This window comes from Chanos chanos, chromosome 4 (assembly GCF_902362185.1).
Source record: "Chanos chanos chromosome 4, fChaCha1.1, whole genome shotgun sequence".
In the NCBI taxonomy this organism is placed as follows: domain Eukaryota; kingdom Metazoa; phylum Chordata; class Actinopteri; order Gonorynchiformes; family Chanidae; genus Chanos; species Chanos chanos.
The window spans coordinates 30,135,962-30,203,317 of record NC_044498.1 but is presented as its reverse complement, the minus strand read 5'-3'; the positions used below and the strand labels follow the sequence as shown (position 1 = coordinate 30,203,317).

The 67,356-nt window shown below is 42.9% G+C and overlaps 4 protein-coding genes across 7 annotated transcripts; 2 read left to right on the top strand and 2 right to left on the bottom strand.

Moving 5' to 3' along the window:
- Positions 1–23,281: 23,281 nt before the first annotated feature.
- On the top strand, positions 23,282–36,653 carry dna2 (DNA replication helicase/nuclease 2). The gene is made up of 21 exons (XM_030772228.1): positions 23,282–24,048; positions 24,150–24,323; positions 24,477–24,660; positions 24,778–24,926; positions 25,285–25,416; positions 25,783–26,011; positions 26,257–26,374; positions 26,632–26,788; positions 27,452–27,643; positions 28,216–28,446; positions 28,850–28,966; positions 30,213–30,322; positions 30,599–30,708; positions 31,890–32,111; positions 32,755–32,948; positions 33,461–33,550; positions 33,903–34,110; positions 34,404–34,493; positions 35,339–35,521; positions 35,711–35,857; positions 36,368–36,653. Exons 1-21 carry the CDS (start codon positions 23,282–23,284, stop codon positions 36,419–36,421), a joined length of 3,858 nt encoding a protein of 1,285 aa, XP_030628088.1. The 3' UTR covers positions 36,422–36,653.
- A 63-nt stretch (positions 36,654–36,716) lies between these two features.
- Positions 36,717–40,105, bottom strand: LOC115808973 (phenazine biosynthesis-like domain-containing protein 1). Its single transcript, XM_030770373.1, has 9 exons — positions 39,971–40,105; positions 39,714–39,813; positions 39,329–39,427; positions 39,023–39,132; positions 38,745–38,774; positions 38,519–38,607; positions 38,094–38,269; positions 37,568–37,630; positions 36,717–37,276 (listed from the first exon to the last, which is right to left on the bottom strand). The coding sequence occupies exons 1-9, from the start codon at positions 40,052–40,054 to the stop codon at positions 37,164–37,166; spliced, it is 864 nt and encodes a 287-aa protein (XP_030626233.1). The 5' UTR covers positions 40,055–40,105; the 3' UTR covers positions 36,717–37,163.
- A 235-nt stretch (positions 40,106–40,340) lies between these two features.
- hnrnph3 (heterogeneous nuclear ribonucleoprotein H3 (2H9)) lies at positions 40,341–47,176 on the top strand. 3 transcript variants are annotated; one of them, XM_030770369.1, is made up of 11 exons: positions 40,341–40,388; positions 41,572–41,681; positions 41,785–41,940; positions 42,232–42,375; positions 43,554–43,692; positions 44,307–44,497; positions 44,839–44,931; positions 45,074–45,189; positions 45,316–45,451; positions 46,743–46,799; positions 46,972–47,176. In XM_030770369.1, exons 2-11 carry the CDS (start codon positions 41,594–41,596, stop codon positions 47,043–47,045), a joined length of 1,194 nt encoding a protein of 397 aa, XP_030626229.1. In that variant the 5' UTR covers positions 40,341–40,388; positions 41,572–41,593; the 3' UTR covers positions 47,046–47,176. The 3 variants fall into 3 exon arrangements, with proteins under 3 accessions (XP_030626229.1, XP_030626231.1, XP_030626232.1); XM_030770371.1 differs by lacking the exon at positions 40,341–40,388 and adding an exon at positions 40,757–40,823; XM_030770372.1 differs by lacking the exons at positions 40,341–40,388; positions 41,572–41,681; positions 41,785–41,940; positions 43,554–43,692 and having other exon boundaries at positions 42,259–42,375.
- A 1,133-nt stretch (positions 47,177–48,309) lies between these two features.
- On the bottom strand, positions 48,310–63,599 carry rufy2 (RUN and FYVE domain containing 2). 2 transcript variants are annotated; one of them, XM_030771129.1, is made up of 18 exons: positions 63,527–63,599; positions 58,908–59,081; positions 58,184–58,301; positions 57,240–57,341; positions 56,682–56,805; positions 56,520–56,584; positions 56,233–56,298; positions 55,989–56,058; positions 55,793–55,894; positions 54,886–55,002; positions 54,345–54,512; positions 54,029–54,126; positions 52,597–52,716; positions 52,330–52,459; positions 51,846–51,940; positions 50,037–50,085; positions 49,801–49,881; positions 48,310–49,207 (listed from the first exon to the last, which is right to left on the bottom strand). In XM_030771129.1, the coding sequence occupies exons 1-18, from the start codon at positions 63,597–63,599 to the stop codon at positions 49,058–49,060; spliced, it is 1,902 nt and encodes a 633-aa protein (XP_030626989.1). In that variant the 3' UTR covers positions 48,310–49,057. The 2 variants fall into 2 exon arrangements, with proteins under 2 accessions (XP_030626989.1, XP_030626988.1); XM_030771128.1 differs by lacking the exon at positions 63,527–63,599 and adding an exon at positions 61,913–62,414.
- Positions 63,600–67,356: the final 3,757 nt, after the last annotated feature.

Genomic DNA, 67,356 nt, shown 5'->3' with positions numbered 1-67,356 from the left:
TCATGGACTTGCAAATAAGCCATACACTCTTACGAACTGAAACTGTGCTGACGAACTTCAATTACAAGCGCCAATTACAATCAAGTATATTAAACCATCCAATAGGAATACTTGTTACCATCCCATATCCCAACATTACCATTAAACGAGTATCCCCAGTATATTGGTGACATGGGCAAACTCCCATGTACTGGCAAAGATTTAGAACTCCCTGCATTTGTACTGAGGGCCATTATCTGATATAACAGTCTTTGGTATGCCGTGTCTGGCGAAGGCTGCTTTCAGTTTGTGAATCACAGCAGGGGCTGTTGTGTTGTGTAGCTTGTCAAGCTCGAAATATCTACTGTAATAGTCTACTGTGACTATATAGTTCTCATTGTTCCAGGTGAACAGATCAGTAGCAGCTGTTTGCCATGGCCTGTCTGGGATCTTGTGGCTTATCATGGGCTCTTTAGCATTGGAAGGCCTGTGTTCAAGACAGGTGGGGCACTTACTAACTATCGCCTCAATCTGCTTGTTCATCCCAGGCCAAAATAGGATATCACGGGCTCTCTGCTTGCACTTTTCTATGCCCATGTGACCAGCATGTATCCAGGATAACATCTCTGTACACAGTGAGGTAGGAATGATGGTCTTCTCACCCTTGAATATGATGTCATTCATTTGTGAAAGTTCATCATGATGGTTCCAGTATTCTGCTATGCTCTGAGGGCATAATCTCCTCTCCTCAGGCCATCCTTCCTTGATTGTCTTTCTCAGTAGCATGAGCTGTGTGTCTTTTCCAGTCTCTGCTCTGATCTCTTTCAGGTTAGTGTCGCTGATGGGTAAGCTGTTATATACTGTGTGTACCTGCATGTCCATGCCTTCTCTGAGGCTGTTGTCCTGGTCAGAGAGTGACTTCCTGGAAAGAGTGTCCGCAACAGGAATGTCTTTGCCTGGTCTGTGAATGATAGTAAAATCATACCTCTGTAGCTGAAGTATCATTCTCTGTAACCTTGGAGGCGCTGCTGCAAGTGGTTTTCTTATAATGGACTCAAGTAGCTTATGATCACTTTCTACAGTGATGTGACGGCCATAGACATACTGGTGGAAGCGCTTGCATCCAAACAGAATGGCATATAGCTCCTTTTCAATCTGAGCATTATTGACGTCACTGTCAGTTAGTGATTTAGATGCATAGCTGATGGGCTTGCCCTCTTGTAGTAGGACTGCACCTAGTCCGTTCCTAGATGCATCGACTTGTAGCCTGTAATAATAACCTGTAACTTGTAATATGTGAGGACTGGACCTGGCTCTCATGTGATCAGCTCTTTAATTTGTGTGAATGTTTCGTCATGCTGTGCATCCCATATGAATTCACTGGACTCTTTTAACTGATGACGTAAGGGTGCGTTGATGTCCGAGAGCCCAGGGGCTAACTTGGACAAGTAGTTAACCATGCCAAGGATTGCTTCCAGCTCACCTTTGTTTTTGGGTGGCTCCATGTCTCTCACAGCTGTAATCTTGGCTGGGTCAGGCTTTACTCCATCCTTGGTGATACGGTGCCCAAAGTAACTGACCTTGGTGGCACAGATTGTGCTCTTCTCCGTGTTGAGCTTAACTCCCCGCTCTCTGGAGCGCTGCTGCATGGCACGAGGTTTTTGTCGTGCTCTTCCTTGCTTCTGCCGTAGATGAGGACATCATCAACTATCACCATGACTCCCTGTAGACCTTCATAAGCCTCATCGACTTTCCGTTGAAACTCGTCTTGGGCAGATTTCAGTCCAAAGGGTAGGCGGAAGAATCGGTACCATCCGAACAGAGTGTTGAATTTGGTCAACTTGGATGACTCCTCCGTGAGCTTTATAGCCCACTAGCCTGATCGGGCATCCATGACGCTGAAGTAGCAGGCTCCTGCCAACTTGGATGTGATGTCGTTGAGGGCACGTAAAGGGTAGTGCAGTGGTTGATAACCTTGTTCAAATCTTTGGGGTCGAGACACACTCTTAGCTTGCCTGTGTTTGGCTTTTCTGTTGCCACCATTGAATTGACCCATTCAGTTGATTCAGTGACTTTCGTGATGATCTTTTGCTTTTCCATGTTCTGTAAATCCTCTTTTAGGCGATCATGCAAGGCAATGGGAACATGCCTTGGCGGGTGAACCACAGGTACTGCATTTGGGTCAATGTGAATAGTGCACTCACCGGGACATAATCCTATTCCTGTGAAAACATCTGCAAACTCATCCATGATTGGTACCTCAGACGTGCTGGCTATGGACAGTATGAGTTTAATGAGTCCAAAGTCTAGGCATGCTTTTAATCCTAGCACTGGGGGTGCATGTGTGTCAACGACGTGGACCTTCAGCACTAAATGAATGTCTTTATATTGGCATTTCATGTTGCCTCTGACAACTAGTCGCTCACCACCGTAGCCATAGTGTGGGCAGGCTGAAGGCTATAGTACATCCTGTATTCCCAATCTTCTAAAAACAAACGTGGGAATGACATTAGCTGAGGCCCCAGTTTCTAACTTGAAGCTAACTGCAGTTCTGTTTGGTCCTACTTGCACATCTGCAACGGCCTGCTCTGTATCATTAACATTGTTTCCTTGTGTCACTGCATCAATGAACAAATACCCATTGTCTGCATTTTTGTCTGACTCATTTTCACTCACTGTATGCACTCCTTTTCCTTGCCTGGAACGACATACCTTTGCAAAATGATTCCATTTGTTGCATATTTTGCAGTTTTCCTTTTGCTGGGCAGCTGTCTTTTACCCCATGAGCCTTGTTCCCGCAATAGCCACATACTTTAGGGCACTCTCTGTCTCCGTTGGTCCTATAGACGTTGTCTGAGTTTCTTTTTGTCTTGTCTTGGTGCGTTTTCCAAGCTGTTTTCTTTGAGAACTGCTGGCCAATTGCATGAACAGTCTGCTTGTGCGGGCCACTGCTGCCGGCACATATAGTTTTAAGCTGTGCTATTTCATGAGACCTAGCAATTTCTATTGCTTTATCCAACGTTAGATCGGAACCAGTGTTTGGTAGCTTTTCTCTCACTCTAGGTGAATGAATTCCAAACACTACACGGTCTCTTATCATCTCTTCACTGTTAGCATAATTACAGTCTTTCACAAGCAGTCTCAAATCTGTCACAAATTGTTCAAACGGCTCGCTAGCTCCCTGTACATTTTCGTGGAATTTGTAATGAGCAAATATGACATTTGCCTTCGGTATGACCTATGCTTCGAAGCGATCATAGTATGATTTCAGTACCTTACTTTCGTCTTCCATGAGTGTCCATGTGTTATAAATGTCCCGGCCTTTATCTCCAACCCAAAGGAGTAGGTAGCTGCACTTTTCATCCTCCCCTTTCTTCTTGAACAGGCTAGAAAACATTAAGTCAACGTAAGGTTTAAATTTGCGCCATTCTTCGGGCAGGTTGCTAGCATCCCAGTCCATGAGGGATGAAGGAACTCCAGTGACGTCCATCTTGTCCGTTGAAAATCGTTTTACTCTGACACCATGTCATATATTGTACAGTATGTACTTAGATTCAAGTTTCAAGTTTAAGTTTATTTGAAGCCCAATATCACTGTTTACAGTCTCAAAGGGCTTTACATGCCCACAGGATTACAACAAACAGAGCAGGGTGGTACCCCCTGACTTGATCCTCATAGCGGGGCAAGAAAAAACTCCTCAAAAAACCCAGGGAAAAATAGGAGAAATCTTGAGAAGGACCACAGAGAGAGGAGACCCCTTCTAGGCCAGCCAGGCGTGCAGTAGGTGCCAACCCAGTGGGCAAATTACAAAACAATACAGTGATAATGAACATGAAACACAACTAGTAGGCAGTATGAAGAGTGACAAGACAGCATGGGGCTCAACTGGGGTGGACGACACAGCCACAGCAGCGCAGGAAGCCACGAAGCCACAGCAGTCATCGGGATGATGATGAAGAGAGAGATGACAGGGAGGGAGGGGGGACACACCTAAGAAGAAAGTAGCCACATTCAAGCCAGACACTCATGCTCGAACAGATGAGCCACAGCCATGCAGGAGAAGAGGGAGGGAAGGAGAGCATTATTGGAGTAGCAGCACTTAACAGATGAAATAAGGAAAATAATTTTATAGAAGCATGAAAGTTGCAAGACTAGTGGCTGTGGAGGGTGCAGGAGGAGCAGGGCCACGCGGGGGGAGCAGGGCCAGAGACAGCAGGGCACAAAGTCATTCAGCCGGCCAAGGGAAGGCGACACATCCAGGAAGTAGGCGCAGGCATCAACCACTCACACAAAGAGAAGAGAGCAGGTTAGTGACAGAAACTGACAAGGTTAAGATAAAAGCAGAGGAGAGGGAGGAGAGAGAGAAGATGAGAGGTATCTAAGCCAGCAGCTACTAAGCTAAACTATGCCAGGAGAGACTACAGCAGAGACTGAGCCTCACCGGATGGTCAGTTTGAGATTATGCTATCATACGATACAGAGAATAAATGAGTCTTAAGTTTGGTTTTAAAGGTAGCAAGAGAGTTTGCCTCTTTGATTTCTATAGGTAGGCTGTTCCAGAGAAAGGGTACGCGGTAGGCAAAGGCGTGATGGCCAGCGGACTTCTTTTAACTCTTGGAACAACTAATAGTTTAGCAGCCTGAGAGCGGAGGGTGCGGGGGGGGGGGGGGGGAGTCATAGGGTGTAATTAATTCAGAAAGATAGGCTGGTGCAAGCCCATGGAGAACTTTTAAATGTTAATAGGAGGACTTTAAAATCAGCCCTCATGTGAATTGGGATCCAGTGAAGGGAAGCCAGGATGGGAGTGATATGATCGAACTTCCTAGTTCAGGTCAGGATTCTGGCAGCAGCATTATGGACGAGCTGAAGACTTCTGGTACTAGAGGCAGGCAAACCACAGTGCAGAACGTTATAGTAGTCAAGGCGAGACATGACAAATGCATGAACAATGGTTTCTGCATCAGCCAAACATAGTAGGGGTCTAATTTTGGCGATATTGCGGAGATGATAAAAGGCCATTTTGGTAGTATTCTTGATATGAGTGACAAGTGAGAGACTAGAGTCAAAAATCACACCAAGGTTTTTAGCTGTGGAATTTTGCAAGAGAATGCAGTTGTGAAAATTTAGTGTAAGATTATTAAAAAGATGCTTATGCGCAGGGGGACCAATGACTAGCATTTCCGTCTTACCTGCATTAAGCATCAGGAAGTTTGAAAACATCCAATTTTTAATGGCACAGAGACACGCCTCAAGGTTGGCCAATTCAGAGTGGTCACTGTGCTTGATTGGTAAGTAGATCTGAGTATCATCAGCATAACAGTGGAAGCTAATGTTATAGCTGCGAATAATGTCTCCAAGAGGGAGCATGTAGATAGAGAAAAGGAGAGGGCCATGGACCGCCTCCTGAGGGACACCACAGTTACAAGATGGCGCCCACCGAGGCAGACGTCTTTGCGTCATCCTCCCGACACCGACGTTATTTATTATTTATTTTTGTTTTAGTACTTATCTTAAATGTACAGACCACTCTCGCAAAAGTCAAATACAGTAGAGAGACACTCCTGGACATCGGCAAAGTTCGACATAACCCTAGCTTCAGTCTCTTGGACTTCGAATTTCTTCTGCGCTCGGACTCCAATGGCTACAACCGGCAAGGCCCAGCAACACCGGCCTCGGGTGAGCGGCGAAGCCGACGGGCAGAGCGGTCAAGGCGGAAGTGTGGCAAGAGAAGCGGGCTACATGCTAGGCTAAAAGCTAGAGCTACAAGACCGCCGCTACCTAGCCTACTTCTAGCTAATGTCCGCTCCCTTGAAAACAAGCTGGATGAGCTGCGAGCTAGGATTACAACCCAGCGGGAGATCAGAGATTGCTGTGCTCTAATTCTCACGGAAACATGGCTCTCGGACAGCACACCAGACTCGGCTATTCAGCTACCAACTTACTCCGTCTACCGTGGGGACCGTACAGCGGCATCTGGAAAGAACAGAGGCGGTGGTATCTGTATCTACGTGAACAACAAGTGGTGTTCAGATGTACAGACTGTAGAGAAACACTGTTCAACCGACATAGAACTGCTGATGGTGAAGTGTAGACCGTTCTATCTGCCGAGGGAGTTCAGCGCAGTATTCGTACTGGCTGTTTACATACCGCCGAGGGAGAACTCCGCGTTGGCGCTGGGGCTGCTGCACGACATGATCAGCAAACAAGAAACTGCACACCCAGACGCTGTGTTCATCGCAGCTGGCGATTTTAACCACTGCAACCTAAGGACTGTTCTCCCCAAGTACCAGCACGTGAGCTTTCCGACGAGGGAGCGCAATATTCTCGACCAAGTCTACAGCAATGTGAGGGGCGCCTACAAGGCTGCACCCCGGCCGCACTTCGGACAGTCTGACCACATCTCCGTGTTCCTCTACCCATCCTACCACCAACTACTCAAGCAAGCTCCACCAGTAAGTAAAGCTGTTAAAGTGTGGAATGAAGATACTCACCTGGTGCTTCAGGACTGCTTTGACAGTACAAACTGGGATGTGTTTAGAACTACTGCATTGAGAGAGGACTCTAATGTTGACCTAGAGGACTACGCTTCTGGGGTAACTGGCTACATCAGTACCTGCATTGAGAACACTGTTCCCACTAAACACTGCAGGAAATATCCCAACCAGAAACCTTGGATCAACAGGGAAGTCTGATCCATGTTATGTGCTCGCTCCACTGCATTTGTCTCAGGCAACGCTGAAGAGTACAAAAAGGCCAGATATGACCTGCGTAAATCTATCAGAGAGGCCAAGAGACAATATAGACTGAAGCTGGAGGGATACTACACCACCGCAGACTCCCGGCGCATGTGGCAGGGCCTGCAGCACATCACAGACTACCAGCAGAGGAGCAGGGTGGTCACAGCCAGCCACGCCGCACTGCCAGATGAGCTGAATGAGTTCTACGCTCGCTTCGAGGCCCTCAACATGGAACAACAGAGAGAGGCCTTGGCCACGGAGAACACACAGAACTCATCACTAACCGTGTCAGCAGCAGATGTGCGTGTGGCTCTGAGGAGATTAAACCCAAGGAAGGTGGCTGGCCCAGACAACATCCCAGGGCGTGCACTCAGGGTTTACTCAGCAGAACTGGCTGATGTGTTTGCAGACATATTCAATCTGTCCCTCGAGCAAGCTTCTGTGCCCTCCTGCTTCAAGTCCACCACCATTGTGCCCCTCCCAAAGAAAAGCACCGTGACCTGCCTGAATGACTATCGCCCTGTGGCACTCACTCCAATTGTGATGAAGTGCTTTGAAAGGATAGTCATGACTCACATCCAGGAGATCATTCCAGACACTTTAGACCCTCTACAGTTTGCTTACCGACGGAATCGGTCCACTGATGATGCAGTCAGCACTGCCATACACACAGCCCTCACACACCTAGAGGGCAAGGACACGTATGTCAGAATGCTGTTTGTCGACTACAGCTCAGCATTCAATACGGTCATCCCCCACAAACCCTCTGAAAAGCTCCTCACCCTGGGACTGACACCCACCCTCTGCAACTGGGTACTGAACTTCCCCAGTCAGTCAGAGTTGGCAACCGCATGTCAAGAACAAGAATTGTAAGCACTGGGACCCCCCAGGGCTGCGTGCTGAGCCCCCTGCTGTATACTCTCTTCACGCACGACTGCGTGGCCTCCCAGAACAACACCAGCATCATCAAGTTCGCTGATGACACAACAGTCATTGGACTGATCACTGGAGCGGACGAGACAGCGTACAGGAGGGAGGTTGCAGATCTGGTGGCCTGGTGTCATAACAACAATCTCTCCCTTAACGCAGACAAGACAAAGGAAATGACTGTTGACCCAAGGAGGAGAGGGGAGCTGCACACACCGCTTCACATAGATGACACTGAGGTGGAGAGGGTGAAAACCTTCAAATTCCTCAGCATTCACATCAGTGAGGATCTCACCTGGTCTCACAACACACAGCACATCATCAGGAAGTCACAGCAACGACTGTACTTTCTGAGAAGGCTGGGGGAATTTGGCATGCCAGCCAAAATTCTCAGCAACTTCTACAGGAGTACGATCGAGAGCGTCCTTACCAGCTCCATCACAGTCTGGTATGGAAACTGCACGGCTCAGGACAAGAAGGCTCTCCAGCGCGTGATTAAAACTGCCCAGTCCATCTCAGGAGCAGCCTTCCCCCTGCTGCAGGACACCTACAACACCAGGGTCATCAGGAGGGCCCACAACATCATCAGGGACAGTACACACCCCCAACATAACCTCTTCACACTTCTACCATCAGGCAAGCGCTATAGTAGTGTGAAGTCCAGAACATCAAGATTGACAAACAGCCTCTATCCACAGGCAATCAGGCTTGTGAATGACTCTTTCACACATGGCCCCTTCCAACCTCTTTGACTGGTGGGCCACTGACTGAAAAACACACATTACTTAACGAACACTAACTCTGCAGACACAAGACAGCTGTTAGTGCTGCTGTCCCACCACCGTCATCATGTAATATTGCACAATGCACTTTATGACTGCTGCTCTCTGCCCCCTTGCACATACTGCGCATGTACTGCGACATTGCACATTCATCTACCTCATTTCTCTTGTTCTTCTATAAGTTTCTTTTGCTATTTATATCGTCTCCATATAAGACTTTTTTCTACTTATTTATACATTGTCTATTCACACTCGTCTGGTAACGGAGGATGAGCAAAGTAAGAATTTCATTGTACAGTGTAACTGCCTGTTTTGCTGTGCACATGACAATAAAACTCTTGAACCTTAAGCTCTCGGTACTCAGATGTCACATTATTGTAGTGGACACACTGCTTTCTCTCTGAGAGAGAAGATTTTAACCAGGAGAGTGCCAGGCCACGGATGCCAATTTGATTTTCCAGGCGCTTTAACAGTATGGTGTGATCGACTGTGTCGAATGCTGCACTCAGATCGAGAAGAATAAGCATTGAGGTAACACCAGCATCCATGGCTAGTAATACATCATTCGTCACTCTGGTTAATGCGGTTTCAGTGGAATGAAAACACCTAAAGCCGGATTAAGTCTATTTTTTGCGAGAAAAATTTGACAAAGTCGCATGCAGTAATAGAGCTGGATTGAGGGGAGTGATTCTGGGTCAATTTTGATACTGTATCAAATAGAAATTTCGGGTGGTTTTTGTTGAGATTAATTATTCTTGAGTAATAGGCGGATTTGGCCGTGGAGAGGGCGCATTTATAGGCTATCAAGCTATCATGCCAGGCAAGGCGGAAGACCTCCAGTTTAGTGGTTTCGTTCTAATCTTCTGCACGCTTGCTTCAGTACACGTGTATCGTTATTAAACCAGGGTGTTAAATGTTTACACCTATTTTTTAGCGTTAATGCATTACAGATGGTACAGTTTATACTATCTGTCAAATCGTTCAAAGACCCTTGTTGATCGTCAAGGGAGGTGAGGGCAGCAGGAAGTAAGTTAGCGAGCGCGGCAGTGGTGGAAGCATTAATGCGGCGGCAGCAACGAACCACGGTAGAGACTACAGGAGGAGAGGGGAGCATTACCTGGAGGGTAACAAGAAAATGGTCAGATAAGGCGGTGGAATAGGGAGATACAACCACATGAGAGACGGTTAGGCCGCAAACTAGAATAAGATCTAAGGTGTTGCCATTGGAATGAGTGGGCTCCAGACGTATTGGTTGAAGCCAAAAGTGTCTAAAATAAATGTAAATGCCTTATTAAGAGAATCAGAGTTGTCATTGATGTGGATATTAAAATCCCCCATTATAAGGATTTTATCCACCGCAGTTATAATGCTAGAGATGAATTCAGAGAATTCATCTAGAAATTGACTATAGGGCCCAGGGGGCCTATAGATCACTACTATAAGGAAGGGTGAGGTAGAGCAGGATTGCTTCAAAGAGAGCAGCTCAAAGGAGGCAAAGTTTGGTGCATTAAAGATGCTAGGAGAGAATTCAGTGTTATAAATTAGGGCTACACCCCCACCTTTCTTCGCTGCTCTTGCAGCATGCGAAAAGGAATAGTTGGGGGGTGAAGCTTCATTTAAAGAGAAATAAACATCTGGCTTCAACCAAATTTCACACAAACCCATCATGTCAAGGCTAAGATCAGTGATAAGATCACTGACCAGCAAGGCCTTGTGGGAGAGCAATCTAATATTAATAAAATTTAACTTCAGGGTTATCAGGCTTACAACGATCAAATCGGATGAGGGGGTCAGTTGAACTGGAATTAAGTTATTGTGGGAAATGGGCTGTCTAAATCTAGACCGAAATGGTCTGCGAGGGCGTGAGACTACGCTAATAGCAAAAGCCAAATTGCTGCTGCCTGGCAAGCAGGAGAAACAAGAGTAGCATAGCGATTCACCACCGGCAGCGGTTGTGAGTCAGGCCGTACAGATGACGGCTGGTGTCGGCGTCGGCGAGACCTCCTGCCACTCACGACCGTAACAAACTCCTTTTCTGCCGGCGAAACTGCACTAAAGGGAGAGACTGAGCCACTAATCAGCTCAGAGGCTAAACTAATGCTATCTGGGGTGCCCGTCGTATCTATAGTAATAAAACTAGAACTAGCGCTACCTTGTTCTAGCTGACAGACACGTCTCTCTAGGAGAGACAACTTCTCTACGAAAGCGAGGCAGAGAGAGCAAGACATAGTGGCAGATAAAGAGAGGTAACGTAAACGTGAACTATCAACACACTATTGCTGTGTAAGTAAGGTTAGCAAGAAGGCTAAGCTGGTGTTAGCATGCTAGCAGCCAAACAGTAGAAGGAATGTGTTGATAGGTAACGCTAACGAAGCAGACACAGAGTGAGATTAAAACAAGCACACAAGCACACAAGATTACAAGTGCAGCACAACGTAAATGTTAAAGACAGACCGTAGAGCAGTGACGATAATCAGCACAACAGCGGCAGCAGACTTGCACAGGTACGAACCGGATATCAGACTCCATTTTATTAATTCCAGAGAATGACGTGCGATAATTCAAAGTATTTATTTCGTATCCTGGAAAACAGGTTCATGGACTTGCAGATAAGCCATACACTCTTACGAACTGAAACTGCACCGACAAACACCAATAACAGGCGCCATGGACAAGTATACTAAAGCATCCAATAGGAATACTTGTTACCATCCCATATTCCAACATTACCATTAAACGAGTATCCCCAGTATATTCTATGTGAATATTACGGAGACAATTGTGGGTGAAATTCTCAGCCTGGGCCAAATGAGACTGAGTCCCAACGCCACACGATACCTGTTCTGAGACAAAACAATAGGAGTCTAACAATGAGTCAGATGCAGTGTAAGTTTATTGTATAGTTCAAAAGGCATACAACAAACTGAGTCAGGTCCCGGTGAGTGACTGACTCCTTCTCACAAAGCACCGGCCTTTATACACGTTTTCTCAAAAAAGATACACATTACTTTGTCTCTTTGTATGTGGGGCACCTCGGCCAGCCCATCTTCAAAGACTCCTCTTATCGTCATTATTGTCTAGTTCCTTGACGTTTACCATATTTACTGCCCTGCTAAGCGGTGGAGCGAGATATAGCACAAACCAGGAATATTTCACCTTCTCCATATATTATGACTGACCACAATACTCTGGCAGAGGCGCCAACCTTCTCACATGCTGTCCTCTATAGGGCCGCACAGGCCTTTTCTTTCTGAACAAAGAGAACATGATGTTTCTTGCAATACAAAGGATTGTATGGTTATATAGCTGTTAATATAAACGATTACATTGATTCACCCCTATAATAGTGAATACATTATGGTTACATTGTTTATCATGGTTACTACAGTGGTTAGCTTAAAGGAGAGTAGTATTTTTCCAACACAATACAGTTTATATCGATATAGTTTGATGTTGAGTTACATAACCCATTTCTTCCGTAAAGTTGTGCCAGTGTTTGCATCTCTCCTCTCTCACATTCTCCGCGCAACCCCGCCCCCAATCTCCCTCTGTGTCTGCGTGCAAACCGGCCGCAAATTTTCGAAATGTAGCGTAGCAGGGGAAGGCCTATTAATATTCATAAAAGAAGCGCTACCTGATTGGCTGATACAGCATTCCCACTCTGACATGTCACATGCGTACACTACATTCTGAAAATTAGCAGCCTCACGCACTCAAAAGTTCTGCAACATGGAGGGAAACACAGCACCGCTCCACAGTGCTGAGGAAGACTTGGTTTGTAAAAAGAATAACAATGGTTCAATTATTTGGAGATGGTTTGTATTTAAAAGATCAGATGAGCAGCAAAACCATGTCATCTGTAGAGAATGCTATAAACAGGTTGCATCCAAAAGTGGAAGCAGATCTCCTGTTGTAAGCCTGTTGTTATTTTTGTTCTGTTTACATTTTTTTGTTATTTGTACAGCTGTGTGTTTTGTTAAGGAGCTTCTGAGAGATAGGCCAATTTTTATTTAATATAGGCTATTTATTTTATATAATTTTTCAATTACATGTTTTGCAAATGTATATTCTCAAACAGGGAAGGAAACCCTCTCTTTGCATTTTAATTTGATCAGTCTGTTTTAATAAAAGTGCTCGTGACATCTCACATGTTGCTTTGACTCACAACTGAACACTTAGCCAACTTCATAGAAAGTACTGAGACATCTATCATGTATCGTCATTCAGCCTAAAAATACTGAGATATGATTTATGGTCCATGTCACTCAGCCCTACGCAGAGATAACCTATCCAAGTGGTTTAGTGTAAAATGGAGAAAAGGAGTGGACCAAATACAGAACCTTATGGGACCCCAGTCTGGAAAGGGCAGGGGGAGGAGACCAATTACCTCCAAGATACCTGATAGGAACAGTCAGACAGGAAGGATTCAAACCATTTCCTAAAGATTGCTACATGCTCATCTTACCTACAGTGGAAGAGACAGGGATTAGTCCAAGACAACACTGCATGCATGTGAAGAGACCCTATAACTGAACAGCCCTTTTATTGGAAAAGCCAGCTAAATACTGGTTAATAAGTGACAATAGCAATTAAGCCCAGAAACGCCAAGAAAAAGGGCAAATACTCCCAGAAAGTACTTTCATAGTCTGAAAGCACAATGCAGGCAAACAAGAGAGCAAAAAACCTTGAGGCAAAAAATAGAAAGGGAGACAAGGCTCTGCAAGTATGCAGTACATTAATATACTTGTTTACTCACAACAGTCAAGGCAATACTTAAGTGACCCTGGAAGTATTTGCAAACAACAAAATATGTATAAAAACAGATGCTGACATGAGGCTGACAGGGGGATGAAAGATGATAACACCAGGATGGATCGGTCCAGAGGGCAGGAGGAATCAGGATCACTGGTATCTCAGGAGTAGCACGTGTGGCTCGACAGAGAGAGAGAGAGAGAGAGATTGTTAGATGTTCATTTCCACATAATGGTTAAAGGAAAATGTACATCGTGTGCCGAGTGCAGGCAGGGACTCCAGCAAGACTAGATATTACAGCATAGCTAAAAGGAAGAGCTAGAAGGTAATGCGGACATGAGGGCACTCTGGCCACCCACTCAACAGTCAACAAACCTGATTGAACTTGTTAGAGTGGGGGGGCGACAGCATCCAAAGATCCCAGTTCACCAAACATTCTATGCCCAAGAACCCTCCAGATCTGCTCCCTTACCTAATAAAGAGCTGTTAGCAAAAGGCTTGGCTAAACAGATAAGTTTTCAGCCTCGACTTAAACATAGAGACTGTGTCTGAGTCTCGAACATTAATTGGGAGGCTGTTCCATAACTGTGGGGCTCTGTAAGAGAAGGCTCTGCCCCCTGCTGTAGCCATCACAACTCGAGGTGCTAACAACTGGCCTGCAGCTTTTGATCTAAGTAGGCGTGGTGGATCATAAAAGACCAGGAGTTTGCTCAGGTACTGTGGCGCAAGATCATTTAGTGCTCTATAGGTTAATAGTAAGATTTTATAAAGATTTGACTGGGAGCCAGTGCAGTGTGGATGAGATAGGAGTGATGTGGTCATATCTTTTGGTTCTAGTAAGAACTCTGGCTGCTGCATTCTGAACTAATGGAGCTTATTTATACACCTATCAGAACATCCAGACAGTAAGGCATTACAATAGCCTGACCTAGAGGTAATGAAAGCATGAACTAGTTTTTCAGCATCGTGAAATGACAATGCATTTCTTATCCTGTTAATATTTCTAAGATGAAAGAAGGCTATCCTGGTAATGTTATCTACATGAGCTTCAAATGAAAGACTGGAGTCAATAATTACACCAAGGTCTTTTACTGCTGCACATGATGAAAAAGAAAGGCCATGCAGAGTTACTATGTGATTGGAAAGCTTACTCCTAGCTGCACGTGATCCTAGTACAAGTACTTCTGTCTTTTCAGAGTTAAGTGAGAGGAAGTTAGCAAGCATCCAGTGCCTAATATCCTTCACACATTCCTCAATATTGTTAAGCTGGTGTCTCTTGTCTGGCTTTGCTGAGACATACAACTGTGTGTCATCAGCGCAGCAGTGGAAGCTAATACCGTGTTTACGAATAATATTACCTAGAGGTAGCATATACAAAGAAAAAAGCAGCGGGCCTAAAACAGAACCTTGTGGAACTCCAGACTTTACCTCAGTATGTGTAGAAAAGTTACCATTTACATCAACAAACTGATAAGGATCAGTCAAGTAGGACCTAAGCCATAAGAGGGCTGCTCCCTTAACTCCAACAACATTTTCTAGTCTATCAAGGAGAATAGTATGATCGATGGTGTCAAAGGCTGCACTAAGGTCAAGCAACACAAGCAAGGAGACACAACCCTGATCAGAGGCCAGTAAGAGGTCATTTGCAACTTTAACCAGTGCTGTCTCTGTGCTATGATAAGGCCTTAATCCTGACTGATGCATTTCATGAATGTTATTCCTATGTAGTTATGAGCATAACTGCTGTGCTACAGCCTTTTCTAAAATCTTGGAGATAAAGGGGAGGTTAGATATTGGCCTATAGTTGGACAACAAACAGGGGTCGAGGTCAGGTTTTTTTTAATTAGGGGTTTGATAACTGCTAGTTTAAAGGATTTAGGTACATAGGCAGTGCTAAGGGAGGAATTGATTATTTTTGGAAGAGGTTTGATGACTACTGGTAGTACCTGTTTAAGGAAATGTATAGGTAAGGGTTCTAATACACAAGTTGGTGATTTTGATGAAGAAATTAGTGAGGTTAATTTGGTCGCTTGAAGGGAAGTAAAACATTCTAATCGCCGATCTGATATAGTTATATTGTTATCTGGTTTTAAATTTACAGTCTGAATTGTTTGCCTGATATTTTCAATTTTGCTATTGAAAAAATTCATGAAGGCGTCGCCACTGTATATTGATGGTATTCCTGTTTCCGAGGTGCTCTTGTTCCTAGTTAGTTTTGATACAATGTTAAATAAAAATCTAGGATTATTTTTGTTATCTTCTATTAGTGTGGAAAAATACATTGATCTAGCGGCACTAAGAGCTTTTCTATAGCTCAGGAGGCTCTCCTTCCATGCTAACTGGAATACTACCAATTTAGTTTGGCGCCATTTTCGAGTGGTAAGTTTTAAGGTGCGTGTGTGCTCATTATACCAGGGAGCTAGTGTTTTCTCTCTAATTATTTTCCTTTTAAGTGGGGCCACATTATCTAAGATGTTGCGGAACGCGGACTCTAAGGATTCAGTTGCCTGATCAAGTTCTGTGGGGTGTGACAGTGATCCAATCAAAGTTGATAACTCTGGGAGATTATTGATAAAGTTCTGTGTAGTAGACGTAAACGTACGTTTATTACGATAGCGTGGCGAAGTGCATATATTATTACTAAAAAACATTTTGAATGAGATAAGATCTGAGATAGCTTCAGACTGTGGAAATGTGACTGTACTCCCTACATTTAATCCGAGTATAAGATCGAGGGTGTGACCACCATTATGAATGGGCTCTATGACTGTCTGATTAATCCCTACTGAATCTAGAATGGACACGAACGCTGTTCTCAGAAGCTCTTCTGGGTTATCAAAATGAACGTTAAAGTCTCCGACAATTAGAGCGTTGTCTAAAGAAATAACGAAGTTTGAGATGAAATCTGCAAATTCACAGAGAAATTCAGAGTACGGCCCAGGGGGCCTATAAATAATAACTAGTGTGATAGACTGGGTAGACTTATTTTTTGTGGCTTCATACATTATGTTTGTATAAAGACCTTCAAACTCATTGAATTTATGTAAAGGTTTTTGTATGACGCCTAGATTATCATTATAAGTAACTGCAACATGTCCTCCTCTGCTAGTTAGACGAGGCTGGTGTATATAACTGTATCCAGGAGGACTAGCTTCATTTAATGCGACATACTCATTTGGTTTGATCCACATTTCGTTAAACACAGTACATTAAACTCCTGATCAGTAATAATTTCATTGACAATAAACGCTTTAGGTGTAAGAGATCTAATATTTAACAGTCCTAGCTTTAGATCAAAGGTGCTGGCGGTACATTCAGGACGATTTAAATCTATGTTAATTAGGTTACTAGAACAAATTCTCTGAGTGTTTCTACATTTTCCTACAGGTCGGGGAACAGACACAGTCTCAATATAGTTTAACCTGGGTGACGACTCTGTGAAGCTAGTAGACAGTCGGTTTAGCCTGCTTGTCTGCTACCTGGCCTTGGCTCTGGATTGTCACAGATTAACTGTTCTGAAACTGTGCGCTATGTTACAAGAAATGAGAGCAGCATCTCCCCGAGTGGGATGGACACCGTCCCGCCCTAAAAGGCCAGCCTTGCCCTCAAAACTATTCCAATTGTCTTTAAAACCCACATTATTGTCAGAGCACCACCTGGACATCCAGCAGTTCAGCGACCATAATCTGCTGTAAACTACATCGCTTCGCCGGATTGGGATGGGGCCAGAGCATATTACTGCGTCGGACATTGCCTTTGCTAATTTACACACCTCTACAATATTACTTTTAATAATCTCTGATTAAACTATCTTTGAAAACCTATGCTTACTTAACACTTTAAGATTACTTGCTATGTACGGCGCCCTGGCTCCCGCAGCTAACTAAGGTTGCTGGTGACCCTAAAGGTCTAGTTAATTTCACGTGCCGTAGAATGGAATCTCCTATAACCAGAGCTCTTTCAGTTTTCTCAGTGGGTGTTTCACTGAGGAGGGCAAACCTGTTTGACACGTGAAGCAGGGAGGGGTGTTTCTCCCGTGGGCTAGCCTTAGCGTTAGCTTTGACTTTGCACTTATGCCGTCGAGTCGTCACCCATTCGCCCCGCTGTGAGGGCTCTAGTGCCGGAGTCGGGCTAACTCTTCCTGAGCCATCCAGATTTTCCTTTACAGGAACTAGGCTATTCTCACTCTCGCTGAGCCTTTCTAGCATCTGGATGCGCATCTCTAATGCTACAATCTTCTCCGTCAGGGAGCTAACTAATGTACATTTAGCACAAACAGAGCTGTTACTATAGCACTCGACACACTGAACAAGCTGAGTATTTGCCATAATGAGTGTTTGATGTACCTTAGTCGGAGATTTGATTGGTATTAAATTAGGTGTTGGTATTTAAATTAGGCAGTTCAGTTATAGAGCAGCAGCAGAGTGGCACGGGAACAAGCCGGAAACCCTTTAGTATTTAGACTTTTCAAGTAAATAGTTATGGTTGACTTTAATGGTTTTTATTCATTATTTTGAAACCAACACCCTCAACTGAAAAACGGACACAGTAAAAACTGTCAGTTTAGGAACATCATGACAAATTTCAAACTTCCTTAACTTCATTAAAGGAAGCATGGGGTGCACAATGTTTGTGTGCCATTATAACATGCTTTCCATTAATAGGTGAAATATGATATTGTGGAAGAAAATAGAATAAATATAATTATCATAAATGTACATGGAATGTACCCCAAATTATAGAATGACTCACTAGCTAGCTACGATACGTTAAACATTAACAATTAGATTGTCACTTCAGTCCTGTGTTAACTGCCATCATATGCAGTCTATGCTGAATAAAAGAAGTTAAACGCTTAAGTGTGGAACATGTTCACTCATTTTTCTTCCAATTTATCAACTGTGCAAACAGTGATAGAAGCTTGTACAATAATGTTACTGTGCACTTTATTAGGAACACTAGATTAATACTGAGTAGGGCCTCCCTTTTCTCATAAAACAGCCTCAATTCTTCTTGGCATGGATTCCGCAAGTTTCGAGTTCAAATTTAAGTTTATTTAAAGCCCAATATGACTGTTTACAGTCTCAGAGGGCTTTCCATGCCCACAGGTTTACATTAACCGAAGCAAGGAGGTACCCCCTGACTTAATCCTCATAGCGGGCAAGAAAAAACTCCCCCAAAAAACCAACATGATAGGGAAAAATGGGAGAAATCTTGAGAAGGACCACAGAGAGAGGAGACCCCTTCACGGCCAGACAGGTGTGCAATAGGTGCCGACCCATTGGGCAAATTGCAAACAACACAGAAACAATGAAAATGAAAACACACTAGTAGACAGAAATAAAAGGTAACAAAACAGCAGGGGGGGGGGCTCAGCCAAGGTAGGCGACACAGCCACAGCAGCTCAGGAAGAAGACTAGCCACATCCATGCAACAAGGCACAGACATCAGCCACTCACACAGAGGAGAAACGGGTTAGTAACAGAAAGTGACATGGTCAAGACAAAAGCAGAGGGGAGGGAGAGAGAAAATATGAGAGGCATTTAAGCCAGCAGAAGCGGAACTAAACTGTGCCAGGAGTTACTACAGCAGAGACTGAGCCTCCAAAATCATGTTAAATTAGAGAGAACAAATGAATCTTAAGTTTGGTTTTAAAGGTATCAAGAGAGTTTAGCTCTCTGATTTCTTTTGGTAGGCTATTCCAGAGAAAGGGAGAGCAGTAGAGGTGACCAGCAGACTTCTTTTCAACTCTTGGAACAACTAATAAACTAGCACCCTGAGAGTGCGGAGGGAGCGGGTTATAAGGTGTGATTGAGCCAGATAGGTAGGCTGGTGTAAGCCCACTGAGAATTTTAAATTTTATTTTGAGGACTTTAAAATCAGCTCCTGCGTGAATTGGGAGCCAATGAACGAAAGACAGGACAGGATTAATATGGTCCATCTTCCTTGTTCTGGTCCAGATTCTGGCAGCAGCATTCTGGACTAGATGAAGACTTCTGGTATTAGAGGCAGGCGGACCAGAGTACAGAACATTGCAGTAGTCAAGGCGAGACATGACAAATGCATGAACAATGGTTTCTGCATCAGCCATACATAGCATGGGCCCAATTTTGGCAATGATAAGAGGCCGTTTTGGTTGTGTTCTTGATATGAATGACTAACGAGAGACTAAAGTCAAAAATCTCACCAAGGTTTTTAGCTGTGGAATTTTGCGAGAGAATGCAGTTGTCAAAATTTAATGTAAGATTATTAAAAAGATGCTTGTGCACATTGACCAGTGACCAGCATTTCAGTCTTGTCTGCATCAAGCATCAGGAAGTTCATAGACATCCAACTTTTAATAGCATAGAGACGCACCTCAAGGTTAGCCAATTCAGAGCAGTCATTGTGCTTGATTGGTAAGAAGATCTGAGTATCGTCAGCATAACAGTGGAAGCTAATGTTATAGCTACGACTAATATGTAAACATGTAAATGGAGAATAGGAGAGGGCCAAGGACCAACCCCTGAGGGACACCATAGTTAAACTCTCGGCACTCAGATGTCACATTATTATAGTGGACACACTGCTTTCTCTCTGAGAGATAAGACTTAAACCAAGAGAGTGCCAGGCCACAAATGCCAGTTTGATTTTCCAGGCGCTCTGACAGTATGGTGTGATTCCTTTGATATTCAGGTCCATGCTGACATAGTTGCATGATGCAGTTTTCTGTAGATTTGTCAGCAGCACATTCATGCTGCGAGTCTCCTGTTCTACCACATCCCAAAAGGTGTTCTACTGGATTCAGATCTGGTGACTAGGAAGGCCACTGAAGAACAGTGAACTCATTGTCATGTTCATGAAATGAGTTTAAGAAGACTTTTGCTTTGTGACATGGTGCATTATCATGCTGGAAGTAACCATTAGAGGATGGGTAAATTTTGGCCATGAGGGGATGCACATGGTCAACCACAATACTCATATGCTGTGGCATTCAAGCAATGATTGATTTGTATTAACGGGCCCAAAGCGTGCCAAGGAAACATTCCCCATACCATTACACCACTGCCACCAGCCACGACTGTTAACACAAGGCAGGTTGGGTCCATGGATTCATGCTATAGGTGCCAAATTCTGACCCTACCATCTGGGTGCCTCAGCAGAAATCGCAATTCATCAGACCATGCTATGTTTCTCCAGTCTTCAAGTGCCCAGCTTTAGTAAGCCTGTGTCCACTGCAGCTTCAGCTTTCTGTTCTTGGCTGACAGATGTGAAACTTGACACGGTCTTCTGGTGTTGTAGCCCGTCTGCCTCAAGGTTCAATGTGCTGTGTATTCTGAGATGCTTTTCTGCTCATCACAATGGTACAGAGTGGTTCAGAGTTACCATAGCCTTTCTGTCAGCTCAAACCAGTATGGCCATTCTCTGTTGACCTCTCATCAACAAGGTGTTTCTGTCTGCAGAACTGCTGCTCACTGGATGTTTTTCACATCATTCTGAGTGAATTCTAGAGACTGTGGTGCATGAAAGTCCCAGGAGATCAGCAGTTACAGAAATACTCAAACCAGCCCGTCTGGCAGCAACAATCATGCCACGGTCGAAATCACTGATCACATTTTTTAATTTTTCCATTCTGATGGTTGATGTGAATATTAACTGAAGCTCCTGACCCGTATCTGCATTATTTTATGCATTGCACTGCTGCCACACGATTGGCTGATTAGATAATTGCATGAATAAATAAGTGCACAGGTGTTCATAATAAAGTGCTTAGTGAGTGTGTGATTGACTTGTATCCCTGTGTATATATCTGGAATGGTAATGAATATGTAGAGAAAAACACAATGAGAATTTTGAAGTTTAGGTATAAAATAACATTTCAGGAATACATTATGGAGGAGGAGAGGCAAGGTCATTGATTGGAATTGCTGAATCTTCACGAAGAATCAAATCTTGGCGAAGAAAATGTGATTATAAGGGTAGACATTATTACAGAACACAAAAATCTGTATGTGTTAAACCATTCAAAGGCAATACAGAGGAAGTGATTGTTACAAGACATACCAATATTAATTCTTGTCTTTATTTAATTGGCTATCGAGTTTGGGACATGAGTGGAGCAATGGAAATGGCATTGTTGAGCATATACAAATAGACTTAGATAATGTTGGAGAAATAGTATGCTCCCTTAAGATAATCATTGTAAAAATCATGATAAACACTGTAAGAATTATGTAACCATTGTTGTAGGGGTGAGTCAATGTAATTATTAAAAGTATTTAAAAAAGTAAGTATTAAAAGTTGTAACTATACAATCTTTTGTATTACGAGAAATATCAGGCTCTTTGTGTTCAAAAAGAAGAGGTCTGTGAGGCCCTTTAGGGCCTGCATGTGAGATCAGGAATGGGCTATGCCTGTGCGTTGTGGTCATTAACAAAGTATGTAGACGGTGAAACGTTCAAGAATACATGGTATGTCTTATTGCACTAATGAGAGGGGCAGTAAATATTGGTGACATCTTATGCTTGTTGTAAAAGGAGAATATGAAATAATGACGTATTGCAGAGTGGATGGGGAATCTGCGAGGTTAGGCCCGCCGGGGCAACCAACCAAAAAGAGATGAGGCAATGCATATCCTTTTTTGGGCAATTGATTAGAATATGTATAAAAACTGGTGCTTTGTGAAGGTTGCTTTAGCCACTCCTGGGACCGGCTCCGTTTGTTGTATGCTGCATTGAGTTCATGCAATAAACATATACTACATCAGAGTCTGAAGACTTTGATTATTTATTTTGAAAGTAAGTGAACAGTGTAGTTAGAATCTTAGCCATATCTGGCCCAGGCTGAGAATTCTCTCCCACAATAAATACACATCAGAGGTGAAAGAATGTGGGATAAAGTAAAGGAAGTTGGGCGTGGAAGATAAACAATGCACTTTTCTTATTTTTATTTATTCATTATAATTTTGTTTTCAGCTGGAAAGGGGATCCAAATGTGACATTTTCATGAGAATCTATTTATTTCTTTGCTTAACTAGATGTATCTTGGTCGTTCTTTCAAGTTGAATTGGGATCATGACTACACACATCCCGGTACAGTAGGTGGCGGTATGTACATTCATGTTGGTATAATAAATGTTCAGGGGTTTGTTCCCGCCTAAGACACTGCGGCTAGTTTCACACTGCAATTTGCGCCAACTTCAAAATGTGAAACAGCATGATGAAAACTAATTTCGCCACATCTGCCAAGAGATTCAGCTCTTTGAAGAAATAGTTATTTTCGTGGAATTGGGGGTCTTGAATGGATTTGTCTGAAGTCGAGTTACACGTTTTTAAGTGTCGGCGCTGATATGTTTGTTTATTTCAGTTAGCGTCGCAATTCATCATAAACCTCATCACGGCAAGGGCTAAAGTCACCGATTTCTTTTAACTGGGACGTATTTGCTTGTTTATCACACATTTCATCAAATACAGCGATGTCGAGAACCAGCCTTAAGAAACGATCCGTAAGTATTTGACTTACTGAGACTGAGTGAAAATGCTTTAGTCACCCAATAAACTAACATTGGTTGAAGTTAACTAATCGTCTGCCTAATCCAGTTAGAGTACTTGCCAAATTTAAGTTATCGTTAACTAAACTAGGTTTTTCATGTTGTGACATTTCATAGGTGAACAATGGAATGCACCAGACGAACATCTCCTCCTTTTTAAATTTAAAAGTAAGTTAGCCATCAAGGGTATATTAGCGAGTTTGTGGGTTAATACTCCTGACTTCGCACATTTATTAACCAGTGAGAAGTTACATATTTTCTTTCGCGGGATCTAAAAGATTTACCGATCAGTCGGTTTTTCTAAAGTCTAACTGTGTACTTTATCACAAATCGATACGTTATTCTACAAGAAAGAGTGTAATTATGTGTATTTCTGCTAGTTTACAGAGAATGCGACAAACTTGTGTAAGAGAAGTGCGCGGATCCTCAGTGTAACAGCTCCTGTTGTACATCCTGTACAACCCTGTGCTGAGGAGAGAGAGAATATCCCCATCTCTCCAGAGCTCTTCCTTGTTCCAGAGACCCCAGACAGTCAAATCAGTCCCTCACATCCTGCAGTATCTTCTCCTGATGGCATGTGCTCCCCTGTCTCACGCTTCAGGACCGCCCTGAAAACTGGGAGGCCCATGCAAGCCCTGGGTAACATGTGTTTGCAGGCAGTGGATCCACAGGACAAAAAGAGTGGTGCTGTTTGTTTTGGGTCAGTGAAAAGACTCATGTTTGGTTTGGATGAGCCGCAGAAAGCTAAGCGCTCCAGGACTATGCCTGTGAAAAGACCCTCAAGTCCTGTGAAGAGTTTTAACCAGTCTGACAGTCTGAATGAGTTCCTTCAGGCCATTCGAGACTCCAAAGATACAAAAGCCAAGCGAACACAGAAACCAAGCCCAAAGGAAGCAGAGAAAACGCTGGTAAAGGCTGAGCAAGTTCTCTTCAAGAGCAGTGAGAGCTCGCTGAGGGATCAGGTGACAGTGAGAGCCATGACATCACGTTCAAAGCTGCAGGGTCTCAATGGAACATTTCTGAAACAGTCCAGTGGTGTTACTCCCAAATGTCGCTCCAGTGAGAATGAGAAAACAAATTTGTTTACGCTGATTACAAAGCAGAAGGTGGATGTGACTGATGGAGAGCATGGGGTCTCTCACAGTGGCAGTGAGACTGTTGAGAAAGAAGACTGTGTCTTGCGGTGTCCTGTCACTGATAAGAGACCTATGAAGAATGAAGGTCATGTTGTGGACGGCACATCTGTCCCAGAGGACGAACTCAGCGCACTGAATGACAGCTGGTTTGATGAGAAAATGGAGCAAAACTCTGGAGAACCTAAACACAAGAAGTCAAACTCCAAGTATGTCAACTTTTTTGACTCGGTTTTCATATTCAGTTTGAAATGACTTCAATAAATTGCTTTTGGTGGAAAATAATTGTAATGGTTTCTTTGCTTTGCAGAAAGAAAGAAAGCATTCCAGGCCACGTAATCCTGGCCACTGGGCTGTATAACAGGTACTGGGTCCTTGATGTGAAGGATATTGAAGGATCGCAAGACTGCACAGAGAAACATCTCACTGTCACAGCCTCCAAGACCACTGAGCCTGCTGAAACTTGCATCCTCAGAGACGGCTGGTAATCACACTCAATCCTACCTAAAACTCCTTTATCTCCAGGCCGGAGTCAGTCTGCTATAGTTTGATTATTACTTTTCTGAAACCTGAAATAGATTATTGTAATTTTATTTATTAGGTTTTTTCTTTTTAAATTGTTTCTCTCTCTGTGAAGGGAGTCCAGTCCAGTGTCTGTGGGAGACATTGTTCACCTGGAGGGGACGTGTGTGTCTGGAGTCTGGCTTATTGATGGGGAGTCTGGGTTTCTCGTTGTCTTGCCTGATATGCTCATATCGGGGACCAGCATAGCCAGCAGCATCCGCTGTCTCAGACGAGCAGTATTAGCAGAGATGTTCAAGGTAAGACTGGAAAACTACTGTCAGGTACAGCTTTCTGTGTATACAGATCTTTGAAGATAGTGTTTTATAATGAGAGTTTTTAAATAACAAACAACTGTCTGGGTGCTGATTTCTCAGGCTTTTGATGGTGGGTCCAGGCAGATGCTAAACGGTACCATAGTTCACGAGATCTTCCAGAAAGCAGCCAAGTGTTTGGATTTCTCACCGGAGACAATTCAGCGTCTTGCCACTGAAACTCTGCACAGCCCAGACTACCTCAGTCAAATGTAAGTCCTGTCTAAACAGTCTTTAGATGAACTTTTTTTTTCCTCTTCAGAAAGCCAAAGCCTAAGACAGTGTTTAGGTCAGGCTAATTGAACAGCCATTAATTATTAATAACCATTAATTATTTATTAATTATAGACTTAATTAATCCTGTAATTAATGATTTAGATAGAAGGTATGCAGTGATGTTTGACATTTCCAGAGATGGCAAAAGTAAAAGTAGAAGTACTCTCACTAAAGAAAAGTATTTTAAGTAGAGTTACACTGACAACCGTTTTTGTAAAGTGTGAGTGACTATTTTAATATGAAGTTTTTTGACTGTATTTGGAGTGAAAAGCTGCTGTGTTTGTCTTCGGTCAGGTATGGTCTGAATCTAACTCAGGCTGACATGAGACAGGAAGTGGAGGAATATCTCCCATCACTGTCTAACTGGGCCAGTGGTTACCTGCAGAGCTCACCAGAGGCTGGCCAGAAACCACTGACACTCAAACTGTGAGTCTGTCACATCCTAGTCTACATCTGTCACATGTTAACACACAGCCATGAGGACAGCCCAAATAAATATGTCATTTGTCTGCTTGCTGAAGCAGTTACACTTGGGTGTTCAGTGCTGGATGTTCAGTCTGAGGCCTGAGTTCTGGAATAAAGTTTATAAGCAGATCAGGATTTCAGACTGAATAGAGCTGGAGTAGCTTTATACCAGTAGAGGGCAGTGTAGTGTGTTTTAGCTAAAGGCGAAGACAGATTCATTGAGAATACTTCAGCAGGTAAAATCCCCTGAGAGTAGTTTGGCTTTGTACACTTTACACTGAATGATTTGTGAGATGGTCTGAATCTGGTGGTGTGATGGTGTTTCAGGCCCAGTGAGGGGACCCTGAGCAGACAGGACACGACATGCACAGTCGCAGTCACAGAGTTTGTCGACATTGAGGAGAACATCTGGTCTCCACGGTTTGGGTTGAAAGGGAAGATCGATGTGACTGCAGGCGTGCGGATCCAGCGAAGGGGCAGAGCTCGTCTGGACCGGATCATGCCACTGGAGCTGAAGACTGGCAGGGAGTCCAACTCCATTGAACACCGTAGTCAGGTAAAGCACTATGAAACTGTGAAACAATGTCACAGCCCTCACAGTGCATTCCCATAATAGACTGTATCTTTACTGGGGTAATTTTCCCCTGAGAAACTCTCATTTTACCTCATGTCAGATAAAGTGAACTTATCAAGCGTCAGTGCAGAGGTGTTGAGTGGTTGACTGTCTCGTGTCTGCTGTCTTGGTCTGAAGCTCAGTCCTCTAATGAGTTGAAATTGTTTTTGTGCTGTTTCTGTTGACAGGTCATCTTGTACACATTGATGAGCTTAGAGCGACGTCCTGATCCCGAGGCGGGACTCCTGCTCTACCTCAAGACGGGGAATCTCCACCCTGTGGTGGGAAAACACTTGGACAGGAGAGGTGGGTTCTGCTGTCTCAGTGACCCACTACAGAGCTGTCCCAGATGGGAAATGTGCTTGTGGAAAGCGTTTTGTATAGACTGCTAATGTATGGTGTGGAATTAGTTTTGACTGGATGTGTCTCTTTCTGGGCCAGACATAATGTGTGGAACATGTATTTTGATGAGTTTAATTCATTCCCTTTCCTATGCAGATGCATGTGTGTGGTAGAAATGATCAGAGGGCTTTTATCCCTGTTCTCCTATTTGTCAATCACAGAACTCATTAAACTGAGGAACTTGTTGGCCCATCACCTTGGCAACAGCCTGGTTACCATGGAGGGGAAGACACACATGGCGCCATTACCGCCTGTCATATCAGACAGTCAGGCCTGCAGGCACTGTGCCCAGAGGAAGATGTGTGCTGTTTATAACCGGTAACCTAACCCACTGGACAGAGAATGTTGTAGCACTGATGGCATGGTTGGCATGGTTGACACTGAAATGCCATGCTGATGAGACTGTTTCTTACCGTCACCTTGTCGTCAAAGAAACTGAAGTGACACATTTGAGTAATGTAAAAAAAAAAAAAAAGCAGCAGATGTATAAATAAATACCTGCTTTTGTATTCTTCTAGACGAGGACTTACATATGCTTGCCACAGGGGCTACGTCACACGGGGCAAGGGGCTCCAGTTTAGCCTTTGTCTGAGTTTGTATTAAATAAAAGGCAATATGTGAGAGAGAGAGACGTAAGAAGTGAACCTTTATTCGTGAGCAGCGTGAGGATACATGATGTGTACATGATTATTTTGTTTTACCACTCAAACCTGTTTGTTTGCAAAAGACATTTTATCAGTAACAGAGCTGTCAGAGATGATGGGGCAAATTCAAAAGCTGGACCAATGAGTATACGACAACCTTTTAACTGGCCAATGAGTATACGACTGGGCAATTTATATCTGGGCTCTGATGGTCCTGCCCGTGTGTTGGTACAAACTTGTGTCATGTGGGAGTGGAGGGATGTTGTAATTTGTAATTGAATTGAACTGAATTTGTAATTGTATTTGCAAAAGAACTGTAATTTCTGCATCTCCACAGGGCAGAGGAGCAGGCTGCAGGGCAGAGCCCCTCGGAGCCTGCTCAGACCTTTTTGCAGGAGGAGACCCAGCACCTCCTCCCAGCTCACCTCCACTACTTCAGCCACTGGCTCCTCCTCTGCACCATGGAGGCCTCCACCATGGAGAGGAAGGGAGGCAGACAGCACATCTGGCTTCAGTCTGCCCGGGAAAGGTGAGCAGTTCCCCAGATGTAGCTTTGGGTAAGCTGGAAAATAACTTGACAGTGAGTGAGAGTGGTGCCAGCTGAAATACGCAGTTAAGCTCATAGAAATATTATCTGTGACTTGAAATATGGCAGTAATTGATTTACTCTGTGAATTGACTCATTTAAAATTAGACTGAATCCCGCTCAGAAGCCTGTACAGCACATCTAAGGAAAGCAGGAAAGCTAGGGAACATCACCCGCTGTCTGTGTTTTTTCACTCAGGAAAGCTAGGGAACATCACCCGCTGTCTGTGTTTTTTCACTCAGGAAAGCTAGGGAACATCACCTGCTGTCTGTGTTTTTTCTCTCAGGAAAGCTAGGGAACATCACCTGCTGTCTGTGTTTTTTCACTCAGGAAAGCTAGGGAACATCACCTGCTGTCTGTGTTTTTTCACTCAGGAAAGCTAGGGAACATCACCTGCTGTCTGTGTTTTTTCACTCAGGAAAGCTAGGGAACATCACCTGCTGTCTGTGTTTTTTCTCTCAGACAGACAGTTGTGTGTATGTGAGGTGTGTGATGTGTGTCTGTTCTTTGCTCAGGGAGCAGACGGGGGGCTGTGTGGGGAACATGGTGAGGACTGGGATGGTTTCCACGCTCTCTGAGGGGGTATACAGCCACAGCTTTGAGAGGAGGGGACAGGACCGTGGGGTGGCCGGAATTATCACAGGTGACAGGATCGTTGTGAGTGACCAGGATTCAAAGGTCATCGGCATAGCAACGGGTTATGTCACAGGGGTCACGAGCAGTGGAGTTAAATGTTCACTGGACAGGTACTGAACTCTGCTCATTCATATCAGGTCATATTCCGATCATATCAGGTCCTGGTTTCCTTCACCAGCTGGACATGTTGTGGGGAAAAATGAATTGTCTCACGCTTTATAACATGGTTCATAACTGCCAAATGGAAGTGTTCAGGGATTATTGTACCTGAGCATTTTGTCTGCATTACTGGACCAAGTTACTGCAGCTCTGTTGGTTTTGTTGGACTTACCAGAGCCATCACTTTTCAAACTTGTGTGTGAATTGTCTGATCATGTGCTTGAACTCTTGGTTGAGTGGAATCCTACCCAGCAGTTTTTCTAGGGCAGCGCTGTGAGTAAAACTTAATTCAGTATAATTCAGCTGTAATCTTAAATCTCTAACTTGATGCTGCTCCGTGTTCTCTGGCTGTAGGAATCTATCCAGGTATCCTGCTGACACCGTGTTCCGACTGGACCAGGATGAGGGAGGACGTGGTCTGAGCAGTCACCTCAGAAACTTGTCCATGCTGATGGAGAACTCCCCAACCAGGTCAGCACTTTGGCCCAGATTGAGTTTAAATCGAAGCAATCACTTTGGGGTTTTTTTTTTTTTGACAGTTCTGTTATTCTGTCAGTGAGAGGACTGTCTGTAACCACCAGCTGACTGCACACTGCTTATGACCTCCTCCAACACAATCACCATCTTCAGCTTTACATTCACACTGCTTACGACCCTCTCCAACACAATCACCATCTTCAGCTTTACATTCACACTGCTTATGACCTCCTCCAACACAATCACCATCTTCAGCTTTACATTCACACTGCTTATGACCTCCTCCAACACAATCACCATCTTCAGCTTTACATTCACACTGCTTACGACCCTCTCCAACACAATCACCATCTTCAGCTTTACATTCACACTGCTTACGACCCTCTCCAGCACAATCACCATCTTCAGCTTTACATTCACACTGCTTATGACCTCCTCCAACACAATCACCATCTTCAGCTTTACATTCACACTGCTTACGACCCTCTCCAGCACAATCACCATCTTCAGCTTTACATTCACACTGCTTACGACCCTCTCCAGCACAATCACCATCTTCAGCTTTTCATGCACAACAATTTTGATGGGCTGCGTTTAGTGTTGGATTAACGGATGGGATGTGATTAGTGTTGGATTAGTCAGGATGTGTTTAGTTATGTATGTGTTGCTGTGGTGTGTTCAGAGCTGAGACACAGAGTAAATTAAACATAACACATGGTGCTGCTGACTGACTGATTGAAAAATGAGTTACCTATAATCAGTGCAGCACCATACAGCTGTGCTTCAGTGCAAAGTGCTTGGACACATGCTTCACTCAGGAAGTGCAGGTATTTGAGTGTTTAGATTACTGTGCTCTGGAATGACTGATGGATAATGTGGAGGGCCTAGAATGTAGCTAAGCTTAGATGAGCTTAGTAGAGATGTGGATGGTGCCGCCTCTAACACAACTGTCTGTGTATAGATCAAGGCTTTGGAGATTAGTGGACGTGCTGAATCGTGGTGTATCGTTACTGGACCACAACATAAAGATCATCCAGTGTCACACAGCTTTACCCTGCTGTTTTTAGAAACAACTGGAAAAACTTGATTTATGGGTTTGCATGGTAACATTGGACAGGCTCAGTCATATCTTCCTGTATGTTGTGAACTGTTTTGAGGAGGGCCTGGGGGTTTTGGAGCTTTTTGGTTAATGTTTCTCTGAGGGTAATGTGGAGTGTTTTGTCCTGTTGGTGTAATGCAGTGGGAGACTAAGGGAGTTAATCGTGGACTTCAGGCCTCCTGAATTCATAGAGAATCTGAGCAATGTGTTACCCCGAGACGCTAAGGACATAGTCGCCAACATCCTCAGAGGTCAGTTTACCGATAACATCTATTTATTCTGCCCTTTCCTCCTAAAACCTCACCTTCTGCTCTGTATCAGTGTCATTTAACATGGGCTTCTTTTCCTCCTGCCCAGTGCTTTACTGACTGAGCAAGTTTTAACAGCTGTAGTTAGTTTGACTGAACACTGGTCTTGTCTTATTCAAAACTATTACCAACCATTCTCCTCTCCGTTTAAGGCTGAATCAGAGATGTGTCAGAGTTGAAGTTGGTCAGTGACACAGTTAACTGTGTGTTATCCCTCAGGGCTGAACAAACCTCAGAAACAGGCCATGAAGAAGGTCCTACTGTCTAAAGACTACACACTCATCGTCGGTATGCCTGGCACCGGAAAAACCACCACCATCTGTACACTGGTAAACGCCGCCACACTGTTAGACACAGTCAGGAAGATTTAAGTCTCTTTTCAACCCCGTTTTCCACAGAAGTTGCTATAGAGTCTGTTTAACAGCAACACATTTTGACAATGTTAAGTGACTGTTTGAATCTTTCTAGTGTTTTTGTCTTTGTATTGTAGGTTTAATTTTTACCTTATTTGCCTTGGTAGATTGTCATGACACGTGTTGAGTGAAGTGAAAAACTCTGTTTGAGATACACATGTATTATCCGACTAACTTTATTATTTATAACTTCATCATTCTCTGTCTGACACCACATAAGCTCTTCACTATGACAAACACTCTGACTTACACATGTCACGTCCCAGGTGTAATGTGGTGTTTAAGGGTATGGGTAAGGGACGCAGCATAAAAGAATTCCACCACCAGTGCTAGTTTGGGACGGTGCAACGACCAAAAAAAACCCCCAAAAAACGGACACAAGAGCAATGTAAAAGGAACATGCAATATATTATTAATATATACAAAAACTATTTACAAATATATACAAGATATTTACCATAAGTATACAAAGGGGAAAAAAGGTGAGACAACAGATGGTGCCAATGGAAAGAACTGAGCAAAACCCGCACCCGCCTCTAACTTAACCCTCATACAAAGTGATAAACTACTGTGGGGATCCCCCACCTTTCCTGTCCTTCCCCCATGATAACCACACACAAACAAAGCCGAGACACATTCCAAGAACAAAGTCCGTATACGATGCAAAGTCAAACACGGTACAGGCAAGTTTGTAAATAGCAAAAAACACAAAAGCATGAAGAGTCAAAGCGAGATTGAAATCTGTGCATTTCAAATCCAGCATCTTTAAATCGGCGCTCCATCTTTGGTTGGCCGAGACAAACGGGGCACTCTGCCTCTGGTTGGCCGGCCGGGACGAGGAGGCGGGACGCAACACCAGGCCGGACAGAGATTGACAGCTGCTTCGCACCACAGCTGGATACTTGTGTCAGGAGAGTAGGGACAAGAGAGAGAGGAAAACAAGACACAGGCAAAACGGGGGGAGGAAAACAAGACAAAACAAAACGCACAATGCGCCGCATGTAACATGCACCATCACTTCATTTCATGGCATTTCTCTCCTGAACCACGGCCTTGTGACCTGTATGTTGAGTCTGACCCGTATCCTGTGCCTTCAGGTGCGTATTCTCCATGCGTGTGGCTTTAGCGTGCTCCTGACCAGCTACACGCACTCAGCCGTCGACAACATCCTTCTGAAGCTGAAGAAGTTTAAGATCGGTTTCCTGAGACTGGGTCGGGTGCAGAAGGTCCACCCAGACATTGTGCCTTTCACAGAGGACCAGTGCCGGGGAGAGGGGATCCAAACCGTGGCAGAGCTTGGGAACCTGTACAATAAAGAGGTAGACAGAGTTATCGTGCCAACCTGTTATTAATTGATTTAATATTTCCCCTGTTATCACACTGCTGTTGGATGAATCAATAGACTGGACTGAATACGCATGAGTTAAAACTGGTTGAGTACTGATTGTAAATTTTTTTTTAAGTATGTGTCTCATATTTGAGAAAAGACGTTATTTCTCAGGGATAGCCATCTCTTATGTGAGATTTTTAAGGCTCTAGTTGAGTTTTTAAGGCTTGACTCTGAAGTATTTCAAAGCTGGATTGGTTGAGTTCACTGGCCAGATCTCAGTAGTAACAGAGCATGCCCTGATTTAGTGTCTGTTTTCAGCTCTGAATTCAGTCTAAAAATAATTATGTAACCTGTATTGAGAAACATTATAATATCACTTTAACAATAAAATAAAAAGTTAAGAAAAAATGATTTCTTTTATAAAGTTTAAGTTATTTCTTTAATAAAAAGCTATTTCTTTTGTGGAACAGCATTCATCAATATTATTTATATTATAGAATCTGAGAAGTAATTTGATAATGGTCAGTGTTGAAGTAGTAAAAATAGTGACTATGCTATTCTCTGTGAGCAGTTCAAATATCAAGTCTGTGTGTAAATGAAACATGTCTTAACGTCTGTGTGTGGTGCTGTAGTTGGTGGTGGCCAGCACATGTATGGGTGTGAACCACCCCATCTTCACACGCCGTCGGTTTGACTTCTGCATCGTGGACGAGGCATCCCAGATCAGCCAGCCTGTGTGTCTGGGCCCGCTCTTCTTTGCCCAGCGCTTTGTCCTGGTCGGAGATCACCAGCAGCTGCCGCCCATCGTCCAGAACACAGAGGCCAGGTATGTAACAGGCACCGAGTCACTCACGGGGACATCACAGATGGAGACTAGGTATGTCACAGATGCTAAGTCCCACACGGGGGCGGGTATGTCACAGACACAGAGTCAAACACAGATGCTAGGCACGTCAGACACAGAGTCGGACAGTCACATCAATCAGTGCTCTGGTAACCCCTGTCTGCCACTGTTGCTGTTTGCCTTGTAGAGATTTGAGTCTTCTCTCTCATGTCTGTGCCAATTCAATGTCAGCAGCACTGAATTATCCAGATGGAAACAGAGTTAAAAGAGCAAAACTGCTGCGTTAGTCCATTTAAGCACTGTATCCATTCCACCATTCAGTATTCTCAGGCTCTGTCTCTCTTCATACCCCTACTCCTCCACACACCTTGCGAGACCTTTACTCTGTTCTCTCGGTGATTATTTTTTCAGTTCCTGTGGAGCAGACTGACTGTTTTTTCTGTCCCAAACACTAAGAGTAACTGTGGTGTGTGTATGTGTGTGTGTTTTTCCAGAGCTCTGGGTATGGATGAGAGTTTGTTTAAGCGTCTTGAGCGTCACAGTCATGCAGTGGTACGGTTAACTGTCCAATACAGAATGAACCGGTGAGAATCTGTTCCAGTCCACCCAACCCCTTATTCTTTTCACAGTGCTCTAAAATGACTCAGATTTTCAATGTCAGTTTATCACCATGTGCCCAACTTACTGTTGTGTCAGACTCTGAAGACCGTTATCTTCCACAAACAGAGGAGTTACTTTGAATAAACATCTCTGTCAGTAATTGATTTATCAACCTCACCCTATAAGACGTATGCTGACAAGTCTTAGATTTATTCGTAGTCTTAGTCTAAGACTGTGGTAGTGTGAATTGAATTTAGGCCATTAAACTGGTCTGTTTGACCGTGAAGCTGGTCTGTTTGGTCAGTCACATGCTCTCTGGTGTTTGCTCTGTGGCAGTGCTATCATGGCTTTGAGCAATACCCTGATGTATGATGGGAAACTGGAGTGTGGCTCGGAGAAGACAGCCAGTGCCACGCTGCAACTGCCATCCAGAGATGTGGCGTGGCGCGAGGTGGAGGAGTACGTGTGTCAGCCTGAATACAGCGTCTGGATACAGTCTCTGCTGGAACCAGACAACCCTGTGTGCTTCCTAGACACCTGTCAGGTCAGACTCTGTCGCTTTACCCTGCCCTTTTTTTCCATTTCTTATTTTCAGACCCTCTGCAAAGCCAGGCTTGTGTAACATGAAAGATCTTTTCTTGGATATTTGAGTTTTTCAAGAAAGAAGTAATTTCAGTGACTTGCGGTTAAGCAGTGAAGTCTACTGATGTGGATTTATGTTCAGCAAGAAAATAGATTTCTCATGCCACATAAAAAGCAGTGAGAGTATGTTGATTTTTCTCTACTCTTCACCATAAGGAGGATGTAAGTCACGACTCATTTCTGGCTTGTCTGCAGGTTCCTGCTACAGAGATAGTGGAGACAGGTGGCGTCAGTAATCCCACAGAGGCCAAACTGGTCCACGCTATCATCAGCCTACTCCTCAAAGTAAGTACCAATCACAGTCTTTTAATGTCAAAGTAAAAGCCAATCAGAACCCTTTAATATCAGTAAAACTAAGAACCAGTCAAATCCCATTAGTGTCAGTGAAACTAAGAGCCAATCAGTGAGTATATGAGATCAAATCTTAAGTTGTGTCTGGGGTCATTTATGAACGGGATCATTCATAAATGACCCCAGGAGAACAGGAGATCCAAGCATGTGTTTGAAAGGATTTCCAGTCTAATCAAAATCCTGTTTGGCTGCTGCACTCATTTGCCATGGAGTCTCCGAGCCAGATCATGCACTCCTTTTGGCTCAGCTGGTCTCAGAAAAAACAACATCTCCTGCGTTTACAAAAAGTGCTGTGTATGAATATGCGACCGCTATCCCTCATTTTCTGAGACACTGTTTTCTTGTTTTGGTAGATGAAGTCATGATTTGATACTGTTCCCATTGGTACATGAAATAATTTTTGTAAGTTTTTGTGAGATGCAGCTGTGATTTGTGTAATGTTAGTTATTCTCTGCTTATACACCGACAGACTAAAAAATTGAGCGCCTTTACTCTGACACAGACTGATCATAACTGCTATACTGAACAGAACTCTGGTATATCTGTCCTCCTAATGGTCATTTAGTCACAGTTTGACTTCTGTCTCATTACTTTCAATGGTTTTTCAGTTATTATTTGGCTTCTTTGTGTGATGTTGAAGGTGATTAGATGCCATTTATCATAACAGATTTTTTTTTATTATAATAGTTTCATCTGTAAACATCCCATCTGATGATGATATAATAAATCATGTACGGGAGGGTTGTTCAGAGAATGAGAGACATACTGTGTTGTCACAGGCAGGTTGCCGTGGTGCTGACATTGGGGTCATTGCCCCCTACCGACAGCAGCTGAAGGCCATCTCAGGCCTGCTGGGGGCGCCAGCGCTCAGAGCTGTGGAGGTCAACACCGTGGACAAGTACCAGGGCCGAGACAAGAGTGTCATTATAGTGTCGTTCGTCAGGAGTCATCTTGATGCAAATGTGAGTGAGACACGTCTTCTCGGGGGGGTGTAAAAGCCTTAGAGAAAGTTTTGGATGAACTTCTCAGTGATATGCTCCTACAGCAGTTTTTCTTTTTTTGAGGGTTGTCTTTTGGTGTCTGCCTCATTTTTTGGTGTTGTTTTCTGAAGTTGTAATAGTTGAATGTGTGGTTTGTTCTGACTGTTGTAGTTGGGAGAGCTGCTGAAAGATTGGCGCAGGCTGAATGTGGCTGTGACCAGAGCCAAACACAAACTCATCATGTTGGGTTGTGTCCCCACACTGCGACGCTATGCACCACTGGAGAAACTTCTGGACCATCTTCGGCGGGAGAACATGATATCCTTTATAATGTCCAAAGAGAGTGAAGTAACTTTCTGCCCCCTTAGCATTAGATCCCTACCCCCTGCCCACCTTTCCTAAGAAATGAATTTCAGGAACCTCTTGGTGAGACAGACCCAACCTATACAGTTAAAGACAACTCTGCTCTTTCTCCATTAACTGCAACATGATGTGGAGTAGGTCTCAACTCCACGTTAGTGCTGGGTTCCATTGTTGTTAGTGTAATGTGAAGTTTCCAGCAGGCATGAACCTACTTCATACTGAGCTGCATCTCTGTGAATGCCCACATTTCTGAGAACATTTACACTGCCCTCCAGATATTTTCATAATCTTTTCAGTGGGTACTCTATTTTAATAGATAACAAAACGCTGCATTTCAGGTTTAACTTTAAATTTGTATGGTAAATGGCATTGAATGGTAAATGAAATTCTGTTGTTCTCCATACAGAGTCAGGGAACAGTGCTTGTGATTCCTGTGAGTGTGTTGGTTCCCTTAACTGAGACTACATATCCCAGCTACCTCCAGCCGCCCACGAAGCACTACCCGTCGTCCACCTGTGATCCTCAGTTTTCGTCTGCCATCTTAAGGTTTCATGCCTGTGATTCTCAGTTTATGTCTGTGATCCTAAGTTTATGTCTGTGAGCCTCAGGATCCATTGTGGTCTTAAGCATTGACCTGTGATCCTTAGTTTATATCCATGATCCTCTGCATAGATCCCTGATCCTGAGTTTACATCTGTCATATTAGGACCTTTGGACCATACCAGTGTGTCACTGGTCAATATCTTACCTCAACACAAACGCTACTGATATAGGGAGCTTCATGCTGTGAAATACCGAATCACTTGAATAGATCTTTTTTTGGGATCTCTTTTTTTTTTATTGAAGAATTCTACCTCATTCTCAGTTATGCTCCTGTTCTATAGGAACAGTTCAGCCAAGACCTCACCACATTCAGTATCCTAATCTGTAATTTTAATCTAGTCATTTTGTATTTAATTGTATGCTGATGTCATTTGAGTGTTTATAAATTGTTTTGTGTGTTTAATAAAAGTCAGTTTTTAAAATCTTCACTGTGTAAGACCCTATAAACTGTATCTAAAACAGACATAAAGCATGTGCTATATTGATTAAATTGACTCATTGGCTCAGTGTTTACTGATCACTAAGCGTCAAAGCCTGGAATCTTAGCGGACATTTCCATCATCATTAGTGGAGTGGTTTGTGTTTGTCGTAGTTGTGTGAGTCTTGGCACCCACAAACAGCTGGCTTTGCGGACGTCCTGTGGTGACTGAAGGCGTGGTTAGAGCTTGAGTGTTCCCTGCAGCACAATCACGGCCTGACCCGTCATGTCCACTCTGTCGTCCTCTTTCACCTCCAGCTCCAGTTCACCACCACGTCTGGACGCCTGGTAGGCTGCAGCGTGTCAAAGTTAGAACTTGTTTCAGCTTTAGAACTCCAGGCATGAGGTTTCCACTGTGCATTTTGTGATTAGCACCCTGAACAAAGGAACTCGTGTGTCTTTGTTTAAAAAATGGGCATCATTAATAAGATGAATGGAAATCAGTCTGATCAGTCAGTAAACTTGTTTTCAATGTCAAACGAGCAGCCTCTGTGTGATACAACTGTCGTTATCATGCACCATAGATCTGCACAGTGAAAACAGGAATAAAATGTGGTTGTGTATAACTGCTGTGCTTTAGTTACCCAGCATTTTCTTCTTTCCCAGCTTCTCCGACCAGTAAGCAGCAAGGACTGTATGTGCCCATCCTGCAATAAACAATCACACAGCTCAATTTCAACTTTATTCCACAGAATAAAACAGTTGTTTATTATAAGTAGGATGTAACATGATTTAATAGAAGCATATGTTACTGTAAAATTCTTTAAGACCTGAGTACAACTTTTTCCTCCTTCATTTAAAGATGTGATTCAACAGCCTATTTCCTAACTATCTACAATTTGACAAGTGCAAAACAGGAAACCAAACAGCCACTTTAATCCAGTTAATGAGAGAGGTCACCTGTCTGATCACAAAATGTCAATATGCATAAGCACAACAACATGATCTTGTTATGACACTTTCCTATTTTCCACTACTCACAATGTCTCCAGTAAAAAACAGTGTAAATCTAAAACTCAGCTCAGTGAAAGTGAAGTGGAATACACATGCTTTCCCTCAGTCAAAGTGGAATACACTCACCTCAGTGACAGCAGAGTATTTCAGACTCACCAGTCACAGGGTCCTCTGGAATCCCGTTCCAGGGGGCGAAGTATCGGGAGAAGAAGTCGTAGCCTGGCTGTGATTCTGGGGCTCCTTTAATTGTGATGATAAGACCTCTCACTTTCCCACTCTTTTCGCTGCGCATCAGAGTCTCTCCATCCAGCTGCAGAGATGTAAGGACCGACCTGTAAAGCACATGTACTGGATCTCTCAGTCACACAAAATGTACTCTTACTCTGGAAGGGTGCTATTAACATTGGATGGGATGATAGAAACTGGAGTCTGGATGTGTTCACTGCTTTGCATAACAAATAGAAAAAGATTATATTTCAGTCAATTTATTGTATAATATTTAATATGAACATGTTAGATTAAGGTTTTATTATCGAGTAACATAGCTTATTTCTTCTTTACTCTTTATTTTGTTATTATACCTGTCACATGTGTCAGCCAAACACACCAAAAGCTTTTTTGAGTTTTTGCAGTAACACAGATCCTGAATGGGCAAGTCACCTACTGCAGCCTGTAAAAGCACAGAAACACAACCAATCAGAATGTCCCGCTTACTTTCTGCAACGGAGAAGCATTTTTAGGCTTGTGCTTTTCTTAAGCTGACTTGCTCTCGCTCTCTCTCTGTCTTTGATAAACATATAGTCTTACCTCCAACAGAGGTTTTACTTCATCCTGATCCTATGGATAAAAAACAGCAAATTAAGTTTGAAACAATGGAAAAATACTTCTTATGTCCCTTTTGTCTGGACAGACTAATTACAGTATGTCTTTCCAGTGAGGTTAAGTCAAGGGCAACTGGACTTGGTTGTAGATACTTGAAGACGTTTCACCTCTTATCCAAGAGGCTCGAACCCATGACCTGGATGACTTACAGCATGTCTTGTGCATGAATCAGTTTGCTGTGGCGAATGATATACAGGTGGTACCTGGTTCGAGGGTTTGTTCAGGGGTAGGTTCATCACTATGCCTTCACCACGCTGACGAACGCACAGGTCTCCACTCAGGGTTTCAAATGCCACCGCTGAGTTCATGTTCTCTGTTCAAAATCAGGATTTTTTAAAAAATCGGATTCCTCACGAGCCCGGCTGTGTATAACCACAGTAAACATATGGCAGGGTGTGAAGCCAGTTGCTTGAGAAACAAATCATGCATGAGTTGTTGCACGACTGCCAACTATCAATTTAAGATTACTCAGAATGAGTTTACACATAATACCAGTGATTTAAACTTACTTTTCACAGAAAACAACACTGCTGCCGAAGCCAGTGTTGCATGTCCACATAAAGGCACTTCATTTGTAGGGGTAAACCAGCGCAAGCCAAATCGTGCTCCTAGACAGACGCATTAAGTTTTTCAAACTATATATTTTAAACCGTTACTCAGTATGTTCGTTGTTGGTCAACTGTTATGTAGGCTCATGTGTATTCCTCAATATCGTGTCAAAATCTGCAGTCATGTGAAGTACACGAATATAGATACATTAATTCCAATATTTAAAAATGTGTTGCCACATCTCACTGTTGTAAACAGAAGAGCCGATTATCTGTGTAGAAAAACTCTGTCAGGCACGTTAAATCGTTTAGTTGTGTTTGAAGTAAATACACTGGAGTAGGCTACCTGTAGTGAAGTCATCGGCTGGATTGAGCTGGATAACGAACGCAGTTTCTGACAAATTCATTTCAGCAGCAATATGCTGATACAGGTCATCTTGCAGCGCCTGCATTTTTGTACAAGGATATAAAAACTTTAAAGAAAACACATAACCATACATTTTAGTTACAGTAAGACAGAAAAAATGCCTACGGTGTCTAACGGCTTTTGCGTCGAATTTTATGTTGTATTTAATTGGTGAACTGCCAAGTTGAGACACTTACATTCTGCAGAAGGCAAACGGCTGCAGGATTGCCTTTAAAAGGTAAATTGGTGAAAGAATCGACTGTGAATACTGGTATTTCCATGTCTTGCAGTGGACCTTCAATCTTTTGAATGCAATGGTGATTTTGGATAGTAGGTGACTTGTTGGACTTTTACCCGACTGCAGTGCCCCCTTTTTAAAGAGACAGATGCAGAATATCGCTTATAATATTTTGTTTTGCTTACTGATGTAAACATTGCGCTTCACCAAGTCAAATCAAGTGCACATGTTATTTAATTTAAAAATCCGTCAGTGAGGTACAGCAATTTAACGGAGTTATCTTTACTTGGAAGATATGCAGATGTGATCTCGTTTTATCGCGAGATTACCTTTGCGCTACCAATTCTTACCTGAGAGGACAGGCAGCTGGCGGTGAGGTATAGTCTAAATTAACATATTCGATTTATATAGCCCCTTCTTTGATATACACGTATTTCAGAGAAAACCACAAAAACACGGGGCTCAACAAAAGACATCTGGTAGAATCTAGGTGGTTATCATGTAGTTTCCTGGCCTAGTTAGCCAGTGCGAATCCGTGACCGTCGTAGGCGTCCCTTGGCTAATTTAACGTCACCGTAACTACAACATCATCTAGCTGTTAGCATCTCCTTGTGTGTTAGCAGCCTGTTAACGTCGCGGTGAACTAAGTTAGTTAACTTGCTAACAAATATCAGAGTATTTATCACATGTTAATGAGGGATTTAACTGTTAGCTAGCTACTTCATCACTATTGCATTGGGATCATACTCTGTGATACCCTTCAGTCAGCTGACCGAGCTGCCGAAGTTAGGTATCTTATGTGGTTGCTAAAGGTCATCTAATTTTGCTACTCTTTTAGCTTGCTAACGCCATGCAGTGAACTAATTTGACAGACTTTTAGTTTATCCACGTAAACAGCTAACTATTGTCGGTCTACCAATGTTGAGGCAGACTACTCTACAAAATCAGCTAAGGTTACATGAGAAAGCGTCAGACTGATAATGTCTTGCTAGCTTTCGCTTTAGCTGCATCGCCGAAGCAACAAACTTAAATCTGTACTGTTTTGTTGAGCTCTTTATACGGAACACTGTACGATAATCTGTATTAGCCTGCTCGAAAGGATTTTTTCTCAATTTTCCTACGTATTTCGGACCTGTCGCTGTCGTAAAACATAACGAGACCATTTATGTGAGCGTAGTTGTTAGTTCTGCCACGAAAAGCTTCAAACCGTAACCAAACCATTAATTTTATGACCAAATATAAGTGAAGTGAGGCAGTGTATACTCGCGCATATTTACAAAATTATAAGACAACGGCAGAGCAAACGCGACGGACTGAGTGATAAAGCTTAGAAGAGCTTCCTGGTTCTTGAAATTGCTTCAAAGTATTCCTAGTCTACGAGTCTCACGACAGACTGCTCTGTCTTTCCATTATACAGGTTACCACGGTACATCAAAAATCTAGTGTACCTGTGACCTTATTGCCGATTATCACTGTTGTGTTTTATTAGTTCTGTGTAACCTCTGTACGTGACTTGTCAAATTACTGAATTGTTCACAAACATGTTTCTCTCTTTTCTAGAAACTGTCCTGAAGAGAAGACAATGTCACACAACGATGAGGGTTATGTGGTGCGAATCCGAGGCTTGCCTTGGTCGTGCACCCAGGAGGAGGTGGCCGCATTTTTCTCTGGTGAGCGCAGGTTTCTGTTTAGGACACCTTCATATATAAGCCTTCAATACAGAGGTTGTATAGCATTAAGTCTGTTTTTAATCTGTTTTTTCTCCTTTTTCAGATTGTGACATAGTAGGGAAAGTGAATGGGGTGTGTTTCACTTTCTCCAAAGAAGGGCGACCCAGTGGAGAGGCTTTTGTGGAGTTGAAAACAGCAGAGGACTTCAAGAAAGCGCTTGCCAAAGATCGCAAATACATGGGCCATCGCTATATTGAAGGTAGTTTGCACACTCCCGATCATTCTCAAAAGCACTCCGATAATTTTCTTCAGACAGTTAGTTACACACAGTCGTCCGCTGCTTTTCTAAGTGGGCCCTTAAATGATACAAAAATATGCCCTACATACTCACAAGTTAATTTGAGTTGTCATTGGTTGGACTGTATCTTCGCAACAGATCACACACTCTAAAGAGAATACATTTTATGCTCGATTAAAACATATAATGGGAGATGACTGATGTTTGGGTCTGATTGACTGATGGGCTGGCTTCCTGTGCCCTGTGCTGTAGTGTTTAAATCGAACCGCAGTGAGATGGACTGGGTGCTGAAGCGCTGTGGACCTACAGACTACGACAGCTGCAGTGGGTGTATGCTCCGTCTGCGGGGCCTGCCCTTCGGCTGCAGCAAGGAGGAGATCGTCCAGTTCTTCGCAGGTACACACGGCACTCCGCTGTGCTACGCTGTTAGGTTGCATTCAGTGTAAGATCTATGCCAGATTTTAAAGTCTGTTAGAAAGTAAGTAAGTAAGTCTTATGAAGGAGGAGACTGTTTGTTTGTGATTTGTCCTGAGTGGTCGCACAGAGTCAGTAAACATGATGGTGACTTACTGCATTGTTATTACATTGTTAGCTTGTTTTCTAATGCTTTATGCAAAGTGATGAATATACACTGCCTGTACCAGTGAGGGAGCCAGGAATGTTTAACCAAAGCTGTGTAGAAATATTTAACTGAGAGTCTTGATTACAGGGTGAAGTTGTGTCATAAAGAGGGTCTGTGCACCATAAGAAAATGAAACTAATGGATATGTTTAAGGATAGACTTAAAGGCATGTACCACAACACAGACTACAAATGGCTTCTCTATTAGTGCTATTATGCCAGCTTTACAATGGCAGTTCTAAGTGTTGTCACTTTGTAACTGCCATTTCTAACAGATGAAAGTGAGCAGGTTATTGCCTATCACTACCTGATGATGCTGCTGGATCGTATTAGGAAATGCGGTTGGCACACGAAATGGAGAGAGCAGTTACCACTGGTTCATGTCTTCAGTTACATGCTCTTTCTAAAACACTTCAGCCATACCATTTAAGTCTGTAAAAACAGAACTGTGTGAAAAAGCATGTGTTCTTAGTGTGATTTTTACAACAAGTCCATGTTGCTGTTAAAGACACGGAGGAGCTGGTAAATAGGACTGATTCAAATGTGATTATGGAGAGCAGAATGGAATATGACTATATGCACTGTAATCACTTACCTCCCCATTCCTGACATCTTCCCTGGTCACCAAACTACATCATTTGGCAGATTCTAAAACCTCAGTAAGAGCAAGGCTTTGGCAACCATGCTACAGGCTAATAAGAATGCTGAAGTCACCAGCATCCCTGAGCCAGCTGTGGCTTCAGGGTTTGTCTTAGACCTGTCTGTTGATGCTCTTTTCTATGTGAGAAGTGAAGCTGGTAAAGTATTGATTGATAAAGTGTGTGACTGGTGTGTCCTTAGGTCATGAGGGGATTGGTAAAACAGACTAAAGCTGTGTGGGTGGGGCGGGGGCGGGAATGTTGCGGTTCTTTAACATGTCTCCCCCTGCGGGGTTATTTGTCCTTGGGTTAAAGGGTTGAAAATCGTGCCAAATGGGATTACATTGCCGATGGACTACCAGGGGAGGAGCACAGGGGAAGCCTTCGTGCAGTTTGCCTCAAAGGAGATAGCAGAAAAGGCACTGGGCAAACACAAGGAAAGAATAGGGCACAGGTGGGGCCAGCAAGACTGGAATGGGTGCTAATGTTATCTGTAATGTGGGATTGGGTGGGGGCCATGCATACTTCTACCATAGACATCGATGGTATGACCATGCCTTTCCACAGCCACATGGGCATTTCTCAGAGTTAGACTCTGGCATGTACTCTGCCAAAGCAAATAGCTCAGACGTCCTATGGCATTTATTTAGACGATGACAAGAGCAGGAGACCTCTTGACACGACTGAAAAACAAGTCTCTGTGAAATGGTTAATGCTCAGTCCCAAACTAGCATCAGTTATGACATCATAATAGAATTACTGTGAAGTTGCCTTTGTTTGATAGACAATGGCCTTATTGTTAATGTAGTATGTTTACCATCTCCTCATACATAGACAGGTGAAAGGATATTTAGTTTATATAAGGTCCATCCTTTTGTGCTGTTTTTTCTTGCCAATCTGCCCAGCCTCTCTTACTCCTAATCCTGTCAGTTTGATGTCAGTTACCAATGTCAGTACTGTAAAGTAGCCCATAGCTGAGTGGCCTGTTGTTCCTTATTACTGCTGAAAGAGTTGCTGAATGCTGTGTGCAGTCTGCTCATAAACATTATTCGTTTACACAAACCTCAGGTACATAGAGATATTCAAAAGCAGTCGGAATGAGATCCGGGCATACTACGAGCTGCCCCGCAGAATGATGGGACAGAGACCCGGCCCCTATGACAGGCCGCTGATGGGCCGGGGTGGCTTCTTTGGGCCGGGACCAGGGAGAGGAGGTGCCGCGGTGGATCAGATGCGCAGTGGAGGAGGTTACAGTGGAGGTATGTTTGTTACACTCCATTTCACACAACCAGCCTGTGCTACTTCAGCCTGTGGTTCAGAAATAAACAAACTGTGAAGTGTTTTTACATAGACTGTACTCAGTGATTGTTCTTGCCCTGTAGAGTCAGGTTAGTAAAGGGGGGAAAAATGAGAAATTCTATGAATGAGTTCTATCAGAGACATTCTGAAATGATTTCAGGATTTTGCCTCAACATTTTAAGACATAAGCTCCATCAGCAGTGCCCATCCTGTGCGTTGGGGAAGTGGTCACCTCTATCATGTGTTTCCTGTCTCAGTCTAACAAACCTAACATGACTAATGTCTAATCTCTCCTCTGCAGGTTATGGTGGATTTGATAACTACAACGGCTTTAATAATTATTGTTTCGGCAACGGCATGTTTGAGGAGAGGCTAAGGACTGACCGAGGGCGAGGTAGGAGCTGTGTGTCTGTCTCTGCGTCCATCCTGTGTGAGTGGGCTGTGGGTCAAGTGCTAACTGGTCTGTCTGTCTGTGTGTCCGTCTCGTGTGGGTGGGCCTAGGGTCGTGTGCTAACTGGTCTGTGGTGTTAACACAGGAATGGGAGGCCACAGTTACAGTGGCGGAGGAGACGTGGGCTCGGGCTTTCACAGCGGACACTTCGTACACATGAGGGGGCTGCCCTTCCGCGCCACCGAGACAGACATCGCCAATGTAAGACTGGACGTTTTAGTGCCTACCGCACAGCTGCCAGCCTGTGCTGTCTGACGACGTAAAACAATACTCACGCCCCTGTCTTCAGTTTAAGGTGTTTTTTTGTTGTTGTTGTTTTTGTTTCAGTTCTTTGCTCCATTGAATCCGGTGCGGATCCACATTGATGTTGGGCCCAATGGCAAGTCCACAGGGGAAGCTGATGTTGAGTTTGGCTCTCATGAAGATGCAGTGTCAGCCATGTCCAAAGACAAGAATCACATGCGTATGTGTCTGACCAAGCCTCATCTCACACTCACAGTCTGGTTCTCACAGTGACACAGGTGTAATACAGTTAGATGACCACTGCCTAACATATCTTAGGAGAGCAGCTGATCAGTGTTCAGAATCTGTCTCTGTCAGGCCCTGTCTTCTGTCACGTTTTGTATTGTTAAACAAGTCACATCTTTAGTTTGTTTACTGAGTAAATGAGAGAACTGAAAAGTATAGGGTTTATTTTCATATTGCATGTAAAGTTTTTTATGAGGAACAGTAAGCTGTGGCCTGAAAAGCATGTTTAGAGTTATGTAATGTCACTTTATAAATGAAACATACACTCACTAGCCACTTCATTAGAAATGCCTGTCTTATAGGTGCACAGTTAGAGACTATGATTTATCTATTACCCATCCTTTAGCCCCTCATCAAGGGTCAGCTTCTCACCACAGGACCAGTGTTGGCAGGATATGGACCCTAAGGGTGGTGGACCCCAAGTCCTGCCTCCACATGCTTCTCTACTGATTTAGTGAAATCAAGTAATACAACAGTTGGTTTCAAAGTACAGGAAATAAAAGGTCTGATATTAGAGATTAGACTGTGGTTAGGGGGAGGGTTTTAGTGGAATTAAAAAAAAAAGGCTCATATTTCCTGCTCTCTGGTTCAGAAAAGCGATGAGAGATATTTAGAGCAGTATTGGGTTTGGGGCTGTGTGAAGGAGGAGATGGTGGTTGTGTTTTGTTCTAGTGGCAGTGGAAGGCAATGAGGATGGTGATTGGGCCGTGTGGGTGTTAAGGCTGCAGGCCTTTGTCTTTGGCTTTCTCTGCTGATGCTGTTCAGGCCAACAGCAGAGCACCACTGGCCCAGCTGCTCCATGGCTGCACTCTCCCCTGGCCCCTAACCCAGCAACCCCCACCCACCGAGCTCTGCGCAGGGACACTACCACAGACAGGCCTGTGTGTGGAATAGACAATCACAAGCAATTCTTAATGACTCTTAAAAAAATTTACATCTGCAAAACTGGAAAATTAGATGATAAGCAAAACACAGCATGCAGGAAAGCGTCCAGGGTCATTAACATGAAGGAATGGGGCATTCTTTGCCTTGAGAAGGTCCTCTGTCATTAATCAGCTCTGCTCTTATGGGTTTCCTGGTATGACATCCAGTGTGGATTAATGATTTACATTGTTAGGACAGGCACACATCTCTGTCGGTAAAAACAAACAAAAAAAGACAAACTGAAGTTGTACTGTTAAAATCTGTCTGAATTTGAATTGTGTTTCATTTCTCTTTTCTGACAGAGCACCGGTACATAGAGCTTTTCTTAAACTCAACCTCGAGTGGATCATCTGACATGGGTTAGTATGACTGAGATATGCTTTCTGAAAAAACTCAGACTGACCATCTGAATGATAAGTCCTGTCTACCCTCACCCTCGGATCATTAACCCATCAGGACTCTGTTTTGTCTGATCAAGGGAAACATTGTGATTGAATAATAGTGATATTTTCATGTAATAATGCTTTACAGGTCGTGCCAGTGGTTTCTATGGTAACTCTGGAGGCATGGGCTCTAGAGGAAGTGGATTAAGGGGAATGTTTTGAAGAGAAAGAGCAGTTCGTTTTCAGCTGAAATGAGGAAAGTCTTTTTTCTATTGACATGTTTTCATGTGTTCATAAGAAATGTACCTAGAATATTTTCCAGTCTGAAAGAGTGGAATAAAAATATATCTATATTTGAGCTGTTGCATCTGTTTGCCAGCTACTGTACATTTTGCTTAATAAATTTTATATGAGACTTTTGGCTTTGTCAGTCCTCTTGCTCATCACATACCCATTTTCTCCTGGATTTGTCTTCACCAAGAAACGCCAAAACACATCATTCCCTACTGAGTATGAGGAATTCGTGAAGGAAACTGTGCTAACACATGTGACTGCTCAGCTTTGCTCAAAGCATTTTGTCTTTGGTTTCCAAGCTTTTCCACTGATCCTGATGTCCTCATGCTTTTACTTCCCTGCTACTGCTCATTTAGTGTCGCTAACTTAACCTCAAGGACAGATGGTGTTTGGTGTACTAAAGCACAGTCTTATTATAAAATTTATTACCGTCCTGTAACTCAGGATACCCTAATCAGCGTACACTAGGAAAACATGGCCTATTTCAGAACTCATGTCACAGTTTGTTTTAAATCATGAAAAAGAACATTATTTATTGGGGTTGCAGTTCCTTTTTTATAGTCATTTGCTTTAATTATTTTTCATTTGAGTCTAGAGTAAATGTATTTTCCCTTTATACTGAGTGTGTATGGACTCCAGTATACAGTAATCTCAGGCTGGGGCTATGACTTCTGTTTTTAAGGGCTAAAATCTCTATTTTTGGCAGATGTATTAACGTAACTATTTAAATAAAAGTGTATTGAACAGATGTTCCTCGCAGAAGCCGAAATGTTGAAAGTGAGTACTTTGGGAGAATAATCTCATGGCACAGACAGAACTGAGGGGTAGACTCTGTGTTGACGTGAGTGATACAGTTGTGTGACTAACCAGGGTCCTTCATTTCTCTTACATAAGGCCAATCATAAGACTGTTTTGACTGTCCTATGCTGTTATGATGGCATTTTGGCAATGTGCCAGACATGCCAAAACGCCTTGGTGTGACAACAGACATGACATGCCAAAGCGCCATAGTAACGGCGTAAGACAACACACATGTTCTACCACCTTCTTAACAGTACGGCCCATCCATAACAGCATAGCAGGGACCTGTAAAACTACAACTAACAGGTGTCATTATATTGAATAAAAAGCAAAACATACAGTTAAAATAATAATGATAATAATAATAAAATGGAGTAGTTACAAACACATACTTTATGATACAGTAAATTGCAACAGTGAAGAATTGTATCATGATTTGCTAGGGTTTTCCATTGAGCATTTACAGTACTAATACGTGAATGACGAAGGGAAGTATGAATGCTCCAGTTGAGTTACTTTACAGTTTGTCATTTACAAAACCAGTATAAATCTTGGCATATGTGTTCATGAACAGAGTAAATTCATATTGTACATTACCTTGCTGTCCAAACTGATTTAAAAAAAATGTTTGATCAGTAATTGGTAAGACATACAATAAAGTTACTGTGCTGTGTATTGTCAATCCATCTAAAACTGAAGAGCAGCATAGAGAATATTAGAGCTCAAAATTCATTTCTACGTGAACTTTTTTTCACCTTTTCATCTGAAAAGGCACAAGTGTCAGCAGATTCTCAGTCTGTCATTTTGCCTGCTTGCCTAGGCACATGTGACTACTACACTTCACTTAAATAGAAAAAGGAAAAATCTCATTAGCACTCAGTTTTAACTGTTGACACATATCTAAATGAATGTGTGTGATGCTCTCTACATCCTTCAGAAGTGTTCTTAATGAAATTAAGTAGCGCTGTGCTAAAGTGGTTGCGCACCCGCTCACGCTCTGCACCGTTCACAGGTAATGAGCGGTTTTGTAACACAGACGGTAAACCTCCACAGGACAGTGGCACTCTGGACAGCCTGTTTGTGTTCTGGCTGTTTCTCGACCGGGAGCAGACATTGTAGTGTGGGTTAAAGCCAGAGTTTCAGTGTAGTGTGGCGTTGGAGGAGCAGCGCTGCAGGAGAAGGGCGTGGCACGTGTCACACACGCGGACAGGTTTGGGTGAGGCTGGGAGAGGCAGCTCGTTGTCAGAACAAGCGTTGCAGAAGATCTCACCGCAGTTTCTGCAGTGGTGCTGTCAAAGTACACAAAGGAAGAGCTTTGGTTTAGAGTTCAAACTGTAAGCAAATTAACACTGCTCACGCGAAGATACACATGACCAAAATAAAGAGCAAAGCTGATCAGTTCTGTAAACTGTGAAAGTTTAGAGATTACATGTAAGTGGTTTGCCACAGGGGTGCACCACACAGATGTCTGTAATGATAGACATGCATTTTAAACCATGTGTGACTAAAGAGAATTTTATTCTACAACTTTTTGATGAAATCAGAAACAATTTGTGGGATGTAAAGGGACTTCTTTTCAGTGTGCCTCAGCAATCAAACCAACTTTAAAGTAATATGACACCCTGGCTTTTCAATAAACATCCCGTTAATTAAATGTGTTTTTATAAACCCTGAGCCAGTCTCTATTCCTTACATCTCCTTCAAGAAGTACTTACACCTCGACAGCAAGACATGACTATTTTCATGTAAGTCTATTAATATAGACATAAAGCTCTAGTCTTGCTGCTCTGGCACATCTGTGGCAGGATTTGACATCACACATAAGAGTGGCAGTGATAGATTCCTGTTGTTATTACTGTGATGGGAGTGTCGTCAGTCTGACCTTTCTCCTGGAGATGGAAAACTCTCTCTCACACAGCTTACAGTGGGTGGCATCTTTATCCTTAAGCCACACCTGTCCACCCTAAAAGCATTTAATTACATTCATTACATTCGTGATTAATAACATTTAGTAAAGCATTTCCACTCAGCAGTTACAAGATAATCACAAATGTAATTTTACTAGAGCATATACACCTGTTAATTAATCATAGTTAATTAACCAGACAGACTACACACCTGGAGAGCTTTATTGGCCTCTTTTATGTCTTCAATTCTCAGTTTGGACCTGCAGGTTACAAATGATAACAGTTAGGAAAGAAGAGCAGCAAAAGCAGTGTTACAGCAGCCATGTTAACACAAGCCTTACAGCGGACACACTGAACAGAGGACTCCACAGTATCTAATGATGTTGATCAAAATGAATTCTCTAGCAAACCATCAACAGACAATGCTGTGTGAATGAACACTACTTATGTTAAGATTGTTGGTTATGTTAAGATTGTTTTTGGGGTTTTTTTGTTCCAGAAGGCAGGGGGGTTTGACATGAGGTCTGAGGTCAGGCCGCAGTGAACATGTAATGTTGTTGACCTCTGACTGTATCAGTGACGTGTTGGTGATGAAGGGTTTGACTGTATCAGTGACGTGTTGGTGATGAAGGGTTTGACTGTATCAGTGATGTGTTGGTGATGATGAAGGGTTTGACTGTATCAGTGACGTGTTGGTGATGATGAAGGGTTTGACTGTATCAGTGACGTGTTGGTGATGAAGGGTTTGACTGTATCAGTGACGTGTTGGTGATGAAGGGTTTGACTGTATCAGTGACGTGTTGGTGATGATGAAGGGTTTGACTGTATCAGTGACGTGTTGGTGATGATGAAGGGTTTGACTGTATCAGTGACGTGTTGGTGATGATGAAGGGTTTGACTGTATCAGTGACGTGTTGGTGATGATGAAGGGTTTGACTGTATCAGTGACGTGTTGGTGATGAAGGGTTTGACTGTATCAGTGACGTGTTGGTGATGAAGGGTTTGACTGTATCAGTGACGTGTTGGTGATGATGAAGGGTTTGACTGTATCAGTGACGTGTTGGTGATGAAGGGTTTGACTGTATCAGTGACGTGTTGGTGATGAAGGGTTTGACTGTATCAGTGACGTGTTGGTGATGAAGGGTTTGACTGTATCAGTGACGTGTTGGTGATGATGAAGGGTTTGACGGTATCAGTGACGTGTTGGTGATGAAGGGTTTGACTGTATCAGTGACGTGTTGGTGATGAAGGGTTTGACTGTATCAGTGACGTGTTGGTGATGAAGGATTTGACTGTATCAGTGACGTGTTGGTGATGATGAAGGGTTTGACTGTATCAGTGACGTGTTGGTGATGATGAAGGGTTTGACTGTATCAGTGACGTGTTGGTGATGATGAAGGGTTTGACTGTATCAGTGACGTGTTGGTGATGAAGGGTTTGACTGTATCAGTGACGTGTTGGTGATGAAGGGTTTGACTGTATCAGTGACGTGTTGGTGATGAAGGGTTTGACTGTATCAGTGACGTGTTGGTGATGATGAAGGGTTTGACTGTATCGGTGACGTGTTGGTGATGATGAAGGGTTTGACTGTATCAGTGATGTGTTGGTGATGATGAAGGGTTTGACTATCAGTGACGTGTTGGTGATGAAGGGTTTGACTGTATCAGTGACGTGTTGGTGATGAAGGGTTTGACTGTATCAGTGACGTGTTGGTGATGAAGGGTTTGACTGTATCAGTGATGTGTTGGTGATGAAGGGTTTGACTGTATCAGTGATGTGTTGGTGATGAAGGGTTTGACTATCAGTGACGTGTTGGTGATGAAGGGTTTGACTGTATCAGTGACGTGTTGGTGATGAAGGGTTTGACTGTATCAGTGACGTGTTGGTGATGATGAAGGGTTTGACTGTATCAGTGACGTGTTGGTGATGAAGGGTTTGACTGTATCAGTGACGTGTTGGTGATGAAGGGTTTGACTGTATCAGTGACGTGTTGGTGATGAAGGGTTCGTTCAGCTCTTACTCGCTCAGTTTGCAGCCGAGCTCCTGCAGGGCCTGTTCCTGCTCCTCACATATCCCCTTCAACTGACTGTTCTCATCCTGTAGTCTGTGAAACTCCTGAGCAACATACACACACACAGACACACACACAGATACACACACAGATACACACACAGATACACACTTTGTTCACCACAGTCAATGAGAATATGAATACTGCCTTATTCTTCTTTAAACACAGTTCCCAGCACAGACTGTGCCTTATGTCATTCTCTACAGACACACAGATAATAAGGTTCTGTCGTTCTCTACAGACATACAAATATAAATTTTCAGTCGTTCTCTACAGACAGGTTCTGTCATTCTCTAAAGACACACAGATAATAAGGTTCTGCCATTCTCTACAGACACACAGATAGTAAGGTTCTGTCGTTCTCTACAGACATACAGATAATAAGGTTCTATCATTCTCTACAGAAACAGACACACAGACAGAGAGTTTTTACTTTTTTTAGTCCGTCGATCTGTTGGGCCTCAGTGTTCAGCTGCATGATGGTCTCTCGCTCTCTCTCCAGGTCGTTCTGTAACGTCTGCCGCCACTCTCTCTCAATCTTCAAATCTGTTTCCAACTGCTGCCTAGAGTTAAAGAAATGTTTACAAAAAAAGAAAGAAAGAAAAAGTTAAAAGAAAAAAATCCATGTTGCTTTTAATTTAATGGAGCTTAGGAACACTGAGTTAGAGTTAGAGTTCATGAGAACAAATAGGGCACTCACAGCTGTTTCTCTCTCTGGCCGATCTGTTTCTGCAGGCTGTCTGCTTTGTTGGCAAAGTCTTGCTTGAACTTGCGGATGCCGTCTTCAGCAGTCCAGCGATCTCGATCTGTGTCCTGCAATCTGGTGTAATTCAAACCAAGCGGGTAAAACTGAGGCTCCAGTCACAGGGAGAAGAATGGGAGTGTGATGGGACAAATGGTGGAAAATAAAGAGAAAGCCAAACATCTATAGGAAGTCTGCTTCACAAACGGAGCTGAAGCAAAAACATGGCCAGACAACTGAAAAAGCTCGGGGCTAAGCAAGTGAGCAGGCACTCAGGGGTCTGTCTGCACTGAACCTCTCACACAGTATTACCCCCTTTCTTTTATGTGTGTGTAAAACAACTGAGTCCAAAAAACTCACTACACAAACAACAACGGATATCTGAAAACATCACATTTTATTGTTTGCAGAGATAAACTGTAAGATTCATATTCCAAATAATTCACTAAACAAACATTGGTAAATATTTGAAAAGAACAAATGTGATTGTTTTCTGTGGTAAAAGACATGTAGGTATTTAATTTTGGTTTCCCTGTGTATTTGACTTAATCGTTAAATTTTGTAAGCTATGTTTAATATCATAGTGTGCTAAGCTAAAATCATTAAAAATGTCTAGGGGGAAAAAAAAGACATCCCAAAACAACGGACCAAAAATGGAAGCTAATCAAGAAGAACCAATCCATTACTTTCACAACAGTGCGTATGAAGAAACAGGACGTTCATGTTAAAGTCAGAAGGAGATGTCTTTGACTAGCTTGTACTGGTGCTCTGTGTCTGTGCTGGCACATTTTACAAACGACATGGCGAGAGTCCTGGTCTGGCTGAGCAGGTCTTTGTCGCTATGTACATCCAGCAGAGCAGGGTTCGTTACAGATGCAGAATTAAGAGGACATAAAGGAGTGATGTAAAAACAGATTTAAATGAAGGTAGAGGATGAGGAAAAAGAACAGAAAGGGGGAAGAACAAAAAGGGAAAGAGGGGTGAAAATATCAGTGAATCTCCATGTCATTCAAAGCTTTTAGAGATTGTTAATTAAAGCATTCATAACATATCACAAATAAGATGGAAGTGAGCTGATGGAGAAGAAAGGAAAGGATGGTGTGAGTTGACAAAGACATGGCAAGGCTATGTTCACATCACCAACCAGCACCAAACGCTCAGACACTGACACTCCAAACCAAGCCATTCACAACAGTTCCAAAAATATTCACATGCAAAATGATGGGTAGTACTGTGCATGCTAGCCTGGCTGATGATCTCTGATAGTGAGTGTGGTATATTGTGACTGATCAGTATGGATAAGAACTGGTCTAGCACACGGTCTTGCCTGTGATCTGGCATTGTCATGAGTGCATGTAACCTGAGATGTCAGCAGAACTTTGACCCATACCTTTGCTCTAGCTGTTTCATGGTGGCTGTTATCTGATTGGTCTTCTCCTCCAAACGGGCAATCATGTCATCCTTCTGTTTCATGCAGTCATCTGATGACTGTCAACAACAACAACAACAAAAAAAGAGACTGACTTGGTACTACAGCAGGGCAGGTACAAAAAACAGCTGTAACCATATTCATATACTCTTATGGTGGCTAGAAATGATCTGCACTCTAACAGTTTGCGTCAGTTTTTCGCAAGTCCAGTCAATTATGTAAATATGTGGTGGAGAATAGTAAAATTGAAAGCAGGCAGGAAAAAGCTGGGGTGTACCTGCATTTTCTGGTACATCTCTACATTGATGGCCTTCACCTCGTCAAGCTGGTGTCTCAGACCGATCAGAGTGTCCTGTTTTTCGTGGATGTCTTTCTCTAGCAGCTTCATGGCCAGCTCCATCTCCTGCTTCATACTCACCTGAACTACCAGCTCATTCTCCACATCCTACACAAACACAGGTCACTGAACTATCAGCTCATTCTCCACATCCTACACAAACACAGGTCACACAGACTGCCATGGCAATGCAACACTGGATGAATTTGAGAGCTGAAAAGGTCAACTGCTATGATCCAGGCATGGGGTCTACTTATCTGTTTTAAATATATGACTTAGCCAAACTAGGCACCACCTAAACAACTGATGACACCTGAGCTTCCACACTCATACTGGAGAGAGAGAGAGAGAGAGAGAGAGAGAGACAGAGAGAGAGAAGGAGGAGACAGATATACAGACAGACAGAGTGTGACACAATTGTCTGTTTAAAGCCTTTAGTGTAAACCAGACGCGTGTTTATGTGCAGGGCAGTAAGACCGACCTGTCTGAGTTGGCACTCTTCTCGGAGCTGTCTCCTGGCCTCATTATACATCTCATCCAGACCCTGTCTTGACTGTTTATATGTGTCCAGCTCACAGTCCGCATCCCCCCGAGCCGCCTGTGAACCATTCACAAAAACCATGAAAAAACACGACAAAACCATGAAAAAATACAACGAAACCATTCACAAACATGACAAAACCATGAAAAAATAGTGAGAGTCTGACGCCGTTATGACACTCTGTCCTGAGTACAGGTCTAAGTTTCTAAAGAAAAACATTTACATAATAAACTAAACTGAGGGTAAGAGCACTGAAAATACTGCACATATATCCTGTTAATCTTAATGACGCCCATCTCACCCAGACCAAATCACTGAAAATGTTATTTTGACAAAGGCAATGTAATGTTTAAGTGAAGTAAATGCCATGGAATAAGGAAAACATTACATGTTTACAGGCCCACACATGGTCTGCAGAACTCACAGGTACATTTACATCTGACTGCAGAACAAATGCAGGCAAGGAAAATATTCATGAATACTGAAACATGTTTTTAAAGTGTCACTTACTTTATCTTAGTTCTAAGTGTTATGGTTAAATTGTTGTGTCCCTGGTGTGTGCAGTTAGATGTCTGATGCTTTACAAACATAAACTGAATTAGCAGAGTGATGATGACAACAGGCATGGTGGAGATAAACCTTGTAAGCCTACAGATGTGTTTTATATATTTATTTCACTTTTCAAATAAACTGCATTTGTCTTGGTTTTCTTTAGGCTCATATTACAGCAGCGACAGAAAGACTACTTCCAACAGGCAGGTTACCGCAAAAGACAACTTCAAACCAGATGGGTTACCTGAAAAGACTACCTCAAAACTCTAAGGTTATTCCAAGACATAAAGATTACCTCAAGACGCTTTTGAGCTTTCATGAGAATAACAGAGTTTTCAGTCCGAAGCTGATGATTCTCCTCTTGTAGTTTAATTATGTTGTTTTTGGCAATGGCCAACTGCAAAAAAAAAATATGTTTGCATCATATCCAAACTGCTTTTCACATTAGAAACAGTTTTACTTCTCTACATCATTTTGGCACAAAACAGTACCTCTTCAATAAGCTTAGAGTTGGATTTCTCTAATGAGTCCACACGTCCTTGTAGACCCTGGACAGTGGAACTAAATCAAAGAGACCAGACAAGTGCTTTACAGTATATCTCTACAGACTAATCATGCAGTAATGTAATAATGTCTTAATATGTTACATGCCTGATGTATTTTCTCTTTCTTTGCCTAATAAATTTCATGGTTATAGCATGCAGTTCTTTTTCAGGGAGAAAAAAGATTACTCACTTTAACTGTCTGTTCAGCTCCTCAACGTAGTTTTTCTGATCCAGAATAGCTGCTATTTGTCCATTTCTATTCATTGAATTTTCATGCAGAGGAAAAGAAAGAGAACTACTTTAAACATTTTGGTTGTTCTCTCTCACCAAGCACCAGCTCTCTGCTAAGCCTGCTGGGAAATGTGCCGAGGACTGGAGCCAAACGGCTTTGCTACGCTGTGTTCTGTCAACTTGCCATGTGGGGAAAGGTTCACAAAACCACCAACCAAAAACACTGTTACTGAAATGTGACGTTACCTCTCTTCACTCCTGTAGTCATCAATGTCATTCTTCAGGTACATGGAAAAGTCTATCACCCCAACCTAAAAAACATAAAATATGTGATTTCTTCTAGACTGGATGTGAAAAAGCCCCATAATAAACTGCTCAGAATATTACTTGAGGATCATGATGTCATACCTGAGTGTCTAGATCCTCCCCCTTTACACAAAGATTGGCATCAATCACATTAAGGCCAACGAGGAGGCCAACAATGACAGCTCCCTCCTCCTCCAGCATCACAGCTGAGCTCTCGTAGAAATCACTAAACACACACACACAAACACACACACACACACACAAACACGCGCGTACACAAACACACACATGCACAGACACACACATGCCCAGACACACACATGCACAGACACACACAAGTACACACACACACCCCAAAATCAGTTACTGCACACAGGCAGCTCCTGCTGCTAAACTACACAATCCATTTGATTTGGGATGAAAAATGTCAAAAGAGGACACTTTAGAGGGGACGAGGGGAGAGAGGGAGCATAAAATTAGAACAGGGACAGACTGGACGTTGTAGAAGACATGTAGTTACTGGGGCATTAACTGTCTGTGTTAGAGAGGATAAATGAATGAGTTTGAGGAGGAGAGACGGATGAACGAATGTGTGGAGGGGAGACCGATGAATGAGTAAATGAGTGTGTGGAAGAGAGATGGATGAATGAGAGTGTATACCTCAGCAGGTCCTTCCTGGTGATGAGAACACGGAGGTAATCTGCCAGCCTCTTCTGCATCAGTGCTAATCTCAACCACGCCCGCGCTCTACCCAGAGGAGTCCTAAGAGAGAGAGAGAGAGAGGGAGAGAAACAGAGAGAGAGAGATTTTGAAGCATGAAATGGACGTGTTAATTATAAGATTAATTGTAAGCACATATTAAGATAACTAAGAGTTTTGAATTAATGCATTTCAGTACGATGAGCTTTGTGAATGGTGACATTATGTGAGTGAAGAGGGAAATGAAAAATCTCTCTCTGTGCTGTGGAAGTGAAGTGTGATTTTACTGCACTGTGGGTCAGAGTGTGTGATTAACATTACACACACACACTGCCATCCAGGTCTGCCACGCTATCCAAAGCCTTCATTATCAAACATGACAGAACTGTGCTAACAGCGATAACCTCTGCCCTTCCCCATGTTTCCGTTTCAGATGCCCAGGCCATTTTCAGGGGTTTCATTTCATCATTCTCAGGGGATTAATTTTGGCAGGTCAGTTTTGCAGAGTGAGGCTGACATGTGTGAGGAAGGTGAAGTGAAAATGCTCAGCCTGTAAACTTTAACTGAACCACTTCCCTTTTCTACAAAACCACTCTTCCAAGAGCAGAACTGCACAAAGGAATGAGTGTGTGTGTGTCCTTGTGTGTGTGTGTGTGTCCTTGTGTGTGTATTAACGATACAGTCAGTTTAAATAAGGAAGTGCCTGTGAGCAGTCCTGGAGGGAGACTGTGAATCAGAGAGAACATGCAGCTTTACAACGCTTGGGGAAAATTTAAACTTGATTCAGTGGAAAGCTGCAGTCTGCACAATGCAAATTTTTATATTTGAGACTTAGTTTGTGATTAACCAGCCGTGGGCGAGAGGACAGACAGACGCAGTAATCACAGACTCCATATAGAACATACTTTAGACCAGGCAAGTCTCGAACACTGGCAGCAATTTCTCCAGCCTCCGGACACAGCTTCTCCACCATCTCCAGAGGCCCCCACAGCGACTTGTTGTATCCAAGAAATGACTTCTTCACTGCAGGTGACAACAAACGTATTTACACAGCGTCATTGAAGCATATCTAACTGCACTAAAGCACTGTGAGAATGACAGCAATCAGAAGAACTGCTGGTGACAAAGAACCTGTTTTGAGTCCTGAAATGTTTACTTCACAGATCATACATACGATTTGACATTTCTGAGTTAACCTGAGGTGTTCAGCCATTTCCCTAATATACTCAATATATCTGCTAAAATTTGGTATTTCACCATTTAAAAGTTGTTTACTGATGCCAGACAAACCAATCTGTACTGTAAATCTTGTATAAATCAGTTTCCTGACTGAAAGGGTCTGGTTTTTCACGTCACTGTGGCATGGAAGAGAAAATACTGGATGAAGTTGGTTACAGAAATCAGATGAGGAACTCAGCATTGCATCTCACAGAACCTCAGGACCAAGTCAGGACATCCAGCATTTTGATATACATTTTCACAACATCACCCAAACTGCAGGCCATCATGCAGGCCTGTCAGAGATGACTGTGCGGTCTGGTTGCACTTTTCAGAAACAATATAAACAGAGTCTCTGTAAAACAAGCCACGTCATTGTCTCTGTGCTGTGTGGTGACGGGTTGACTGTACCTTTAAGGCCGTGTTTTAGGCAGTGCTCCATGACCACAAAAAACTGCTGGAGAGGGGGGTAGTCTGAGTCCAGAGTCCGTCCAAAGCTGAGTGCAGACTCGATCAGTCCTTTGATACTCAACTTGGCCATGTTCAGTAAGTTGGCTCTCTCCATGGCCATGGGGTCTCGGAAGGCTAAGACAGTAAAACATTCAGGAATCATCATGCAGTGAACCCGAAAACACATTTGGCATTTAAAGTAGAAACTTGAAAGTATGTAGAGAGCACTGAAATGTGATTACTACCACTGCAAAGTCTAGTATCTCTACAAATGTTAACTATTATGCTAAGTTAAACGAACAGTGGTGAAAGGAATGTTAAACAGAGAAATTCATCCCCTAATTGTACAAATTATTCAGCCAATCAAAATAAGAGACACTAAGGAGGAGACTGTTTTCTCTACAGTTACTGAGGGAAACATATGTGCACAGCTCAGTTTAGCTGCCAACACAACTGAGCCAACCAAAAGTCCAGGGGAAACATTACAAAACCTAACAGCAATCCTGCTAAGGTCTTCACACAGAGTTACAAAAATGGGACTGGCAGACGAGTTAAACATTTGGATTGATGCACTGAAACTTAGCTTTGATCTAAACCAAGCCAACAAACAGTTTTAACTTAGAGACAAATGTTCTCACTGAGGTAACATTTAAGCAGACTAACCAAGGTAATATCAACTGCTATAACTATATGCTGATGCTTACATTGCCCTGTGTGACTTTTTATGATGTAGATTTCCTTCCCTTTATGACTGCTACTACCCAACATTTAGTTGTGATACTTGTCACTGGCAGTTATATTTTAGGGGCTTTTGGCCCACTTGTAGTCCACTCTCTTGTTTTCTTTCAACATTCTTGCCTTTGTATCTGGTACTGAAGTTAGCAGTGGCACTTATGCAACAGACCGCTCCTTCATGGGCATTTGCTTGGTTTGTTCCTCTGCCTGTGTTGGAAATTGCTTTGGATAAAGGTGTCAGGTAAATGAATAAATGGTAATGCATAGCTGAATGTAAAATGAATAGAGCCCTCTGCTCTCGGTTAGGATAATGAGTTCTTCGTACTGTATGAGGATAGAGGTTACTGAGTGCAGTACGCATCTGAGGGAGCTATTCCTGAGAGGCAGTTTGGCTTTCCAAACAGATTTCCCAGGTAGTCTTACAAAGGCAGCTACTGCGCAAACACAGACTAAAGCCTGTTCTTTTTCGTTGACAGACAATGCTGATCTTGATGAAACTAATCAATACTATAATCAGAACGGTTGGATAAGTACATTTAAATACAACATCATCATTTGGCACAAAACATCACCTCAGTTTACAATCTGTAATTTTAAAGACTTCACTGAGATGGCGCGGTAAATTAATCAGTGATACACGAGGGTAACTTGAATTAATAATGCCGGGTTCCAACACGATTTTGTCGTCGCGGACAACTTCCACCGTCGGGCTCGAATATGAACGTCGGGAACGACGAACGGGTGTCTTTACCCCTTGTAGTGTGACATAATCTAAGAACAGCGATGTGGCGTCCCACACCCTAACCCTAACTCAAGACGAAACATGACACACTACACGAAAAGTCTAGCATGTCAGAATTTTTTGTTTTTTCCTGCCTAGTCTGACATCTCCTACGACATGTTCCTTGACGTTGACCAGTACGACGAATGACAATCGTCCTCCCCGACGACTTATGAACCTGAGCAAGGTCTTGAAAGGCAGCATACTTGTAGGTCGGGGCCATACTTGTAGTGTTGCCTGTCCCCCGGCCAAGACACGGCAAGAATTTATGGCACAATGATTGCCTAATCTGACATAGTAGCCATCGTGAAAGACAAAAATATCGTGTAGTCTGATCCCGGCATAAGAGCTAATCAGAGTGTGTAATAAAAGACGCGCCACAGACCAAAGGCGACATTTCATACTGACATGACAGATTGACTCTGACTCTATCTGTCGTTTGTTCTCTTCGTATCCATACGACTGACAGCCTCAGAAAATAAAACAGTAGAAATGCACTTTGACCTGCAAACAGAACGGAAGGTATGTTACGTCCAGATCAAAGTTTTACGATCAGGTTAGGGGTTGTACGGATAAATCGTACATTTCCAACGGCTGACTTTAATGAATACAAACACTAACAAAAATACTAAGTGCACTTTCAGCTTAGTTGATCAGCTGAATTACATAGGCAAAACTTCTGTTCTCAAATTTTGATTCTGAATCAATTAATCAATGTAAATTCAACATGTCAAAAGTGGGTATTCGCATAAGTAGGCCCATATGGTCACATAAATCAACGTGATCAGAATATAAGAAACTGAAAAAAAACTGAAAACAGCCCGAGAACAACTGATTCACAGTACACTGGTGAAAACACCCTTTCGCTTCTGTTGAATGAGCATACGTGCTCTGATTTTCCCTCTCTTGATTCTCGTTTCATTTTTTTTTTCTCTCCTTCTTTTTGCTGACCAATAAGGTTTCAGTTCGTGACTGCGCGTCGCAGCCTGGTCACATGTTACTACATCCACAAGCTACCGTTTCATGGCTCTACCAACCATCCCCTGGCAACAGCTGGTCTACAAGCATCCCCTCCAGGGCAAGTTAAGAGCCTGAGGTGTGGTTCATAACGGCTATTGGACGGTACATATACCACATGTTATTGGACTACGACAACATCTTGAGGTTGTTAACTAGTAACCCTTACTTGTCGGTTTTGGCCTATATGCGATACCAGTAATTTAACGAGTAATCTTTGTAAGTCCAAAATTTGTTAGTTTACACAATGACTGAATCACTCTGAAGAGTGAGCATGTTCCCTAAACACACAAACCATCACGCGGACAAGAAGCTGTGCTATGACCGGCAATGACATCACCGCAAATGGAAGCATCTGAATAATAAATATAGCGGCGATTCGTTTAAAATTGCACAGCCTGCAGGTAAAACATGCCACATTGTACAGACTTACCGCTAGTGCTCCATTCCTCTGAGAAGGGACCCTTAGGTTCGGCCACCTTCGGAAGAACGTGAATGCTGCCTGAAAATGTCTCCGACGCTTTCCTAGCGAGAGCGAATATGGGCGCCTGCCACCTCCCGTCCCCCGTTTTCGTACCGCTGCTGGTAGCTTTCTCGCCGGCCGATTTATCCTCCTGCAACCGTAGGATCCCGAACATCTGCGCTTTCTCTTTATTGCTATCTGCCTCAGCTAAGGTGAGATCGTGCTCTGCAGGTGTCGCCATAATGAGAGCAAATATCATACAGTCTGGGATAATAATCTACCTGACAAGCACACTGGAGACGTCTTGAACGGCATTGGTACACAATGCACCCAAACCCAGCAATCCGCCTGCTACGGTCCCTTCAGCTTAAGTCTGTCGTGTCTACATTATGTCAACCGATCGCAGTCCATCAGACGAAAAAATCTTTGTACAACATTTTCCACAGCCGGAGATATGTTTACACCCTAAGCTCCCGCACGGTACGCTCAGTGCTGAAGGGGCGGTGCGAATACGCTCACGAGACACAAAAGCTCAAGCCACGTATTTTTGTGGAAAAACAAAACAAAACATGGGCTATACCACCCTCTACCGCTGGATTAACAAACGCACAACAAAGAGCGTTCTCGGACGCAGAATATTATTAATTGTGAATACTCTTGTTATTTATTATATTTAACTTGTTTTCATTTAATGTTTTTATTAATATTTATGTAACGCAAATGAACATAGAACAGGAACACTGTTTTAACATTAAACATAATTAAACATTAAACATAATTACCAAACATTTTACCATAGTGCTATATCTAAAAAAAAATCAAGTGTGTTTAAGAACAGAAAATTCTATCTGTTCTGTTCTCTCAACATCCATATGTGATATACATGCAAATGAGCCTGGATTTGTGTTTACACTACTCCTGTTTGAGACCTAAGGCCTGCACTCGTTCACTGGGCCCAGACCACAACTGTCTCATAATATTAGCTCAGCATTTGACTGGCCCAATTTATATTTAAAATATGAATGTCCCGTAGTAACACTTATATAGTTATTTTAAGACAGATATCACAGCCATACATGACTTATAAGTAACTGTTTCTACACATAAAAGGAGCTACTCACTATACCAAACCATTGGAGTGAATGAATTTTGTTGTTCTCTGGCATTATTGCTCCAAGACAAAGAGCACTTGATGGAAGCCATGTTAGGGATAAGAAGAAAGAAGTGAACATGTTCTCCTCTCTGGCAAAAGCGTGACCGTAGCATGTAGCATAACAGCATTTTTGGGACATGTACACCACAGCTAAAAACCCTGATCTCTTGCACATATATAGAGCCATAATATGTGTTGCTGGTTCTAGACATGCATGTCATTGTAGAGCAGTGATAAGCATTTCCATTTCTGGAGACAGGGCAGTCTGAGGCTGTTGGGTAATCTTTCAGTCAATCACTAATGATACCTTTAAAAGAAGATGACAGTACAGTCCACGATAGTCTCCTCATTTAATCATTTAATCAGTGATTTAAGTGCATTATTGATGATTTGAGGTGCTTTCTGAGGACTGAGTGTTTAGAGGGAATTACCTTGAGTGTAAGCCAGTTCCATACTCTTGCTGTGTGTGATACCCCAGCGGTGCAGGCTCTGAGGGGAGTACATTGCTGTTCTGGTCCAGATGATTTCTATGGTTCGCCACAAACCTTGCCCCTGAGGTGGAGCACTGCACTACAAGCACAGAGCAAACACACACACACAGACACTGTCAACACACAGATACAATACAGCCATGACAGTCAGAGCAGGAGGAGAGGACAGGAATGGAACTGAAATGTGCATGTTCTGTTTGGTACAAACAGCACAGATTTGTAAATCTCCCCCTGGTGGCTATGCACAGAAAGAGTGTTGGCTCTCCCTGCTCTGTTTCATAAACTTACACCACAGCCAACACTATATCTGAACAAACACAGAAACCCCTTCACTTTTAACATCCATTTTGGTACACTATAGCATTTTTGCCAGAAGACACACAAAAAAGATTATCCTTATAAAAGACAAACAAAAGCCAGGTAAGGATGTTAAATAAGAAAAACTAAAAGCTGTAAACCCTAATGGCCTGGGAGCTACATCAGGCTGAAACACACCCAGCTGCTTGTTTTTGCTGATCTGCTCCCACTCTGCTCTGTCATATGACCCTGGTTTCCTGCCCTGTTAGTCTCTCCTGTTTGGCTGTCCCTCACATGGATGCAGATTAGCACAGTGTGCATCAAAGCTCAAATATGCCCCCTAATGTTTGACACAGAAAACTATACATCAAACCCTCTCACTCTAACATTTAAAACAAGCTTGTTCCTCTCCTGGGGCTATGGTTTTTGACATATCTGTGATCCTGGATCTGTGATAAATTATTAGAGTTTACACACCAGGTCCAGAGCCATGCAGCAACAGCTCTGGTCACGACAGCGTGTCCACTTACCCTCCTGACAGAGTGAGTGTGAGGCCAGGCTATGTTCCGGGCTGAAGGGGTGGAGAGCAGTGAGATTTTAGGATACAGGCTTTGGTCCGAGTAAGCTTCATCCCGTGCACTAGCTGCTGATGGGAAGGTGATGTCGCTAGCTGGAACTGTAGCAGCCGAGGGGAGGAGCATCCACTCAAGTTTCAGAGGGCTGGTCAAACTGATGGGGTGGGGGAGGGACAACCACACTGGTTAGCCAATCTCTGACCAGCTCTGGAGAACAGTGAATCTTTCAATTCAGGAAGTGGGTCTCAGTGTGACATTGCACTGCTGAGATTTAAATAAGAGGGAGAGAGAGAAGGGGGGGGGGGGGGGGGGGAGGAGAGCAGGGGGTTAGAGGGAGAGAGCAAAAGAGGGAGAGACAGAGAGAGAGACATTGCTTAATTAACAAATGTTCTATCTGTATTTGATCAAACAACCCATTAACCTATTTTGTGTTATATTAGAAAATAAGCCAATGTGGAGAATTGGAGTTTTGCACACCTGTCTGGCCAAGAAGGGGTCTCCTCTCTCTGTGGTCCTTCTCAAGATTTCTCCCATTTTCCCATTTCCCATTTTGGGTTTTTGGGGAGTTTTTTCTTGCCCGCCATGAGGATTAAGTCAGGGGGTGCCGTCCTGTTTTGATTTTGATTGTTGTGGCCTGTAAAGCCCTTTGAGACTGTAAACAGTGATATTGGGCTCTAAATGAACTTGAAACTTGAAACTTGAGTTTTAAATAATCTTGGACTTTGCTGACAATATAAAAGAGCAATGTGGAGAATTGGAATTTAAATAATCTTGGATTGTGCTGACAATATAAAAGCAATGTGTAGAATTGGAGTTTTAAATCATCTTGGACTTTGCTGACTATATAAATAATCTTGGACTTTGCTGACTATTTAAAAGAGCAGTGTTGATGAGAGCAGTTTTGTGCCTTGGGAAATGATACAAAGATTTCACCAATCAAATCCACTAAGCTTTACTTTTTCAACCTATGACTGTGATTACAGCAGTAAAGAAATGGTCTGAAAATGAACTGTAATTAAAATGTTCCAAAAGCAAAATGGATTTTTACAAATTGCAAAGTCAACCCTTTAGAAATCTCTGAAAACAGACAGTGGCCAATATGTGATGTTGTAGCAAGCTTTTTACATAAGATGGCAGCGTTGAATAAGGAAAAACAAACAGCAACACGTATTTTCTTATCATTTTGCTCATCAAACTACACTGCATCAAATGAAAGACTGTTCCTCTCTTTTACTTGATGTACCCTCAGCCCCTGGCATCCACTGCACAGCATCTACACTTGTCATCATATCATCATCATCATATACACATACCACATATCATCACACACATATCATCATATACACACACCACATATCATCACACACATATCATCATATACACACACCACATATCATCACACACATATCATCATATACACACACCACATATCATCACACACATATCATCATATACACACACCACATATCATCACACACATATCATCATATACACACGCACACCACATATCATCACACACATATCATCATATACACACACCACATATCATCATACACATATCATCATATACACACACCACATATCACACACATATCATCATATACACACGCACACCACATATCATCACACACATATCATCATATACACACACCACATATCATCATACACATATCATCATATACACACGCACACCACATATCATCACACACATATCATCATTTATGCATGCACCACTATCACCATCCACATATCATCATATACATACAGTTAAGCCCAAAATTATTCACACCCATGCCAAATTTGGATTTATAGTGAATTTTTATTTGACCAATAGGTTTCAACTGGCTGGAAATGACATAAACAAGTGACAAAAGATAGTAGATAGATGGCATTTTTAACTATTTCTATGTTTATATATATATATATATATATATATATGTGTGTGTGTGTGTGTGTGTGTATGTATGTATATGTATATGTATATGTATATGTATATGTGTGTATATATATATATTTTTTTTTTTACTAAAAATGCCATGTCCATAATTATTCATACCCCTTGAAATTGTCGCACATTTTTGAGAAAATGCAAGCTCCTAAACCATTCCAAATGGTTCTGGTAATTTCTACCATGTTCTAGAGCATTCTAATCAACTATAAATTGAGAACAGCAGTAGTTCTCTAGTCAGTTACTGGTCAATTGCAAATCATAGCTAAAACTAAAGGGGAAAGGCTATAAAGCCATATTCAAGTGTTTTCAAGTGCCAGTGGCCACAGTGCAAAGCATAATCTAAAAGTACAAGGAGTTTCACACTGTGAAAAATCTCAAAGGGCATGGTAAGAAAGCCAAAAGTGACCTGTGTTCTGGTAAGAATGGCAGTGTGAGAGGCCAAGAAGAATCCAAGGATCACTGCCAGGGCCATCCTGATGAATCTGAGCAATTCTGGTATCAGCATCTCAAGGCAGACACTGCAAAAGGCTGGTCTCCTCAGCAGACACTGCAAAAGGCTTGTCTCCATGGATGCCGACCAAGGAGGATTCCACTTCTCCAAGACAGAACAGAAGAGAGCTTTTGGTCATCAATTCTGTGATTGGATGACCAGAAGCCTTCAACTTTGTCCAAGTGAGCTTTTGCAAAAGCTAGGCGAGCCTTTGTGTGCACGTGGAATGAACAAGGGGATTAAAGTTTAGCCAGAAACGCTTTGTCTCAGAAACACAGAAACTAGAACTTGAATGCAAATATTTCTTTCACCAAGACACATGACAAAATCACTCCAGAACTGATAAGCAGACCACAGAACTGGTGTTTTATTACGATCATATCAGTGTTAAGATTTAGGTCTAAAAAATGTTGGAGTTTATTCTGAGAATTCCACTGTCATTAGTGGCAATTAGTAG

What these genes read in the sequence shown, in the direction of transcription:
- dna2 (XM_030772228.1), top strand. Translation starts at nt 23,282, where the DNA reads ATGTGCTCCCCTGTCTCACGCTTCAGGACCGCCCTGAAAACTGGGAGG. An exon ending in ATGGAGAACTCCCCAACCAG is followed by an intron (nt 28,967 to 30,212) that starts GTCAGCACTTTG and finishes GGTGTAATGCAG; the next exon opens with TGGGAGACTAAGGGAGTTAA. An exon ending in GGAACCTGTACAATAAAGAG is followed by an intron (nt 32,112 to 32,754) that starts GTAGACAGAGTT and finishes GTGGTGCTGTAG; the next exon opens with TTGGTGGTGGCCAGCACATG.
- LOC115808973 (XM_030770373.1), bottom strand. Translation starts at nt 40,054, where the DNA reads ATGGAAATACCAGTATTCACAGTCGATTCTTTCACCAATTTACCTTTT. An exon ending in CCGTTTGCCTTCTGCAGAAT is followed by an intron (nt 39,814 to 39,970) that starts GTAAGTGTCTCA and finishes ACAAAAATGCAG; the next exon opens with GCGCTGCAAGATGACCTGTA. An exon ending in AGTGTTGTTTTCTGTGAAAA is followed by an intron (nt 39,133 to 39,328) that starts GTAAGTTTAAAT and finishes GATTTTGAACAG; the next exon opens with AGAACATGAACTCAGCGGTG.
- hnrnph3 (XM_030770369.1), top strand. Translation starts at nt 41,594, where the DNA reads ATGTCACACAACGATGAGGGTTATGTGGTGCGAATCCGAGGCTTGCCT. An exon ending in GGTGGCCGCATTTTTCTCTG is followed by an intron (nt 41,682 to 41,784) that starts GTGAGCGCAGGT and finishes CTCCTTTTTCAG; the next exon opens with ATTGTGACATAGTAGGGAAA. An exon ending in CCGAGACAGACATCGCCAAT is followed by an intron (nt 45,190 to 45,315) that starts GTAAGACTGGAC and finishes TTTTTGTTTCAG; the next exon opens with TTCTTTGCTCCATTGAATCC.
- rufy2 (XM_030771128.1), bottom strand. Translation starts at nt 62,201, where the DNA reads ATGATATTTGCTCTCATTATGGCGACACCTGCAGAGCACGATCTCACC. An exon ending in CCTAAAACACGGCCTTAAAG is followed by an intron (nt 58,302 to 58,907) that starts GTACAGTCAACC and finishes TGTCACCTGCAG; the next exon opens with TGAAGAAGTCATTTCTTGGA. An exon ending in AAGCTCAAAAGCGTCTTGAG is followed by an intron (nt 55,003 to 55,792) that starts GTAATCTTTATG and finishes AATGGTTCACAG; the next exon opens with GCGGCTCGGGGGGATGCGGA.